The sequence below is a fragment of the Silene latifolia genome, chromosome 10, assembly GCF_048544455.1.
Source record: "Silene latifolia isolate original U9 population chromosome 10, ASM4854445v1, whole genome shotgun sequence".
NCBI lineage: Eukaryota > Viridiplantae > Streptophyta > Magnoliopsida > Caryophyllales > Caryophyllaceae > Silene > Silene latifolia.
The window spans coordinates 776,076-846,015 of NC_133535.1; the positions used below are offsets into that span (position 1 = coordinate 776,076).

The 69,940-nt window shown below is 40.5% G+C and overlaps 6 protein-coding genes across 10 annotated transcripts; 3 read left to right on the top strand and 3 right to left on the bottom strand.

Annotated features, from left to right (window-relative positions):
* The first annotated feature begins 501 nt into the window (after window positions 1-501).
* LOC141604607 (uncharacterized) lies at window positions 502-12,358 on the top strand. 2 transcript variants are annotated; one of them, XM_074423028.1, is made up of 12 exons: window positions 502-841; window positions 6,113-6,332; window positions 7,109-7,309; window positions 7,470-7,540; window positions 7,626-7,785; window positions 8,356-8,946; window positions 9,822-10,202; window positions 10,487-10,562; window positions 10,663-10,726; window positions 11,035-11,170; window positions 11,366-11,479; window positions 12,090-12,358. In XM_074423028.1, the coding sequence occupies exons 1-12, from the start codon at window positions 732-734 to the stop codon at window positions 12,153-12,155; spliced, it is 2,190 nt and encodes a 729-aa protein (XP_074279129.1). In that variant the 5' UTR covers window positions 502-731; the 3' UTR covers window positions 12,156-12,358. The 2 variants fall into 2 exon arrangements, with proteins under 2 accessions (XP_074279129.1, XP_074279130.1); XM_074423029.1 differs by lacking the exon at window positions 6,113-6,332 and having other exon boundaries at window positions 763-841.
* A 1,844-nt stretch (window positions 12,359-14,202) lies between these two features.
* On the top strand, window positions 14,203-21,238 carry LOC141604609 (uncharacterized). Its single transcript, XM_074423032.1, has 12 exons — window positions 14,203-14,380; window positions 16,083-16,302; window positions 17,522-17,722; window positions 17,826-17,896; window positions 18,122-18,284; window positions 18,946-19,539; window positions 19,670-20,050; window positions 20,149-20,224; window positions 20,298-20,361; window positions 20,556-20,691; window positions 20,825-20,938; window positions 21,019-21,238. The coding sequence occupies exons 1-12, from the start codon at window positions 14,274-14,276 to the stop codon at window positions 21,082-21,084; spliced, it is 2,193 nt and encodes a 730-aa protein (XP_074279133.1). The 5' UTR covers window positions 14,203-14,273; the 3' UTR covers window positions 21,085-21,238.
* LOC141604610 (L-ascorbate oxidase homolog) lies at window positions 21,217-23,843 on the bottom strand. Its single transcript, XM_074423033.1, has 7 exons — window positions 23,663-23,843; window positions 23,349-23,458; window positions 22,992-23,262; window positions 22,780-22,879; window positions 21,987-22,701; window positions 21,627-21,705; window positions 21,217-21,511 (listed from the first exon to the last, which is right to left on the bottom strand). The coding sequence occupies exons 1-7, from the start codon at window positions 23,801-23,803 to the stop codon at window positions 21,302-21,304; spliced, it is 1,626 nt and encodes a 541-aa protein (XP_074279134.1). The 5' UTR covers window positions 23,804-23,843; the 3' UTR covers window positions 21,217-21,301.
* Window positions 23,844-24,265: 422 nt separating this feature from the next.
* On the bottom strand, window positions 24,266-30,676 carry LOC141604608 (heat shock protein 90-5, chloroplastic). The gene is made up of 19 exons (XM_074423031.1): window positions 30,286-30,676; window positions 29,694-29,767; window positions 29,041-29,166; window positions 28,855-28,948; window positions 28,601-28,684; window positions 28,349-28,492; window positions 28,031-28,147; window positions 27,684-27,725; window positions 27,515-27,595; window positions 27,262-27,366; window positions 27,026-27,166; window positions 26,550-26,642; window positions 26,361-26,438; window positions 26,023-26,277; window positions 25,706-25,808; window positions 25,357-25,531; window positions 25,163-25,268; window positions 24,792-24,881; window positions 24,266-24,669 (listed from the first exon to the last, which is right to left on the bottom strand). Exons 1-19 carry the CDS (start codon window positions 30,568-30,570, stop codon window positions 24,478-24,480), a joined length of 2,385 nt encoding a protein of 794 aa, XP_074279132.1. The 5' UTR covers window positions 30,571-30,676; the 3' UTR covers window positions 24,266-24,477.
* Window positions 30,677-32,125: 1,449 nt separating this feature from the next.
* On the top strand, window positions 32,126-42,526 carry LOC141604611 (uncharacterized). 4 transcript variants are annotated; one of them, XM_074423035.1, is made up of 11 exons: window positions 32,126-32,233; window positions 36,045-36,103; window positions 37,377-37,501; window positions 37,664-37,714; window positions 38,412-38,433; window positions 38,647-38,761; window positions 39,015-39,047; window positions 40,497-40,619; window positions 41,344-41,450; window positions 41,538-41,606; window positions 41,945-42,526. In XM_074423035.1, the coding sequence occupies exons 3-11, from the start codon at window positions 37,463-37,465 to the stop codon at window positions 42,340-42,342; spliced, it is 957 nt and encodes a 318-aa protein (XP_074279136.1). In that variant the 5' UTR covers window positions 32,126-32,233; window positions 36,045-36,103; window positions 37,377-37,462; the 3' UTR covers window positions 42,343-42,526. The 4 variants fall into 4 exon arrangements, with proteins under 4 accessions (XP_074279136.1, XP_074279135.1, XP_074279137.1 ...); XM_074423034.1 differs by lacking the exon at window positions 32,126-32,233 and adding an exon at window positions 33,789-33,893; XM_074423036.1 differs by lacking the exons at window positions 32,126-32,233; window positions 36,045-36,103 and adding an exon at window positions 36,288-36,356.
* Window positions 32,794-34,335, bottom strand: LOC141604612 (heat shock protein 90-5, chloroplastic-like). Its single transcript, XM_074423039.1, has 5 exons — window positions 34,231-34,335; window positions 33,653-33,778; window positions 33,477-33,570; window positions 33,219-33,302; window positions 32,794-33,114 (listed from the first exon to the last, which is right to left on the bottom strand). Exons 1-5 carry the CDS (start codon window positions 34,290-34,292, stop codon window positions 32,953-32,955), a joined length of 528 nt encoding a protein of 175 aa, XP_074279140.1. The 5' UTR covers window positions 34,293-34,335; the 3' UTR covers window positions 32,794-32,952.
* Window positions 42,527-69,940: the final 27,414 nt, after the last annotated feature.

Consider the following 69,940-nt stretch of genomic DNA (forward strand, 5'->3'; position numbering starts at 1 on the left):
TAGACTAAATAGAGCAAAATGGGATACTAATAAAAATGATTACAATATATAATGATATAGGTAAAATTGTTATGCAAACATGTACCAAATAACAAATTTTACAATCAATAATAAAAGGATACAGATATATACACAAAGAATTTTCATAAAAATGGTCTCTCGTTAATTTAGCAAGAGACCGTCTATTCAAAATTTTTATTTTAAACTATTTCCTCATCGATCTCGTATTACGTTTACTATAATGTCAATGACGAGGGATTCTTAAATATTTACGCGGTAATGATGACTTAAGGCTCTGTTCTTTTTTTGCTGAAAAGAGATGAATTGAATGGAACTGAACTGAAATAAGAGTTAATTAAATTAAGAAAAAATGAGTTGAACTGAACTAAATAAGAATTAAACTGTACTGAAATGAGCTGAATTAAATCCAAAAGAACAGTAGTATAATTCCTTCTAAGAACTTATTACGTTCAAAATGTGGTAGAGCAAAATGGTCCAAGCAAGCTGCCTAATCTTGTAATCTAGTTTGAGCTCACTTTGACGACATCCTAAATCAATCCTTCTTTATTCCTATGGAAGATCATCTACCTATATATATTAATAACAAATCCTACCAATAATTAACATTAACTTTCAAGCCATTCATTCATTCATTCAAAAATACTTTAACTTCATTTTTAGATTGCATTATTATTTGTTAATTACAATAAATAAGCAAAAACAAAAGAATAATGGGTTCTTTATCTACCTTAGATGCGCCATTGAAGTATCCGATAGCTCGACGTGACGAATCCGTTGTAGATAACTATCATGGTGTTCTTGTTTCCGATCCTTATAGATGGTAAATATTCAATCTTCTACTATTTCACATTTTTTTAGTTCCATTTGGTCTCTAATAATATCGTTTGTACATACTCCGTAGTTCTATAATAGTTTATGCACTCTGTTTAATGATAACAATAAATGAGATGTATAAATAAAGTCTTTCTACACCGTATAATATGAACATGTGTTTTTCATTCTATAGTACTTTTTCATTTTCCTTCAATAAATTATTCAATAAAATTTATTTGACATTTGAAAATAAAATAAAATATACGCGTGTCATTGAGTTTGAACTGATTTTACTTTTATATTTATATATATAACGTATCTTTAGGTAGTATCTGTAGAGAAGTCAAAACAGAATAATTAGAGTCCTAATTATTCTCCTCTAATTGTGCTAACAAATCATGTGTATAATATCTTTAGCTTATTCCTCTCCTAACTTGTAGAGATTAGTTATTGCATTCACACATTAGCTTGTATTATAAATAGCAATGTAATCCTCCTAATGTAACCATCACAAAATATATACAATTTACATTCTCTATATGGTATCAAGAGAAAGGCTGTATCCTGCCTCCTAAAACCCTCCATTTTTTTTCCGTCCTTCCTACACTCGATCGCTATGTCGGGTGCCACAATCCCTAATCCCAACGATCCTACACATCCTTTTATCCTCATCAATGTGCACTCCATCGTCAAATTTGATGGTACCAACTATCGTCAATGGCGCACCCAACTAGAGTCGCTGTTCGACGGTTATGGCCTTACCTCATTTATTGACGGGACTGCACCACCTTCCAAAACACTTGCTGCCACCGCTGATAAGCAAGCTGCCCCAAACCCGGCGTATGCCACCTGGTACCGGCAAGACCGTTTGCTCTTTTCGGCCGTCTCTAGCACCCTTACCCCCGCTGTCTCCCCTATACTCAACCGTATGGCTACAACTCGTGAAGCGTGGGATGCCATTGCATCATCCTATGCTCGCCCCTCTCGTGGCCATATAAAACAACTCCGCCACAAACTTAAACACACTACCAAAGGATCCTCATCCATCTCCGATTATATGAACCGCATCAAGACTACTGTCGATGAACTTGCTCTTTTGGGTACCATTATCCCAAACGAGGATATTACCGATCAAGTGCTCGAAGGTCTTGATGACTCCTATCAACCGGTCATCGATGCAATTAACGCTCGAGACACTCCAATTCCTTTCCCTGATCTTCTCGAAAAACTAATCAATCGAGAACTCACCCTTGCTCAAACCACGACCCATCCTTCCCCTTCCCTCGATTTTCCTGCCGTCGCTCATCCCACTTACACCCGACATACCCCCTACACCCGCCCTAACCATTCCGCTGCCTCCACCAATCCACCAACCGCTGCCTCCACCAACCAAAACCCTCGCAATCCATTCAAAGGCAAATGCCAATGGTGCCATACTCAAGGTCATACCTTAGCCTATTGCACCATCTTTAAGAACCTATATCCTGATATAAAGGTTCCCCCCTATCCTCGTACCACCCCGTCCCCTGCACAAGCCAACCCTACGGCCCTCACCTCCCCCCCTTCCTCCCCCTGGTTGTTAGACAGTGGCGCGTCGCACCATGTCACATCGGACCTTGATAACCTTGCTCTTCACCAACCGTATGATGGTACCGATGAGATAGTCATAGGCGATGGCTCCGGTCTTCAAATTCTCCACACTGGTTCCTCCTCTATTTCCTCTTTTAAACTTCACAATATTTTTCATGTTCCATCAATGCACAAAAACATTATTTCCGTCTCAAAATTTTGTCTTGATAATAATGTAACCATTGATTTTTGTTCTACGTCTTTTATTGTGAAGGATCGTAAAACGAGCCGCTTTGTTCACGGGACCAGCCAAGGATGGAGTTTACTATTGGCCCATGTCGTCGCCGCCGCAAGCCCACGTCACTTCTCTTACCACTACCGACCTACACCATAGATTTGGTCACCCTCATTTCTCTATTTTAAAGAGTATTGTTTCTAGTTTCGATTCAAAAACAATTATTACTAATAAAGATTGTTCATCCTGTCATTTGTATAAGAGTCACAAATTACCGTTTAAACAATCATCACTTAAATCCGATTCACCACTTCATATAATATTCAGTGATTTATGGTCATCGCCTGTCCACTCAATTAACAGCTTCAAATATTACGTCATTTTTGTTGATCACTTCACTAAATTCACATGGTTATTTCCGCTAAAGAAAAAATCCGACACTCACTCTACTTTTCTCGCCTTTAAATCCTTAGTCGAAAAACAATTTAATTCTCCGATTAAAATTTTTTATTCCGACAATGGTGGAGAGTTTGAGAAATTAAAACCCGACTTTGCTAAATTCGGCATTCAGCATCTCACCTCTCCCCCTCACACACCGGAACACAATGGCTTCGCGGAACGACGACACCGGCACATAGTTGACACTGGCCTAGCTCTTCTCGCGCACGCCTCCATGCCTTTGCAATATTGGTCGTATGCCTTCCAAATTGCCACATATCTAATAAACCGTATGCCCACCCCCACTCTCAAAAATGACACCCCCTATTTTCGCCTTTTTCGCCAACATCCCAAATACAACAATTTCCATAATTTTGGAAGTCTTTGTTTCCCTTGGCTTCGCCCGTACACCCACCACAAACTCGAGGCCCGGTCCATCGCTTGTGTGTTCATTGGCTACTCCCCATCTCAACACTCCTACCTATGTCTCGACCCCTCTACAAACCGGGTATATAGCTCTCGTCATGTCCGTTTTGTAGACACCACCTATCCCTTCGCCACCTTGTCACCACCCGCTGACCCTCTCCCCACATCAGCCGAATGGTGTGACATTCCCGTCCCTGCCCCTACCCTCTCTGACCCTCCTCAAAACGCACCCGTCACTCCCCCACCTGAACCCAACACCCCTGCCTCCCCTGCCTCACCCATCAATTCCCCTGTCTCCCCCGCTACACCGCTCTCCTCTACCCCACCACCTCCACCACCGCCACCTCCGCCACCTCCCCACCATCATGGAACCCGAGCCTCCCATAATATCTTTAAACCTATCAATAAACTTAACCTCACCGCTCAACTCCACTCTCCCGAACCTACCAACGCCAAACAGGCTCTCCTCGACCCCACATGGAGGACCGCCATGGAAACACAATTCCAGGCTCTCCAAAACAACCGCACCTGGGAACTTGTTCCCTCATCCCCGTCCCAAAACATTGTGGGTTGTAAATGGGTCTTTCGCACCAAATACAATCCCGATGGCTCCATCCACAAACACAAAGCCCGCCTCGTTGCAAAGGGATTCCATCAACGACCCGGACTTGACTACTCGGAAACCTTTAGCCCAGTCATTAAGCCTGTCACGGTCCGTCTTTTGCTCAGTCTTGCCGTTACCAATGGTTGGCCGCTCCGTCAATTGGATATCAACGATGCCTTTCTTCAAGGCACCCTCACCGATACCGTTTATATGGCGCAGCCACAAGGTTTTGTTGACCCATCAAAACCGACCCATGTCTGTAAACTTCGCAAGGCCCTCTATGGACTAAAGCAGGCCCCACGGGCTTGGTACAACGAACTACGCTCGTATCTCCTAAGCACTGGTTTCACAAACTCGATTTGTGACACCTCCCTTTTTGTTCTCCATGGTTCTAACCCTCTTTTTGTACTTGTATATGTTGATGATATTATTGTTACAGGTGCTTGCTCTACCAACGTTACTGCCTTCATCTCCGCCCTCTCCGCCAAGTTTTCCCTTAAAGATCTTGGCCCACTCTCGTACTTTCTCGGTGTTGAAGTGCAACCCAGTCCTCACGGCCTGTTTCTTAATCAACATAAGTACACACTTGATATTCTTGCTCGAGCCAACATGTCCGATGCCAAATCGGCTACCACACCAATGGATGCCTCGGTCACTCTAAGTCTCTGTGATGGCCCGGCTCATGATAATCCCACTCAATACCGGACTCTAGTTGGTGGTCTTCAGTACCTCTCCCTTACTAGACCGGATATCGCGTATGCCGTTAACAAGCTCTCTCAATTCATGCATGCCCCTACGGTTTGTCATTGGAATGCACTCAAACGACTATTACGTTACCTAGCTGGCACTTCCTCTCATGGCATCACGATCTTTCGTCAGTCCCCCCTTACTCTTCACGCCTTTTCTGATTCAACTTGGGGTGGTAATCCTAATGACCTCACTTCGACAGCTGCTTATGTTGTTTATTTGGGTCGCAACATTATCTCCTGGAGCTCGAAGAAACAGAAAACAGTGGCCCGTTCCTCTACCGAAGCCGAGTATCGTTCAGTTGCTAATGCTACTGCTGAACTTATCTGGCTCAACAGTCTGCTCACTGAATTGCGCCTCAAAATTCCCGCTCCGCCAGTGGTGTACTGCGACAACATCGGTGCTACAAGCTTCAGTGCAAATCCCGTATTCCATTCGCGAATGAAGCATCTTGCTCTTGATTATCACTTTGTCCGAGAAAAGGTCCAAGCTGGTTCCTTACGCGTTGTTCCTATCGCTAATGATGATCAACTTGCGGACGCACTCACAAAACCTTTACATCGGCTTCGGTTCGATATGCTTATGTCCAAGATCGGACTTTCCCCGAGGCCGTCCATCTTGCGGGGGGATGTAGAGAAGTCAAAACAGAATAATTAGAGTCCTAATTATTCTCCTCTAATTGTGCTAACAAATCATGTGTATAATATCTTTAGCTTATTCCTCTCCTAACTTGTAGAGATTAGTTATTGCATTCACACATTAGCTTGTATTATAAATAGCAATGTAATCCTCCTAATGTAACCATCACAAAATATATACAATTTACATTCTCTATAGTATCGACGGTCCTCATATACACCCTTTCTTCAACTTATACAACAAAATTACATAATTAAAGTATCGGGTGTTTCTGTATAACCTTGCTTCAACTTTTTATAAAATCGGAGTATAATTAATGAACTCGGATAAGAGAAGGGATTGTTGGGAAAGTCATTTAGGATTTTAGGTGGGAAGAAATAGAATGTACTAATCGAAGTTGTGGTGCATAAATGGTTAGGGAAAACGGGGCAAAGTGCAAACCTGATATCTATATGGCTAGTTATAATTAGATATCCAAATTACAAATTACAAATCGAATTTGAAACTATACAAATCTATACTCCCTAATTCCCTATTAAACATTCATATACTTTGTAATTTATTTATACAAATCAATTAAAATAATGTAAAACTGACATGAATGAATGAATAATTAAAAGGTTGGAAGATCCTGATTCAGAAGAGACAAAAGAATACGTAAAGAGGCAAGCTCATGTGACAGAATCCTTACTGAGCACGTGCGATACGAGGGACAAATTGGGAAACAGACTACAACAAGTTTTTGAGTTTGAAAGATACCAACTTCCCTTTAAACGTGGGAACAAGTACTTTTACTTCCACAACAAAGGCCTCCAACCTTTTGATGTCCTCTATGTCCAGGTTCATCTCTTCAATTTCCCCTCACCACTTTCCTTGTACATTATCGATTTTTCTAACGTGTGCCTTAAGAACATCGGCTAGAGTTAGAATAACTTATCAAGAAAGTTTTGGATCAGATATTTTATGTTAAACTTTCGTTTTAGCGCTATCTAAAGTCAGAAACATATGTCCTTAGTACGCATGTTAGAAAATCTTGAATTGCACTCTTTATATTATCTTGTTAGAACTCTGCCCCTAATTAATGCCAAACTTTCTATTTAAGATACCTTACGTATTTACTGTCGAGAAACTATCTCAACCAAAAGCTCAAGCTCATGGTTGGACTCCCAAGATCGGTTTTATACTCTAACACGCCCCTCACACGAATGCCCTTTGGACTAAAGAGCATTCGTGTGGATTCGAACCCATGATTTTATGGTCACAGTGGCTCTGATACCATGTCGAAAAACCATCTCAACCAAAAGCTTAGCTTAAGCTGATGGTTAGAGTACCAAATCGGTTTTACACTCTAACATTTACGGCTTTGTTGGTAAAGTCATGAGAGGTGGTGCCGGCCGTCAGCATCAAAATCGCCATTGTGCTCCCTTTAAACCAAAAAAATACCTTAACAACTTGAGAGGCGCGCTTAGGGCACACGTTAGAAAAACCGAAATACACCATTTATTTTGTCTTGTTTGGTTCTCTAAAAGTACAATTCTGCTCCCTACTATCAGTTTTAGAAATTGACTATAGTGCATGCTCTAATGCATGTATCTTTCTTCCATCTGAATTAACAGGATGATCTTGATTCGGACCCGAAAGTGCTACTTGATCTCAATGAGGATAACAATAATGTAACAGTGTCCCTCGGACTATGTTCCATAAGCGAAGATGCTAAGTACTTAGCTTATGGTCTACGTCCTGGCGGAAGTGATTGGAATACTATCCAAGTCATGACCATTGAGGACGGAAATTCCCTTCCTGACACGATTTCATGGGTTAGTACTCATAGTTAGTTCGAGTAGTACTTATTTTACTTCCTCTATCCCGATCATTTGATTATTTATTCCGAATTAGTATATTTGGCAGAGCATTTATCAGTTCAGTAACATTACTTAGCAAATTAGCATAACAGCATCATGTTCCGAAATTTGGCAGGTCAAGTTCAGTAACATTACATGGACACATGACAGTAAAGGCTTTTTCTACAGCCGTTTCCCTGCTCCTAAGTAAGCTTCTTGTACATGTAAAACCGTCATCATATTTTACAACTAGAAGCCGTTCTAATTCAATGTTCTCTTTGTTTTTCGGCAGTGGAGAGACAACTGATGTCGGAACTGAAACAAAAATAGACGTAAACCAGGAGTTATACTACCATGTACTTGGTACTGATCAGTCTGAAGATGTTCTCTGTTATAAAGATCCTGAGCATCCTAAATACAGATTTTCCACCTATGTTACTGATGATGGGCAGGTACTTACATTAAACAGAAATTTCCCATATACCCTTAATTTTGTCAGATTTCCTATGGTACCCCTGTTTTTTAAGAATCTGCCTATGATATCCTTAAGATTCCATTTTTGTGTCCATGGTACCCCTAATGAAACGGTCGTTAAATGGAGGTTAAGTTTTGATGATGTGACAATAAATTAGTAATTAAAAACTACGGAAATTTCACATGGTACCCTTAATTTTGTCAGATTGCCCATGATACCCCTACTTTTCATTTTTATTTCATACTTATTAATAATTTTTAATTACTAATTTATTGCCACATCATCAAATTTTAACCCCGTTACATTAGGGGTACCATGGGCACAAAAATGGAAACTCAAGGGTATCATAGTATTCTTTAAAGCAGGGGTACTATGGAAAATATGACAAAATTAAGGGGTACCATGGGAAATTTCCATACATTAAATCGTTCAATTTACCGACTTAATCATTCTTCGTTGAATGATTCACTCATTCACAAATTTAACGAGTATATTCAGCTGCTGTCAGAATGTAGTTAATTCTTATGTTTCTAAAATACAATTGCAGTATCTTCTTTTGGACATCGGAGAGACTTGTGATTCAGTAAACAAACTCTATTACCTCAATATTTCATCCATACAAAGCGCGCTCCAAAGTGCTAAAGACGAAAACACGCTCCTCCCTTTCATAAAACTCGTAGATGATCTAGACGCGCTATATCAGTACGTCGCAAATGATGAAACCATTTTCACCTTCCAAACCAACAAGAATGCACCAAAATGTAAACTTGTTCGTGTGGACTTGAGTAAACCAAGTAACTGGACCGACGTTGTACCTGAATCCAAAAGAGATGTACTTGTCTCAGCTCAAGCAGTCAACGGAAACCAACTTATCACGTGTTACCTGAGCGACGTGAAACACGTTGTTCATATCAGAGATCTACTAACAGGGTGTTTGTTGCATACTTTGCCTTTGGAGATTGGCACTGTCAGGATTAATGCTAGGCGAAAAGATACGACGGCTTTTATATCATTCACTAGTTTTCTTACCTACAATATAACATATCAGTGTGAGTTAGCATCTCAGGTTCCTGTTATGAAGATCTTTAGAGAGATTTTGGTTCCCAATTTTGATCGTTCCGAGTTCAAAACTGACCAGGTACGTAATTCAAGACTCCTTTTTTTTTTTTTTTTTTTTTTTTTTTTTTTTCCAGTTTCTTAAGCACCCAAATAATTATGTTTCGAAAATCAAAGTAACTTGATCGGAGACCCAAATTAAACTTGAACAGAACGACGTGATTTACATGAAGTCGTAAACATGATTTGAACATTGAATTGACACCGTACTTGGCCGGACTTTGTTATACACGTTATGGAGTGTTTTTTTTTTGGTCTAAAGGGAGAGGGCGATTTTGATGCTGATGGGATTTGAACCCAGGTCATGAGTACCATCTGTTGACTGCACACGTTATTGAGTATTAACCAAAAATTGAACCGAGCCCCCTTAAAAAAAATAGAAAAAAATTGAAGCGACCTAAAATTACTCGGAATGACTAAATTGGAATTGCATTGGACCTTTTCTACCTAAAAAACAACAAGAACCTTAGTGAACATGAAAATTCAAACTAACCCAACCCAAATGACCCGTTTGTCGGTCTATTATGCGACCAGCTTTTTGCTAACCTATATCGCTAACCTATTTGCTGCAACTTAAATTTAGCTGCAACTTAAATTTAGCTGCAATATTTTGTATTTTTTGATAAAAAGTTACGTTTAATTACAAAATGGCGACAATTTTTGATAAAAAGTTACGACAATTTTCTAATAAAATGTGAACAATTTTAGCTGCAACTTAAATTTAGCTGCAATATTTTGTCATTAAATGGTCACGTTTGATTACAAAATGGCGACATCTTCTCCATCTTAATTTCAAACAGAAAAAACCCGTCTGAAATAAGAATTAAATGATCCGTTTGTCGGTCTAATTTGCGACTAGCTTTTTGCTAACCTATTTGCCACTCTATAATTGTATAGGTTTTTGTAGCTAGCAAAGATGGTACCAAGATTCCAATGTTCATAGTATCAAAAAAGGATGTGATTTTGGATAAATCAAACCCATGTCTTCTATATGCATATGGTGGGTTCAACAGTAGTCTTACGCCGCATTTTAGTGTTATTCGTTCCGTCTTGCTCAAACACTTGGGAGCCGTATTCTGCCTTGCTAATATTCGAGGTGGCGGTGAATATGGAGAAGAATGGCATAAAGCAGGGACCTTTGAGAAGAAACAAAACTGCTTTGATGATTTTATTGCTTGTGCTGAATTTCTCGTCTCGAGTGGCTATACACAGCCTTCAAAGTTGTGCATTGAAGGTGCTAGCAATGGTGGGCTTCTTGTTGGTGCTTGTATTAATCAGGTAACATATTTGCATATTTCTAACTAATACTACCTCGGTCTCAACAGATTCTTTACAGTTTTATTCTTTTGTGAGGAGTATTTTAATAAAACGTAAAGAATCTGTTGAGTCAGAGTACTTATTATGCAACTTATTATAGATTGCTTTACATTTCAAGCACGACCTGAAAATGAAATTAATTCCGCGTTTCCAAAAAACTACCTGAAGTTAATTTCATGTGAAAAAATGGCATAATATGTTTTTGCTTATCTACCTCTCGCGGTTATGATCGAATTGTGTGACAGAGGCCAGATATTTTTGGTTGCGCTTTGGCTCACGTTGGCGTCATGGACATGCTCCGGTTCCATAAATTTACGATAGGTTGGTTATTTAATCCGTCATTTTTACTATGTTTTGAAGCTAAGATTCAATGATTTTTGGGGCCTATGTATAACATTTTATTCCGATCAATTTGTTTAAGGTCATGCTTGGACATCTGATTTCGGTTGCTCGGAAATGGAAGAAGACTTTCACTGGCTAATCAAGTAAGTGATCTTCATGACATAAATAAGTTACACTATGATACATTAACTTGGCCACGCGGCCCAAGCCATTTTAGACTATCTCGTGTTGATTCAGCACTCTTGACACGATGATTTGAGACTTTAATTGAATTCGTTGGACTTCTCATTATGATTTAACCAAGTTTGAGTCTTATATTTGAAGAAATTTTGAAGAAATGCACATTAAAAATTGGTTGTAGGCCTCAAATTTTGTTATTTTCTTAATCGAATAATACATAATGTGACATTTCTCAAGAATTACAATTCAATGGTGTATAATTTACAATTAGGTACTCACCTTTGCACAATGTGAGAAGACCATGGGAAAATTCTAATGGACGATACATACAGTACCCGGCAACCATGTTATTGACCGCGGACCATGACAACCGTGTCGTACCGTTGCACTCTCTCAAGTTATTAGCAGTAAGTCAGCTAATCATACTTTTTTTTTTTTTTTTTTCTAATGCATAACCTTGAAAATTATAAATTAAGACGTTTTTATTCGACAATTTATGTTAAACGAACTCAAATTATTTACATCTGAAGAATTTGTCGTAATTTTTAATAACCTTAAAAATGATTGTACTCCGTATTAATTTCTTCTTTTTATTGATCCAGACTATGCAACATACCCTATGCACGAGCTTAAAAAGGAGTCCACAGGTGAATCCGATAGTTGTAAGAATCGAGAGCAAGGCTGGTCATTGTTGTTGTCGTCCAATACAAAAAGAGGTAACTACTGCGTAATCTATTGTAAACTTGTAACCTAAATTTGGCAAACGGGTTACTTGAGTCGACTTCATTTCAATTTATTCTAAAACACGGAGTATTATATTAGATTAACTTTATTAGATTAACTTTATTTCTCTAATTCTCCACTAGTGCTACTTTTGTAAGGTCTCAAAAGTTAACTTTGACTCGTTTTGACCTAACTCGATCAAGTCAAAACACGTAAAACTAGTTTGAGAGTATCGAGGTTATGTGTGACTTTTTGGATTTGAAAATCTCGACAATTTTAGTTTGTCTAGGCTCCATTTGAAAATTAGATAGACTTCGAGTACATTTTCCGATAATATAATTTCAAATATAAATTACTTTGGGTATCACAAATTAATTTATCGGATTGATTCTTTTTGTCCCATCACAAATTCACAATGCTACTCGTCGGTCGTACCACCTCACTTTTTGTGAATTTGTCTTGACATTGTGTGTATTATTACAATTTATGAATAGTCGACTTTAATTGAATTTGGTTCAAGCAAGCCATGTTTATTGGATAATATACTTAATATTCTTATCGAACATAAATTAAACTAAAACAATTGTATGGATGATGTTGCAGATTGATGTGGCGGCTGATAGATACAGTTTTATGGCTAAGATGCTTGATGCGTCATGGACCGACTAATTAAAAATGAGAAGGTCCAAATCTTACGGATGGAAAGAGTAATATTATAACGTAGAATAGTTAGTTTTAACTTGATACGTTATACGTACGACATTGATAGTTATTGGAAGTGTGATTAGAATCATCTTGTAATCATACTTAAATAAGTGTATTATTATTTAAAGCATATTGTTATTTATTTATTTAGATTCCATTAGTGTCGATTGATAATTGGGTTCATTGAGTTAAAAGGTCAACTTCCTTCAAATAAAAAAAAAAAAAAAGTTAAAAGGTCAACTTTTCTATTCTATCAACTCCTAAAAAGTAGACCTGGTAAAATTGACCCGATTCAAACTCAAGACCCGTACTTAATCCGAACCCGAATTGACCCGACTCGAATGTTTATTGTTGCAAACTTAGTATTATTGACAAATAACTTGATAAAAGTTGACCCGAACTTGAAAATGACTCGACTCGATCCGACCCGAAGTCTGCAGACCCGAAATGATTCGACCCAAAATTGAGCCGACTCGAACTCGGCCCGATTGACCCGTTGCCAGGTCTACTGAAAAGTTAAAATACGACTTACTCGGTTTTTATATATGTCATTCTTACTTTTCGAAACACTCACTTTTCTCTTCAATACGGGTTAAAATACAAGACTAAATATTATGATATGTATACTCATCATACGAAGTTAATTTATATATTATATATACCACCAGTTACAGTTTATGGGCTTTATGATAAAGTTTTCGAGTTTTGTTTTAAAAATTATAAGCTTTTCTTTCAAGTATTTGAGTACGTTCATTTACAATAAACTCAAAAACATTACGCATCACAAATAAGCTCTGTTAAAGAAAAACAAGATCTACAAATTTCTTATTCCAAAGGACGACCCCGTAGTTCATACTAGACCTGTCAAATTGGTTAATAGGATCGGGGTTGGGCTCGATCGGTTCGTCAGGTCATTTCGGATTTGCAGAATTTGGGTTGGATCGAGTAGGTCAAGTCGGGTCATTTAGAATTCAAATCATTCTGGGCCTGGGGGGAGGGGGGTATTGTTGTCAAGTTAATTGGAGATAACGAACAATATCCAATTATTCCAAAATAAATACTCTAGTCGAGTTAGATAGATCTAATTCTAAATTCTAATACATACTCTTAAAGTTGGTCATCAACACGGGTTGACCCGGCCCAGCCCAATCCGCCATTGACGTGTTATTTTAGGCAATTTGGCTCGGCCCGCCATTTTAGCAAAAAAATGGTAAGGCCCGCCAAAACAGAACACGGGTCTGGCTTGGGTTATATCTCCCATAGCCCGATCCACTCACGGGCCTGGTCAGAACTGACCTGGTTAGCCCGGCCCAGCCCGGCACGAGAACACCTCTACATACTCCATTGGATGGGATAAGTATTTGAAAGCAACTCTTACCTTTTATAAATGTGATGTAGAAAGATTCCGGGCCTACCCGTTCCTTACAGTCAAAATAGTCCAATAATATTGTGGCCTATATATATGGAGCAAGTACTCTCATAAGATGAAGACGTTCCCCATATTAAGATTCCCTTAATCGCAGGCCGAATTTCAGACTAATTTTCAAATAATTGCTCCATACTTCTAATCTTCTATCACGTCACCCTACCTCTTACGTAAACACCAAAATTGATATCAATTCACTTAATTTCGAAGGAGAATTAAATATTATATACCTCGTAAAAATAATATTATAAAGAATATTTGCATTATCGAATAAAGGGTAAAAAATAACATTAAGTACTCCGTAAGAGGACAACAATAAAGAAAATTCTCAATTTCTCATTATTGAATAAGTGTGCGAGAATAAAATTAAACATTCCGTACTTTTATCATCTTTAAATAAAAGTACTATAACACTCCGATACAATAATATACATGTTACATCTATAATTTGTCCCTAATGGCCAACAGCCACGTACTATCATTTGCAATTGTCAAATTCACTTTCATGCATTTCAATTCTTAAACAGCACGTCTCTTTTACTCAGTCTACCCTTCTTACACTAATTATATCTTGGCTATATATAATAGGGTAAGCATACTGCATAGTGCACACACAAACATCTTCATTACTAATTCTCAACATATATAAGTTCCTCATGTCTTCCTCCGGCTTCTACGGTCCCCTAAATTACCCGGTTGCTCGTCGTGACGATTCTGTCGTTGACGATTACTTTGGTGTTCAAGTTCCTGATCCATACCGCTGGTATATTTCTCTTAAATCTTTGATGTATGAATAAGGGCTTAGTTGTGGGTGTACGTCAACTTACGTAAAACTGGACCGACTACACGATCCTACAACCAATAGAATAAAAAAGTATCGTTCACTTCATAATCCTAAAAGTTGTTTCACCTTACGAATCTAGTGTTAACGGAGTATAAAAGGAGTAATATTAAGGAATTAACTATTCTTTTTTTTTTTGAATAAATTTTTTTATTACTAGTATTGTTTTTGATGAATAGACTTTAAATAGTTTGTTATTTTTTTTCCAGTAGCAAATAAGGATTCATCGAACTCTTAATTATTTTAAAAAAAAAAGCAGAATTATTGTCACTCACCCTGGTTAACTTTCCGTAGGTGGATTATACATCTGATGTACATACCACCAATTTTATAGTTTCTGATCATTATAATAAAGTTTTTGAGTTTTGTTATAAAAATTATGAGTTTTACTATAAAGTTTATGAGTTTATTCACTTAAACATTAAGCTCAAAAAAATTACAATAAAATTCAAAAATATTACATACTATAACTCTATAAGTTTAGTTAAGTTTGAGTTTTAATGGAACAAAAATTAAAATCCAACTTATAAACTTTAATAAGCTCAAAAAAATACACATACTCAAAAACAAATAAAGTTTGAGGTAATAAGCTCAAAAATAAATACATATATGATCAAAATTGAAAAAATTTGAAAATAATATATCCAATGTATGTTTCTTTTTCTCGTTAACTTTGAAATGCCTTTATTAATATAGAACACCCAAATATAAATCAGCTTTATGATAATCTAAAATTTTCCGTAAACGGCATGAAAACGGAAAGGAATGCATGGACATTGATTGCCTTGGAAACCAATGAGTGGTCAATTATGTACATAACGGTATATACTCCATTATTTTGTTTCAACTTGATAAATATCTCTGTCTTAAAAAAAAAAACTTTATAAATATCTACCTAAAATTCTTCATATACTCTGTAATAGAAATTGACTTGTTTATAATTACAACTATTTCAAACATTATAAATTTAAACACTCACTCTTAAAATAACTCGACTCACATCAACCATTTTATTAATACGATTAATACGATTCCATTCGACCAACCTAATCACCAAAATGATTATTATAAACATATAATACATTTAAAGTACCGTTAGTCCGAACCTAAAATAATAATCAACATGCCAGGTCTATCAACACCCAAATTTAGAAATCGAGCATGTCTCAAAATCCAAATAGCTGAATTACCCGATTAATAGGACCCATAAGTCCGAGACCAATGTTTATTGTCCAAACTGACCACTATCTGCAAAGAACTCGATAGCAATAGACTCAAAAATAACACGAACCTGAAAATTACCCAACCCAATCCGCTCTAACCCGAATCCTTCTAAACCTTTAAATGACCTGGTCCAAATCAACCTAATCGAACCCAACCGGCCAACCCTATTGACCGTAAAATGGACCATCCCGCGGGAAAAAGATAACATAAACGGCGATTGATGAAATTGAGTATTCGTACGAATAATGAATATATGATCTATTAATGGCGATTATTCAGGCTGGAAGATGCAGTCTTCTAAATCGTACTCCGTGAATTAATATCGTAATTGCTTTTTCATATACGGATTTTCTTAAATTACATACATCGCCTTAATTATTAATGGCGATCGATTATTCAGGCTGGAAGATGCAGACTCAGAAGAGACTCAGGAATTCGTGAACAATCAAGTGAAGCTAACTGAAACTGTACTCCAAGAATGTGAATTGAGAGACAAATTAAAGAATAAAATCGGTCAACTTTTCGATTATCCTCGCTATCATGCGCCTTTTAAGCGTTCTAACAAGTATTTTTATTTTCATAATTCTGGTCTTCAACAACAAGATGTGCTCTATGTTCAGGTTAATTATCCTACTAACTTCTGTTTTGGCGCGTTTCGCCTCCTCTCTGTCCCGATCATTTATTTACTTTTTTGTTATTTAGATGTCACAATCATTTCTTTACGTTTTCATTATAAGCATGTAAAAGTTGTTTTTGTCCGCACCTAAATTTTCACTTTTTGTACTCTCCGTCCCAATCATTTGTTTACCGTTAATTAAAATAAGGAATATTAAAGGTAGACAAATGATCGGAACTAGGGAGTATATTTGTTCTTTTTGACGGGTTTAGCCAATTGTTATTGAGATTAATTGTATTGGAGCGATTCTTGGACCTTCTCTCCAATCTTCTCCTCTTAACGACGAATAAAATACGGTTTGCTTAGCAAATGCAAGTAGCTACCATATACGGAGTATAATTTTCATCAGTAGTCTTTAGCTTGATTTAACCAAAGAATCGAAGATGAAAAATAACTGAAATTGTGTATTTGAATTGTGAATTCTTTTGGTGTAATTGCATGTAAGATTCTTAAAATAGAAGGTTAGAGTGTTTTGTTGTACAGTACAGTCTGGTAACAAAAATTGTATGTGAAATCGCTTAGTGTTGATATGTCGGTAGCTGCATTCGACCGACTGACCTATCATGCTGCAGGCAGGGAACCTCTATGGAACTAGGATGATGTTTGTTTTTGTATGATATTATTTACAGGGGTGTCTAAGGCCACGGGCAACCACGGGCGGCGGAACCGGGCCTCCGCTTTTGCCAACCCCAAATTTACAAGCTTTATTGATAAAATTTAACACAAAATTCGAGATATAGTACATGTGAATTCATATTTGGGGCCTCATATTTTTGTGGTGCACCGGGCCTCCATTTACTTTAAGACGCCCAACTGATCACTATAATATAGTCCACTGAGCTGTCGCGGTATGGAGAAAAGGGTTAGGTTGTTTGATAGTATCCCAAGAATTAATGATCAAATTTGTGTCAATTCTTTAGACTTTTGGTAAGGGCCTTTTGCTACAATGAAAATGGTGTTTTTTTTTTTTGAGTCCTTCGTTACAGATAGGTAAGGCTGAGGTTGCGTACATCCGATGTCCCCTAGTCTATAGTTTCTGTCACTTTTATTTGATTTGCTAGTTACTATTCTAACTGGTTTCGATGCATAGACCGTGTGTACAGTCTTTCAGAGTGCAGTATATACATCCAGGTGGCCTTATGTACCCTTTTCCTTTTACGCAGGATAAATTGGATGGGAAGCCAAAGGTCTTACTGGATCCTAACCAACTTAGTGATGACGGAACAGTGGCCCTGAACACCTATTCTGTGAGTGAGGATGCCAATTATTTCGCTTATGGTTTGAGTTCAAGTGGGAGTGATTGGGCAACAATCAAAGTAATGAAAACTGAAGACCGAACTGTTGAACCTGACACTTTATCCTGGGTGAGTGTAGTATTTTAAATAGTTAGTAAGAATATGACTGCGAAGAAGCTCATCGCACTCACGCATGGTGACTGGTGGGCCTTGTGTTATTGGTTTATTGCAGGTGAAGTTCAGTACCATTACATGGACGTATGACAATAAAGGATTTTTTTATGGCCGCTATCCACCACCCGAGTGAGTGACCATCGTTTTACATTTAATCTAACTTTGTTGGTTAAATCTACCACACTTTAAAATTCCTTCATCTTTGTGCTCAGTAGATTAGGTTATGGTTTACCGTGTCTGTAACATTGCTGAGATTGGAGAAAATTTGTTAATATCTGTAAAAAGGACAAATATTCTGTAGTCATTCTATGGAGTCATTGTGCATTCCGAGTCTCTGATGGATGTTTGGTGCAGCGACGAACAAACAAGGGATGCTGGAACGGAATCAGATGCAAACCTCAACCAACAGTTGTATTACCATTTTGTTGGTACTGACCAGTCCGAAGATATTTTGTGCTGGAAAGACCCTGACAACCCAGAATATTCCTTTGAGGCTGCTGTAACTAACGACGGGAAGGTTGTTGCTGCTCTTATGCGAACCTCATACCTTAGTTTTGTAAAATGCTTCTTTGGCGTGCCTAGGCACCAGTTCTGGTGAAGTACTAGCCAGAGTTTCAGGGCGCCTTAACTGCACCTTGTGTAAAAGATGCAGCTAGGGAGGTCCATTACTATGCAAATGACATATTTTTTTCCTTCTAGTTCTTTCGTCCTGCCCTTCCCTTTGCCTCATTATCTCCCTCTTACTTGAAATCCAAAAAAGGTATTAATGCACAATATTAGTTTCCTAAATACAAATTAGTCTGCAAAACTGGCGCGCCTTTTGTGCATGAGGTGCAACTGTGCAAGCCTTTGCCTCACGCCTTGCAAAATTTTCACTTTGGGCTTCGTTGCGTTGGGTATACCTCGTGCCTATTGAGATTAAGCTTTATAATTTAGGTACAACTGTACAAGCATACATTTATACATGCGTACATCTGGAAGGTTTCTTCAATGATGTTTTTACTGAATTGCTCTCCATTGACAATTTCGAGTATCTTGTTTGACTTGTACGGATATTTTATGTATTATCTGATCGTGGTAAAATTATATTATTGCTGCTGATCATACTGACTTTTGAGTGCCTTTCTAAGCTTTGGAAAGATATTCATGTTCTATTGTTCTGTTTGTTTGTCTTTCAGTATGTGCTTCTCTATACTACAGAAAACTGTGAAGTGGTGAACAACGTATACTATTTAAATTTGAGCACTCTGTCTAATGGCCTTGAAGGTTTCCGTGGGGGAGAAGATGCTCTTCCTTTCACAAAGCTTGTTGATAATTTTGATGCCTCTTATGCTGTAGTTGCGAACGATGATACTGTATTCACTTTTTTAACTAATAAGGATGCTCCAAAATACAAGTTAGTCCGTGTGGACTTGAATACTCCAAGCATATGGACTGATGTGATACCTCAATCTGAGAAGGATGTTCTTGAATCCGCCACTGCTGTCAACAGAAACCAACTACTTGTTTGTTACTTGAGCGACGTGAAACATGTTCTGCAGGTGAGAGATCTTGAGACTGGTTCTCTGCTGCATAACTTACCCTTAGACATTGGAGCAGTTGATGACATCTCTGCAGAAAGGAAAGACAGTGTCGTGTTTTTTAGGTTTACAAGCTTCCTGTCCCCTGGCTTGATCTTTAAATGTGATTTAGAAGCTGATGTTCCAGAGATGAAGATATTCAGAGAAACTGTTGTTCATAAGTTTGACCGTTCCGAGTTTCAGGTTGATCAGGTATTTATTCTTACTATATGGACTTAAAAACTCACATGCATGCGAGGTCTTAAAAATCCGCACCAAAAACAAATGTATAGAATCTGATGAATAGGAGGGCATATAACTTAAACGACCATGTTTCTTGTAGGTATTTGTGCCAAGCAAAGACGGTACTAAGATACCAATGTTCATAGTGGCAAGAAAGGGGATTTCTCTAGACGGATCACACCCATGCCTATTATATGGTTATGGTGGGTTTAACATAAGCATTACACCATCTTTTGACGTCCGTCATATAGTTCTTCTGGAACACCTTGGTGCTATATTCTGCAGTGCTAATATCCGTGGTGGTGGTGAATATGGAGAAAAGTGGCATAAGGCAGGATCACTTTCTAAAAAGCAAAACTGTTTTGATGACTTCATTTCTGCAGCGGAGTTTCTTGTTTCTAAAGGGTATACCCAGCCTAATAAGTTGTGTATTGAAGGTGAGAGTAACGGTGGTCTTCTTGTTGGCGCTTGTATCAATCAGGTATCTGGTAGCTTCTAGTCTTCTACTTCTGTTTGGCTCCTCATGCATAGTTTTTACAGTTTTACCCATTTGACTTCACTGTAATAATTTTTGTTCAGAGACCAGATCTTTTTGGTTGCGCATTGGCGCATGCTGGTGTTATGGACATGCTTCGTTTCCATAAATTTACTATTGGTGAGGACCTTTCTTTAGATGATTTCATTGCTTTCGTGCCGTTGATAATTCAACTCAACCGTTTGTTATATAGGTCATGCTTGGACCTCAGACTATGGTTGCTCGGACAACGAGGAGGATTTCCATTGGCTAATAAAGTGAGTATTCACTATTGCTTATCTTGTTTCTAGCTAGTTGTTGAGTTTACGTACACCAGTGATCCAACATGTTTGTCTAAACGTATAAGGCGTGGATGAAATAAGACAATGGAGCATACACTCGTCATACTTTTTATCTATGGTTGTATTGTTTTTCTATAGGTTCCGACAGTTAAGATCTTTCTTCTTTGCAGGTACTCACCGCTGCATAACGTGAGGAGGCCATGGGAACAGTCACCAGATCATTCATCTCAATATCCTGCTACCATGGTCTTCACAGCTGACCACGATGATCGTGTGTTGCCTTTGCATACACTGAAGTTGCTGGCCGTAAGTTCTGTCCCATGTAATATAAGCATGGCCTAGTGCAATACACAATCAAATTAAAGTGTTGAAGTCCAGTACAGGGAAAAACTTGCAGAAGTTTGTATTCTCTGAAAGTTGTCATTTTACCCAAATGCAGACTATGCAGTACGTTTTGTGCACAAGTTTAGAGAACAGCCCTCAGACAAATCCAATCGTTGGTCGGATAGAGTGCAAAGCTGGACATGGAGCAGGACTTCCGACACAAAAGAAGGTTGGTACTACAGTACTACTACTACTCTAGTTACCTTCACTACATCTTGCGCATATATCCTGACATACTTTATTCGACAGATTGATGAAGCTGCAGATACCTACAGCTTTATGGCCAAAGCATTGAATGCCTCTTGGATTGATTAAACAAACCAAGTCAGCCAAATACATGCCTTTCCTGTTGTATAAGACCCTCGCCGACTTATTCAATTCGTAGAAATTTCAATTTTACTGTACTTTAATTAATCAAACAATTATTTTAACTTATGTCTACCAATATATGCTCAATTGATTTTGAAACTGTCCAAAATGTTCAAAAAAAAAAAAAAAAAACTATACTCGGAGGTAAAACTGCCTTATGCCCTTATGCAGTTGTGTTTAACCCAGTTGCTCTTCCGCAAGTAAGAGCATTTAATGGCAGAGGGTACTCATCCCTGAGTGATGTCGAATTGGTATATACTCGGAGGTAAAACTGCTGTCCGAGGTATTGACGCGCCCATATCTCTGATCTCAAGTTCCACATCCCTACATTGTCCAGTGCCACCCAAATTGCAGTCCATGACTCCGGATACACCTGCATTGGTTTTTGTTATGCAGAATATTATCAGTTGATGCTGTGAATCTGTGATGCTATGATCAGTTATTTAGTCAGCAGACAAAATTATGTTTATATTGCTTCCTTAAATTACCTCAGTGGTACACCGGAAAACTGCATCGACGAGATTGTATTGCTTTCTGCTATCTGGCGACCACGTCCCTCTATCCATCCTGTATTCAATTCCAGAAACACATAATTGTCAGTCACCGACTCACGGTGTATGTTTGGGTTGGGCTTTTTTCATTTCGGTGTTTACGAGACTGGCACTTTCCGAGCTGTACCAGGTCTTGGTTTTTAAGGTTTCTTGTTCAAATTAGTCCTATCAACATTCTGAATATATGATGGATCAATTCAAATCGAGTCAGCTTTATCAGGTCTAAATACTAGACCTGGCAAACAGCTCGGGTCGTGTCGGGTTCTGGAAAAAATGGAACGCAACCATCTCACTTACCCGACGACAAAGAAGTTATAACCATCCAAATGCCAAGTCTGGATTTCCTTCTCCGGGTTCTCAAAAACAATCTCAACAAATGCTCGATAGTCAGCACCCATCACAGAAGTGTTCAGGTGGATGTCGGTGCCATCAGGAGCATCTGGGATGCTTCCGACAGTAAACACTCCCGGGATCTTATAATAATCAGCAAGCTTCAAGGGAGTATCAGGTGACGTGAACGACAAGCTATTCACTGCATATCTCTGCTTACAACCCACTTTACCACCAGAATTCTCAACCCTAATAGTCCTGCTAATGTTGATCATTCCGTAATGGTACGACCCTTGTGGGTTGGGCCTCGGTCCACTGGCAGTTAGATTGGTCCTGATACACCTAGCCTGTTCCAGGGACCAGTTGATGTCGTCTGGTGTTGGCTCATTATCGTTGAGGCTCAGCTCCGAGCCTGCAGTGTTTATGTAATCCAGGGAAGCTAGGGTCGTTAAGGCCGGGACAGTGAACCGGGTGGTGACCACAATGTAGTATTCCATGGCCGGTTGGTCAGCAGTCACGAGCACAGAGTAGGACTGGCCCACATGGACATCGAGTGAAGAGATTAGGGTTTGCATCGTGTGGGTCCCCTCGACTTCTACTAGGGTCATATTGTGACCTTGAATCCGGAAATTTAGAGAGTTCTGCAGGCCGACATTGGAGATCCTAAGCCTGTATGTTTTTCCTGGCAAATGTTCATTTAAGACGTGAATCATACGACTGGAAAATGAACAAACCAATCAAAGCGACATATGACGCATACCTTGCTCGACATTGAAAGTGGTACCACTTGCGCGGCCGTTGATTAGGACACTAACCGGGGAAGGAAACTCGTCTCCATTGTCAAGCAGGCTCTGCAAATACTGAGAAACACCAAAAAAGTACTTTACGATACTGTCAAATGTTCATTTAAGACGTGAATTATCGACTATCTCTTGAGAGACGGTATTACAATAGGTTTGTGTAAAGGCATACCGTGTGATTAGAGAAGTACCAATCACCAATGAGAACAGTGAAGTCGTCAGCTGGTTCAGGAAAAGGAACGGGAATCAAGGGACGGCTGAGGATTCGGATGCCACCAAAACCACCCGCGGCCTTTTGAAATCCGAGAGACGGGAAGTAGTAAAAGCTACCAATCTGATCTTTGGCTTGAAGCATGTAAGTAAAGTTACTCCCTGGAGGAATCGGGCATGTTGTACCATACACACCGTCTTCATACGAGTTCTTCCTGTTTTGTATCCCACTCCTGATAATACAAACGCAAATTCTTATATAAGGCGGTCTGGTTAATCAATCAACAATATTCGCAAACTAAATATTTGAACCGTGTACCATGATAAAAGAAATGGAACGTCTAGATTGTTATGAACGTTGATGATGAGATTGTCATTGGTCACTGCTACGATATCCGGTCCCGGAAATTGTCCGTTAATAAGTATACCCTGTCAAAATCATAACTAAACCAAGTTAAACCTTTGATTAACCATTTAACTAATTAACAGATTACGGATGCTAAAACATGAAATTTTACGGATTGCGACTAAGTCCCTCTAGCTTTCTGTTTTCTTCTCATTTCAATAAAATATTACTCACATATATTAGAGAAATGGGAAGAAAATTATGTGTACAATGATTAATGGACCGACCTGTTGAGGGGCGCCAAGCGGAGTAATAACGCCATAAGTAACATTCAAGTCAAAGAAACGGTATGGATCATCTGCTACTGCAATGCAAAAAAATAAAGCACAGAATATGAACAACATTTTCATAATTCCGCCTTTCTCCATGATAAATTTGACACTAAAATGTTAAAAAGAATTTCATTTCATTTCAATAATAATTTCATTTATATAATAGATGAAATTTAATTATATTTTATTGGTTAAGAGTTTGATTCAAATTAGGACTTCCAACTTATCAATATAAACTCACATTTTCTAGTTTCCTAATGCATGTAAAATTCATATCCTTATGAAACTCTTGTTTATTTCTTATCAAACGAACAAAATCCGTCACAAGCTTGTCTACAAAGGTTAGAGATCTAAGAAAGATATTGTATCACCAACAATTCAACAATCAATTTATTATATTCGGCGCCACAACAAATTCCCTAATTGTTTTTCCTCCTTATTCCAATCCCAACGCTTTTCGACAAACACGAGTTTCTCTCGTCTTCTTTTTCTGGTTAAAAATTGGTGTTATTAGTAAAAACACTCTCGGTTCAGAGAGATCGTACACGATTTAGTACAACCCAAGGATTTTGTATTCAATACTAGTATAGAAAAAATCAAGTGCCTTTATTTTTAGCATACACGGAAAATAACAGTAAAATGATCCTATCTCCCTCTAAATTTTACGGTACTCAATCATCACATCGGTTTTTAAATGTTAACTATGAAATGCCATGAATGATCTCGAACTCATAAAAAATGATGTCTAATAACTAATAGCAGCAAAACCATCAGTCTTGCCATGGGTCGTTCTCCGTCCTTACTTCTGAGGGCTCAACAACTTCTGCTTCAGAGGTTTCATCGGTCACATCAGAATTAGACGAAATTTCGTCTGATGAATCTTCTAATCGACCCCATCTACCTCCGAGGGCCATTGCCATCATCTCGTATATCTTGTTTCCCAAATCGGCTGGGCTCTCCGGCTATACATCAAAGACAGTCTCATTAGGGCTGTTCAGAATACTCACAACTCACACAAGCTCTAATATAACTCAACTTGTATATTTTTCGCTAATTAACTTCTGATTTATGTTTTTTTACTCACCGTGAATCCACTGGAGATGAGCGCAGTTTCGTATAGCAGCTCAACGGCCCTTGCAGCATCACTACTGTCTGGAGCATTCTTGCAGGCAGCCTGCTTGTAACCGCAAAAATTACAATCATCAATCAATTTTGACAGATTTCCAACCAATATAATCTAAAGTACCCTAAAAAATTGATGTCCTTTGGGCAATAGGTTGCGATGACACGATCGCTCTGGCATCTTTTCATGTTTTTGCTCTAAAATCTAGTGTTGAAGCGTAGCGTCATTTCAAAGTGCAGTTTCAAAGTAACTCAGTTTGGCACTTATGGAAACTATGAAGATAATCCCAAGTTGCATGCATAGAAATAAGAACAAATACCAAGATGACTTACGTTGAGGTCTTTAACAATGGGATGATCAGGATTGATCTCCAATATCCTACGGCCCCTCATGAACTCCAAGCTCGAAGTGTCTCCAAGGGTCTGAGCCTTCATCAGCCTGGATGAGCAATCAAACATCAAATACAAACAAATGAAAGCACATTATCGAAAGGAAGACTCCAATCATATATCGGGCATCGGCATACCTTTCCATGTTTGCTGACCAACCAAATTTCCCTGAAACAAGTACACAAGGGGATGAAGCAAGGCGATTTGATACTTGAACCTTTGCCACCTTCTCACCAAGCTGTTGCTTTATCCAGTCACATAATAGGTTGTATTCTTGTTTCGTCTCCCGTTCCTTCACTTCATCCTCGTCACCTGTGGTACGAGTTACATCATGTTAGAAATAAAGTAACCTCGCCTAATCGTGATCAAATGGCATTTATCATCATAATTCATAATATGAAAACGTTTTATTTTATAGGAAACACACACAAAAAAAAAAAAAAAAAAAAAAAAAAAAAAAAGCAAGTCGGGAGAAAACAATCTAACCAAGTTCCAAATCTTCCTTGCTTATATCAACAAACTTCTTCTCTTTATAGGTCTGCAGATTCTGAATCGCTATCTCGTCTATAGGTTCAATCAAATATAGGACCTACAACGGACAACCAAGTACTGAATATTAGCTTTCTTTTGTTAGTGAAAGCAGCCAAATTTAGGTTCAGGGTTACATCTCGACACAATTAGTTAATCCCTTACTTTGAAGTAATAAGTGCCATGTAAAATTTAAAATCTACTGCAGTTTGCAAGACCTTGAATGCCAGTCAACACTATTACACTAACTAATCCATAACAAAGACATACTCTACCTCAATATCTTTTTGTAATAGTTTCTCCAAGAAAGGAGCGCTTTTAGCACTTTTAAGGCTGTCCGTTGCCAAGTAGTAGATTGTCTTCTGATTTTCACCCATGTTCTCCACATAATCATCTAAGCTAATCAATTCTTCCTCATTTTTCGATGAGTGGAACCTTAAAAGAGGGGTCAGGCGTTTGTGATTCCCAGTGTCTTCAATACATCCTAATTTTAGGAACTTTCCGAAGTTCTCCCAGAATTTTTTATAGTCCTGAAATTGTAAATATGAGTACAGTGAAACCAAGTCCCCTTAACTTGCAAAAGCGAAGAAACATGGAATTAAATATAACTAACCTCTTTACTTTCACTCTCGGATAAATCTTGAATCATGTCAAATGTCTTTCTTACTAGTCTTTTCCTCATAATCCTTACCTGTACCAAATCAAATCAAGCTCAGTCTACAACAGTAAACGGAAAGAATGGTTCTGCACATACAGATAACAGAGAGAACGCCAAAAAGAGAGAATGAAATTCGTGTCTTACAATTCTGCTCTCTTGAAGTATCTCTCTGGAAACATTCAATGGAAGATCATTCGAATCCACAACACCCTTGACAAAGCTCAAGTATCGAGGAAACTGTAAATCAAGAATATTCTATACATAAGTTGCCATTCATGCTGCTTACCAGCAAGTACGCCTTTGGAAAACAATCTGATGTCTTGGATTATCTAGTTAGGAAGGCTGAAAGTTTTGCATGTAGCAAACTAGCAACTACGGTCATATACATCACAGTCCATGTCGTATAAGAGACGCATAATAGCTAGAAAAGAAGAGGTTATAACCTAGTCTTGCCCACTAATTTACCATTCTTAGTTCTACCAATGTGAGAGAATGTCGCACTACATACATGGGAAGAGACCTCAAGAAGTCTAGCATCATTGCTTGATAACTACTCCTTGTATCAGACAGTAAAAGTATACAATAGCAACAAACATCGAAACAAATAGAGGGGAACTAACCAGTTCACCATCAAAATCATCTGAAATAAACACGCGTTTAACGTATAAACGTATATTCTTTGTTTTTGGATTTACGACTTCCTCATTATTCATGGGTGCCATTCCAGGAATATAAAGCACACTACGAAACTCCACTTCACCCTGCACAATATCCAACATGCCAAGAGCAAGTCAATCGCCACTTCAATTACAGCTGAAACCTAATGAGAGAAGAGACGTTCCTTCATATCTCATACCTCTGTAGTGAAATGGGTGCACGTAAGAGGATCAAGAAATTCATTGAAGGCCTTCTTGTAGAATTCATAGTACTCATCCTTCTGAACTTCCTTAGAATTTCGCATCTACAACGCATAGCGAAATGGGAATCATGTCAAACAATGCTCAAGTACGCTCAAACTATTCGTGTTACACATGTTACATGAAGAAGTAGAAGAACTTATCACGCATACTAGATTCCGAGTAAAAATAGGGTTACAGAGGTGTATATACCCATATAGGCTTTGTCTCATTGGCTAACTCCCAGTCCCAGTATTTCTCAGTGATAGTCTTCTTTTTCTTCTTCTTTTCACCCTGGAAGTAAAAAGTCAAAGATAAGAGCCAAGTACCACTTAACTTAAAAAAAGTTAACTATATTAGAGACAGCCAGACAGGCATATACCTCCGGTTTCTCTTCTTCTTTTAGTTCTTCTTCTTCTTCCACCTGAAAAGCCGATTAGATAGTGATATATACGTGCTAACGGCTAGCTTAATGCTGCCTCATGCAGTGTTTAATACATTTCGGGAAAGAACAACATTCTCGTAAAAGAACTCCATTACAGTACAGATGATTCAGTTAAGAGGAACGGCTGACCGGCTGCCAAACCATGCATCAGCACACTAAATTACTAACCTAACTCGGTTTCCAGCAGAAAACACTACAACAATACTAATGCAGGCCTCCCTATACACTTCAAATAATCACTATGGCAAAAAAAAAAAACCATATTCAACCAGGAAAATTATTACCTCAACTGATCTTGATTTTTCTTGCCAAGTGTATATAGGGAAGGAAACAAATTGCGAGTAATTCTTCACCAAATTCTGGATCCTTGTAGGCTCCGAGAATTCATATTTGTCATCAGGCTGTAAGGCAAAAGGGAAAAGAGGACTTCAGGTGAGAAAGCACCAACGAGCTCTCCGCAAAACTGAAGTTCTGGGGTCTCAAGCTCTATGACACTGACTTCCTACTTGGCAATTTTCAATCATTTATTGATCATTCAGGACATCAAGAACTGATCAAAGAAAAATAATCCTAGCACAAAGAGAATCAAATATTCACTATACCCTTAGATACAAAGTAATTTGTGTCCCTCGCTTTAGAAGCTTCTCAGGATCAGTTTCCTCCCTGATGACATATGAGCTGCTGTCAGCGACTGCTTCCCAAACATATTGCTTGTCAGACTTTGGGCTTTTGGTAGAAACAACAACCTGGTGAGAGACATATTTAGGGGAGGTTTCCGTTTAATATGATGTCATCTGCTTAAACTCACTGTTGAAGGTGCCAAGAAAAAAAAATAGCGTTCAAGGTCTCATTACCCTTTCTGCAACAAGAAATGCGGAGTAAAACCCAACACCAAACTGTCCTATCAAACCGTTATCAGCGGCAAGATCTTTGTTTTCCTGCACGTGATTAATAATTTTACAGTCGAGATTATCAAAGGCTCAAAATAACATTATCCTAGTGCCTTAAAGGTTCGCTTAAAAACCCACAATGGATGTCATGAATTGCATCGAATAACTAAAATTTGTTAGTAGCTCAAAGTATTAGAAATCCTAAATTCTAGAGATACCTTCAAAGCCTTGAGGAATTTAGAGGTGCCACTCTGTGCAATAGTTCCTAGGCAACCAATTAGCTCCTCTTTTGTCATTCCAACACCAGTATCGCTACAGAACAAGAAAAACATGAACAAAGTATAACATCATCTTCCTATAAATTAATGAAGTATGATACTATTGATACAGAATTACTAACTTACGTAATTGTGACAGTCCCATTATCAGGATCAGGTTTGATGCGAATTACTAGCTCTCCAGCATCACCAAGTAGAGAGGGTTCGGTTACACTTAAAAATCTCAGCTTGTCCAGTGCATCACTTGCATTGCTAAATAGAGAGGGGGGAAACAGGTTATCAGCAAATGACCTTATGTATCACTACTGTACTACCATGAAGCAAGATCATAGCCATTCCACGAAGCAACAATTGCGACTGCACAAAGGTAAACCCAATTCTACCGAAAGCAGCTATAACATGGTACACATAACACATGGTTCTTAGCAAGCTACACATTTACGTTATACTAATGACTTAAGTATAGAAGCTTAGTTTTGTAACTTCTAATTAATACTAAACATTTTTTTAGAGAAATGTGATATAGTAATCCTTCAATGACAATCTCGATGTAATTTTCATCTTGGATCATTCGAAAAAGCCTCATTGGTGTTTGCTAACACATGTGTAAGGCTGCGTACATCCAACCCCAACCCCCCTTACTCGACAATTTTGTAGGAGCCTTTGACACCCTTTGGTAATGTTGTTATTGTACTATACATTTTTTAGAGAAACCAGAAAATCCATATGTGAGAAATGACATGATAATACAAACCGAGGTAGTATGAATGTATACAAACCTGACAAGTTCTCTAAGAAAAACTTCCTTGTGGCTGTATAGACTGTGAACTATCAAATCCATCAACCTACTAACCTGTAATCAATTGTTCAAAGATTACTTTTTTAATCATACACAAATCATAGAACAAACGAGTGTTCTTATTGGTTAAACATTTATCGATTACTATCAATAAACGAGTGTTTTAATATATAAAAGGACCGTCTCACACTGTGACACAGTCTTACACACAAAAATGTAAACCCAAATTGAATCCAAACCCAGAATTCTAGAATACAACCATTTCACCAACAAAAGATCCAAACTTTATCACAAAAAACAACTTAAATAAAACAATACCAAATTTCCCAAAGAAATTCAACAGCATACAACAAACAAATAACATTTCTACAGTAACTCGTATGAGAGACCTTAATATAATGTTGGTACTCACAACGAATAAAAAAGGTAAAAAAAGTAAATACTTCATTCGTCTCAATCATTTGTTTAACTTTGATTAAAATACTACTCGTAACGAATAAAAAAGGTAAATAAATGGACGGGACCTAGTCAATAGGTATCATACAAAAAGACGGTCTTATAAATAAACCCACCTCAGCTTGATACTCAAATTTCTCAACAGGGGTTTCAGTATCAGTATCCACTGGTTCAGCAACAGCAACATCACAACGCACTGACAAATTGCTATTATTAAAATTTCTTTGGTTTTTCTTACCAATACTAAATCTTACACAATCTCTTGATACTTTATTTTGAGGGCAAAAATTAGTGCTAAAATTGAGTTTATTGAGATGGGCATCTTTAAGGGTGAATGAAGAAGAAGAAGGGAGTGAAGTAAGAGGAGGAGATATTATGGTTCTATTTAGAACAGGCGCCATGGAAATGTGGAAACTTGGAAGAGATAAGTTTAGAAGTGGAGTGAAGAGTGACAGGGTTTTAGCCTTTTAGGTAGAGAGTTGGGAGGTTTTAGAATGACGCAAATTCGGGCCAATCGTGCTTTCGGGCCGTGTCGTGCCAGCCTGCTTTTCCCACCTCCCACCGTGGCCCGCCCTTGGCCAGGGCAAAGTCGGCCTGGACTTGTGCCGCCCATCGTGCTTCGTGTCAGGTCGTGCCTAGGCACGGGCTTTTTGGAATTTTAGCGTTGGGTCGTTCTCTTACTCGGTCGTGCCGAACCCGGGCCACCTCATTTACTTCACCGTGCCAGTGCCGGATTCATGCCGCCTGACTTAGCCCGGCCCAAAATGCCTACCCTAAGTATACCCAACCCATATAATTGGGCCAGGGTTGAGACATTGTAAATTATAATGAGCGAATAAAGTAAGTCGAAATGATTTTTTAAGAATTGTTGTCATATATAGGAGTTTAATGTTGAAACAAATCATCAATGTTGAGATTTACGCCTTAGATTCTCCAGTCCGTCTCGCTTGTGACGATCACAAATTTGTGACCTCTCACAACCCTCTCCCACTTGTCCAGTTGTCCCGTTGTCTCACGTCACAAGCTTGTGACGGATTTTGTTCGTCACAATGAGATTTGGTGTAGATTATCTCTTTGTTTTCCAATTATAGAGTAGCTTTAAGATATACTCCCTCCTATCCACTCTTTTCTTCCCTATTTCCTAAAACGGATTATTCAGGTTTTCTTCCCCTTTCCTTTTTGAGAAAGTTTTTATTAATATTATACTCTTACCTCTTTCCACTCATCAAACCCCACTATATACTTTATTAATATTTAATTCTAATTATTCCTACCTCTCTCCAATAACCAAACCCCACCCATCTCCTTTATTAATATTTAATCATAATTATTCATACCTCTCTCCAATTACCAAACCCACTCATTTCTTTATCAATATTATACTCCCCACCCTTAATCTCCGTGCCCACTTCAAAGGGGAAAAAAAGGATGGATGGGAGGGAGTATTTTATTACACAAATTCTTAAGAGATACGGTAACTCATTAATGTAGTGAGTTTCAACGCATAAACGAAAGAGACATTTTACTCAAAACCGACAACAACAACCCATTATTTTCCTTATTATTTACTATATTTCTTAATTTTAGTTAGTTTGGAGATCCTAAGTTGAAAATGTGAAATTTACATATTGCTATTAGAAATTAGAAATAAGCTTATTTGAGTTTCCAAAAAATATATTTTTTAACTCAAATAACATTTTTAAAATAATATCCAATTATATCAATTTAATTATTCGGAAGAAAAGATTATTTTAAAATCGGATTTCCGTTTTTATCTCCGATTCAACTTTGGACTTATAAAAAAAGAAAAAATAAATTGTAAGTAAAACCCTTGTTATTTTCCCCTCTCCGTTTTTAAAATACTTGATTTATTTTTTCCCCTTTCCGATTCAACCGTGCTTCAAGATTATTTTTTCTTAAAAAAAGAAAAAATAAATTGTAAAACCCTTGTTATTTTCCCCTCTCATTCATACAACGTTCTCAATTTTCTTCTCCTTTCCTTCATCTCTTTCAATTCATACTGATTTTGCAGCACGATTCGCGATCATTCCTCTTTTATAAATTGTAAGTATTTTATCTATTGTCGTTTCGTTCAGTTTGTTAAATCGTTTTTATTAGAATACTCTACCATTTGTTAAATTAAGGTTGAGATTATTATGCGTTTTGTGTTGTTAATTACTGTTTGGGATGAGTTTATACCAGGTTTGGGCATGTTTTATGATAATTAAGACGATATTGTAATGAAATTATATAAGTTATAGGGTACTTAGGGATTGTTTGTGAGAATTAGAGTTTGATTGGTTCGGGTTTATTATTGGAATGTATCGCTGCGTTTCGGGTATTATGTTACTGGTCGTTATTATCATATTGTTGGGAATGTTTGAAAGAGGTGCGTACTGTTGCTAAATCGTTGTGGGTATCGCTGCGTTTCGGGTTTTGTGCGTACTAAAAAGACGGTCTTACATTATAAATTACTCCCATTAGTATTTTAGGCGTTTTGAATTTACGAAGCCCTGGCTCTGCGTTTCTTGCTAGTTGTTGTAGTTGCCTTTTTACAGAGTCCTCATAAAGGATTATTCGAAGATCTTTCGTACCCTATTATCATTATCAGGCGTTGAGACGAGTTAAGTTTTAAGCTCTCTCCGTTTAGGTTTATTTTGGTCCTGAATTTTTTGTTTGCTTCCTTCATCCCAATTACTACCTTTCTTAATTCTTTATGATTGGTATTTAATCAAAGACTGGACTCGCTTAAGACCTCTCACAGTCTCACAACCTCCTTCTAGTTACACCTCTATTTTAATCGGGTGTGTGAGCCATCTTAGAGTCCCTCGCTTTAGAAGCTTCTCAGGATCAGTTTCCTCCCTGATGACATATGAGCTGCTGTCAGCGACTGCTTCCCAAACATATTGCTTGTCAGACTTTGGGCTTTTGGTAGAAACAACAACCTGGTGAGAGACATATTTAGGGGAGATTTCTATTTAATAGGATGTCATATGCTTAAGCTCACTGTTGAAGGAGCCAAGAAAAAAAGCGTTCAAGATCTCATTACCCTTTCTGCAACAAGAAATGCGGAGTAAAACCCAACACCAAACTGTCCTATCAAACCGTTGTCAGCGGCAAGATCTTTGTTTTCCTGCACGTGATTAATAATTTTATAGTTGAGATTGTCAAAGGCTCAAAACAACATTATCCTAGTGCCTTAGAGGTTACCTTAAAAACCCACAATGGATGTCATGAATTGCATCGAATAATTATTAATATTTATTAGTAGCTCAATGTATTAGAAATCCTAAAATTGTAGAGATACCTTCAATGCCTTGAGGAATTTAGAGGTGCCACTCTGCGCAATAGTTCCTAGGCAACCAATTAGCTCCTCTTTTGTCATTCCAACACCAGTATCTCTACAGAACAAGAAAAACATGAATGAAGTATAACATCATCTTCCTAAAATTAATGAAGTATGATACAGAATTACCAACTTACGTAATTGTGACAGTCCCATTATCAGGATCAGGTTTTATGCGAATTACAAGCTCTCCAGCATCGCCAAGTAGAGCGGGTTCAGTTACACTCAAAAATCTCAGCTTGTCCAGTGCATCACTTGCATTGCTAAATAGAGAGGGGGAAAACAGGTTATCAGCACATGACCTTATGTATCACTACTGTACTACCATGAAGTAAGATCATAGTCATTCCACGAAGCAACAGTTGCAACTGCACAAAGGTAAACTCAATTCTACCTAGCTATAACATTGTTCTTAGCAAGCTACACATTTGCTTTGATACGGAGTACTAAACATTTTTGTAGAGAAATGTGATATAGTAGTCCTTCAATGACAATCTCGATGTAATTTTCAACTTGGGTCATTCGAAAAAGCCTCATTGGTGTTGCTAACACATGTGTAAGGCTGCGTACATCCAACCCCAACCCCCCTTACCCAACAATTTGTAGGAGCCATTGACACCTTCTTGTACTATACATTTTTGAGAGAAACCAGAAAATCCATATGTGAGAAATGACATGATAATACGAACCGAGGATAGTATGAATGTATACAAACCTGACAAGTTCTCTAAGAAAAACTTCCTTGTGGCTGTATAGACTGTGAACTATCAAATCCATCAACCTACTAACCTGTAATCCATTGTTCAAAGATTACACCTTTTTAATCATACAAACATAACCTCAAGTAATCAACCTTAAATCAAAGCCAAAGCTTAATCCTCATCCAAATTTTGATTCAGTAGCGTACAATTATGAATACACAAATCATAGAACAAACGAGTGTTCTTATTGGTTAAACATTTATCGATTACTATCAATAAACGAGTGTTTTTATATATAAAAGGACCGTCTCACACTCTGACACAGTCTTACACACAAATTTTAGGCGTTTTGAATTTACGAAGCCCTGGCTCTGCGTTTCTTGCTAGTTGTTGTAGTTGCCTTTTTACGGAGTCCTCATAAAGGATTATTCGAAGATCTTTCGTACCTTATTATCATTATCAGGCGTCGAGACGAGTTAAGTTTTAAGCTCTCTCCGTTTAGGTTTATTTTGGTCCTGAAATTTGTTTGTTTGCTTCCTTCATCCCAATTACTACCTTTCTTATTCTTTATGATTGGTATTTAATCAAAGACTAGACTCGCTTAAGACCTCTCACAGTCTCACAACCTCCTTCTAGTTACACCTCTATTTTAATCGGGTGTGTGAGCCATCTTAGAGTTAAGACGGTCTTAAATAAGAATTGGTATTTAATCAAGGCTAAACAAACAACCTAATTTATTTATGACGGGGACGAAATTGTAAAATGCGTACTATAATGAGTAAAATGCATACTTGTGTAGGGTGGTCTTAAACCCGTTTATCGTAAACGAGTCCTGTAATATGGTTATAGACCTATAGCTATATTTGGATCTGGTTTGCTTATAAATTGGGACTCTACTTGTTGTAGTCATATATTTGAACTTGTGACTACTTACTTCCTTCGTATTTAACTAGGATGATATTTGAGTTTATTCTTATGAGATGCGAAATCATCTATTTTTTTTAATTTTGAATATGGCCCAAATATAACGGTTTGGACCAAAATTTAAGCATCACCGTGTTAATCTGGCCAATTTATTTTATTTCCTTGAATTCTTCCTAAACTTTCCTATTAAGTACCTTTAATATGTTAGACACATGTTAAAAAATCATTTTTAAAAAAAAATAAGATTTTTTTTTTCTGTTAACATCCCAATTTAATGTTTCTGATTCATGAAAAAAGATTTATTTTTGAAAGGTTAGCGATATTTAACAATATCAGATTGAGCAGTTGTTGTTTGTGTATCATCTGTGCTTGTTGGGACGATGTCACATTTGTCAATTGGTATTGGTTTATGCTGTGAATTTGCGGTTACTCTTGTTTAAATTAAAATTGACAACCGATTCAGGTAAAAAAAAAAAACTACAAAGATTACTAAAAATAAACGAATACCTAATTGGAGTACGACATAGTAAACAGAATGAGTAGTGGAATGACTCTGTTCTTTCCTCGAGGTGAAGGAAAATCAAAGACGCCGCCTAGAGTCTAAACAGACCGCCCCATAGGAAACCCTAGGAGAACTGTTTCACCTTTTCTTATTTTCAATTTTGTAATTGTGCTTTTAGCAGCTTATTGATGTTAATGCTTTTCTCTCTAGTCTAAGACTATGATTATGGACAATAAATTTACAAACGTTTATGGTTGTGAACTTTGCATGCCATATTAGATTTCAATTGAATAAGATACCATAGAGAAATTTTTTGCTCCTTATTCATTTGATTTCTCTGTGTGAACTTTTTAATACTTGACTTTTGAAAGTTGGTGAAAAGTTCCTTTGCCTTTGCTTTAGGACTACATATCTTGAGGCTGCCTCCAGTTTTGCTTGTGTGGGTGCGAGCTGATGTTTCGGTGCGTGCCATACCTATCATGATACTTTCTTATGTATTTATTGTATCTTTATTGCTGAATCTTGATTATAATTTTGTTACTATGGTGGTTACCTACTGTTGTATTATGATATTGTACCCATGATGATATAATAGAACCAATCTCAATAGGGGTCAATTGGCGGTAGTTCTTTGGCGGAGATACTTGAGAAAAGGTGTGGAGATTTTATGATTGTGATTTCAGTTGTGCATTTGGAACTGGAGTTAATTGTGAGGTTTGAGTAAAAATCCCATTGTGATCATTGTATTTAGCTTTTGCTGCATTTTACTCTTATAAGCTTTCTTTGTTTCATTTTATTTTTGTCAAATTAGGTATGTTCTGATGTCATATACTGCATAAATTGGACAAAGCCATTGCTTGCTTCATATTAGGTTGTCAAAAAGTCATAAATATACCTGTAGATAGTATAGGTTAGTAAATTTGAATATATTTGACATAGAACAAGATAGTCTGTTGACTCACCCAAATCACATTAGTGTAATATAATAGTACGCTCCAGATCCCTCCAGGTCTTTATGTGTTCTGTTTTATGTTTTCGTTCTAGATATGTTTTGTGTCGTGGAGTTTGAGTTTTGGATTTTAGGTTTGTTTTGTCTGGTGGAGAATGTTTAACCTAAAAATTGATTCAAAAGCAATCACAAACATTACGCCGGCACATAGGGAATATATTGATGCCCTTCACGGAGACACGGAGTCTCCACGGGATTGATAATCTAGTGTCTTTATCACTTTGGTGGTATCATGTCTTACCTTTTTTTTAATCAATTCAATGAAATGTCTCCTATCGGAAACGACTTAGCACTCATTGCATATGAGATTGGAATTTCTTCACCTATGAGTACTATGTGCTTAAAAAATTCATAGGAATGAAAGGTATGGAGCACATTGTTTTGCAAATAGCGTTTCAAATAGCCTTTTGGGTTATAAAGCTCGTGTTAGAAACTTGTGATTGTTAGGAAAGGAGATTCGAACATAAGTTTGAACAGTCATAACATTTCAAGATTCTCTGGGCGCTTTTTATGCCATACCACATAATTCAAATGACTAATAACTAATTTAGTTCCCTGAACAGCTTTAATTGGTTTATTAAGTAAGCGAATACCCTATCGAATCGCATTGCCAAACAAGCACCTATACATGGACAATGATCAGGGTTTGGGAATATTTACCTATAGGCCTGAAACCACTATTTTTGGATTTTCACAAGATGGATTAATAGTGTTGATGTCTACAGGGAAGGCCGGATTTGTTTGTGCACTCAACAAGCCTTGGTTTGAGCATCCCTTTACTTCTGTCCAGTGTCGTTCTTTTCGCTCCACCATGGCTACCTCTTTTCGTATTGTTGTTGTTGGAGACATTGTAAGCTTTCTTTTATCTTTCATTGCCATCTGTCTAAGCCATTCTCATTTCATATATTGTCAATTTCTTAGCTATGTACTATTTTTATTCAAGGTCTCTTATCTGTGATTTAATGTGTACACTGTTCTCTCACTTATTATTTCGTTGATTTTTATGTTGAAGCATGAGGATTGGGAATTAGAGCAAGATTACAAGGCGCTCAAATGTTTACAGGTAATACACCTTTGCTAATTGTTCATCAATCTTTTACAATCTGACTATCTAAGATATGTGAATGCGTGAAGATTCACATTGTTTTCTCCTTTTTTTCTCCTTTTTTTTGTTTGGGTGGGGTGGGGTAGGGTAGGGTAATTGCAGTGTAGGACTTGTTTAGTGGTGCCCAATCCAAAATATCAAATAGAGTATTATGATTTAGGCTAATAAGGAACATAAATCATACAAGTAATAATTGGTAAAAGATTGCTTTAATAATATCCCCAAGAGTTCATAAATGAAATTTATGAATTCCAATTTATCGAACCAAGAGACTAATACATAGAAAAAGCTGAAACAGACTTTTTTAAACTCACTTGAAGAATTTCCTTTAGAACATGGTTATGTTAAACTTAGAGCTGTCAGAAGCTGACCCGACTTGAGGAACCTGACCCGAACCGAATGAAACCTGTCCCGATAGAACCTATAAATTGGGAGAATCGGAACTGACCTGACCCGAGGCTAAACTGATAACCAATAGCAGCCTTATTTATTCCAATCCAAACGTGACTTGACCCGTTACCCGATATTGACCTGACTCAACCAAATAGTTGAATGAACTTACCTGGTAATTCTACTCTTGTGAAGCTTTATACCTGGAATGAACTTAACCTGGTAATTCTAGTTGCATTCTAACAAGTAATTATGTTTTCTGCAGCCGGAACTGGTGCTTTTTACAGGCAAGTCTTTTTAACTTCCTGTTTTTGTATCTTTAAGAACCATTCTTTGATGTTTTGAGGACATTGAGATATTATGCCCTTTATTCATCTCGAGTCATGAGTCATGACTGGTAAGATACGCTGAGCAATTATCCTGCCAGCTTTAGTTTTGCAGTAGATATGGCCTCCCTTTGTTCATCCATCTAAATTCAATCTCGTCTTTCGGATTATTAGGTGACTTTGGGAATGAGAATTACGAGCTTGTTAGGAGTGTCGCAAAGATAGACATGCCTAAAGCAGCAATACTTGGAAATCATGATTCCTGGGGTACCCAAAAGTTCTCCTCAAAGTAAGTTCAACTTCCCAATTGAGTATGATAATTGATAATTTTTTTTATTGAATTATATTAGCTATCAAAGAAATTCATCATGTATTGATGAATTGAATGCAGTCATTTGTGAATGACTGAATTCTCGATAGAAATCCCTATTAGTCTTCACTTGTTTTGTCCATTTGAACTCTCCCTATTGTTTTTTATTTACCAATGATTGTCAAATCTACTGCATAATTCTACTTATTTTTGGCTATTCTGTATGTGCTAGGAAAAACGATGGAGTTCAGCTACAGCTGGATGCGTAAGTTCCTTTAATGTTTAAACTTTCTACCTTAAAATGCTGTGTTATTCCTGCTTGAAAATTGAATACCACCTCCCATGACATTTGAAAGACGTAAATGCTTGATCTATATTTCTGCAGCAATGATGTGATCATAGTGGGTCGTTGTTTGTAAAATAAAATTGCTGTTATTTGAGAGCTTATCTTATATTCTAGTACCAAAATTGATGGGAGATTCATGGAGGATGGAGGAAGCCGGTGATGGGTTTTTCTTATTTTGTAATCAAACATTCGATTGGTGGTTTTGCACTTTTACATGTCAGTTATTCTGCTTTTATGTTTTGAAGTGGATGAAACATTGCCCCATTTACTGAAAACTTTCCATCATAAGTTTTTATTGGCTCTGACGCTCTGTTGTCTTTAGGAGAATTCTTCTCCATTAATTCCTAGCTGAATAAAACAAAAAATTCAATACTCAGATGCAAACGACAAACCTTAGATATAGTTTAGGTCATGTTCTGGATTCCGGCATATATTGAAATAGAAGAGGTTATGGTCATTTTTTGCCTACACTTGGACTGTATTAGAAATGGCAAAATTTGATACATTTCCAGTTCATTTCGACCATCCCCAAGCAGAGGTCGCGACCCGATTTTACTCTTAATCCCACTTTATTTATCTTGACCTACTTTCACCCTCCCAAGCAGAAGGTCACGACCTAGGTCATCAACCCAATCATTTTTCACTTTCCAACCAATTACATCTCTCCACATTATATCACCTTTTCATATATATATTTTTTTTATTAATTATTAATATTGTCAACCAATCACATATCGCCACCTATAGGTCATGAGTTGGGTCAATTTACTCCACCAAAGGTCACAAATTGACCTCCTCTCTCCAAAGGTCACCATAATTTTTTTGTTAATTGGTGATTAGTGTGACCAAGCAAGGTCATGACCTAGCAATTGACCTTGCTTGGGGATGGTTAGAGATGAAAAGTAGTACTGAAGAAAAATGACGAGTGAAATAAAATTTGGACGTGATAATCTAGAAAATTCAGACTTTTGGTGGTACGCTCTATGATGTATCCTGATAAGATAATTGTGAAAAGAAAAATAGAAGAGCAAGGAGTGATTTTGGGGGAAAGGAAGATGCTGCCTGCAAAGCTTCTCAGCAGAGTTCATTTAGAATTGATCCTATTTACATTTGGCCCGCCTCATTGGTTGATTATCATATTTTCATTGATAGAAGCTTTATATGATTTCATTTCTGAATTTATCATTCTGCAATCGCTGCAAGCAAAGCTTCTCAGCAGAGTTGAGTAGGCATGCCTATTTCCCCTCCCCTCCCCAAACACACACAAAAAAACAACTTTGTTAATTACCTATTTTCTGTCAGATAGATGTCTGGTACAACTTGCTTGGTAAAATTAAATGACTAATTTGTACCCTTGTTAACATTTAGCTTAGGGGAAGAGCATGTTGGATATGGACGCTTGGACTTCCCCGCATTGAAAGTTAGTGTTGTAGGTGGGAGACCTTTTTCTTGTGGAGGTGATAACTTATTCAGGAAAAAGCTTCTAAAAAGGTATGAACTGAACGCAAGATTTATACTGTCACACTTATTTTTTATGATATCTAAGATTTTGTTCTGGCTGTAGTTGCCGGTATTACAACCTTTTTTCCCCTCTAATTGTTCTGGAACTTCTTCTTTTATAGTCTTGCACTTGATTGGTGGTCCTGTAAAGCTACAGGAATACACGTTCTCTCAATAATTATAATCTTTCTCAAGCAATTCTTATTATACCAACTTATATCCATTGATTAGTGGAGTCATATTAACTGACTTTGGCAGTACCAATTTGTATCCATTGATTAGTGGAATCGTACAATAACAACAAAGCCTTAGTCCCAACATAGGTTAGGGTAGGTTAGGGTCGGCTAGCATGAATGATCATCCAAATCCGTATAGGTTTGAATCCGCCAAAGGTAAATTAACAAAGGAACATTAGTGGAGTCATATCCTGAAATTTTTCAATACTCAGTAATACCTATGTTATACATACTCCTTCTGTCGTTATAGACTTTCGGACCCTTTAGTGTTGGAAGTTTCGAGAACTTGGGCAATGCTCAACTCCAAACTGTTGGCTCTTAAGCATAGCAAGTAATTGGGTCCAAGTTTTAAATCCACGTACATAGCACAGATTTGAGTGCATTCATCTATATCTATAGGAGTTGGGACTTTGTTTTCCTTTGGAATTGAAAGACTCGTTTGGCTTTAATAGAGCTTTTGGTTAATGTTGTGATTTTAGATTTGGAGTCAAAACAATGGAAGAAAGCGCGGACAAAATTCATAAGGCTGCTATTGAAACTCCTGACGGCCACTCAATTATATTTCTCGCACATAATGGGCCAACAGGTAGGTGAACAGTGAATTTATAGACCTTTGCCGTAGAATCGAAGATTGTGGTATTTTGGATGAACTTATGAATCCCCGCGTGTGCAGGTCTTGGTTCTGATCCAGATGACATATGCGGGAAAGACTGGGCAGGTGGTGGAGACTTTGGGGATCCAGGTCTGTTTCTCTCTTCCTCTTCCTGGTTTAAAAGTTTCTTCATTTGCACCTGGGTTTTTTCTAAATTGTGTCCTATGGCCTATGAGCACATGTTAATAATTATTTAGGCACATGTTATCCTATCATTAATTTATTTAAATTTCTGAAATGGCCTCAATTACTCCGTACAACATGAATATTTGTTCTATGAAAACTATGGATTTGGAGGGAAACAATTTCCGTCATCCTGATTGACTTACCACTGGTAGAGTACATTGAGCGTATATTGAGCTTTTGTGGCACTCTAATCTTTGATGTTAACATGGATTTGATGATTCCAAGCTTATTTCATTATGCAGATCTAGCCCAAGCCATATCCCTCTTAAAAGAGAGTAGTAATTATCATGTACCTTTGGTTGTGTTCGGGCACATGCATAAAGAAATGCTCAATGGGGGTTTCCGGAAGATGATATCAATTGGAAGTGATAATACTATTTACTTGAATGCAGCCATTGTACCGAGGGTAAAACCTCTAGACTTGGGTAAGTCACGTGCATTCACGGTGGTAGATTTCATGGACAATAGAGTAACAAAAGTAGTAGAAACTTGGGTGTCAGTTGTTGGCGAGGAGACATTTAAAGAGGAACATATATTGTTCCATGCTGATACCGAAGTCACCCAAGCTACTCGTTTTGAGAACCCGTTAATTGAGCCGTGTTTGGCCGGGTTAAGTTTGAGTCCGAGTCCGGTAACTTAGAGTTATGGCTTTTTTTAGAATTAGTATAAAAAGCATCTACTATTTATTTGTGCCGATAATAACTACGTCATATGTCATTGTCTCCTTTTCATTTTGTAGTGATTAAAGAAAGTGTTGAAATTTATTGTGACGGAGATATTATTTACCCACTTTAAAAACAATTTGGTAAATAGAATTAAGCATATGACCATTATGATGATTAAATAATTCTGTAAGATAATAAGCCAAACAAGGTTGAGCAGATAAATTTAACTTCTTTTTTGTTTTCATTGGTATGAAACTGTGAATGTACTGTATGTGCTACCTAGCTAGTCTTCTTGACGGAGTTATCCTTTTAATATTAAAAGGGGTCAAATATCATCCTACATGACATATAGGGCAAATATTTTGTTTTCCCTATGCATTCTTCATTTGTCTTATTCAACTTACATGAGCATATTTGACCCATCTTAAGCTTAAGACGGACATTCCGTCTTAAATGAGAATTTGCATGTGTTACAGGTGTGCCAAAACTTTTGTATGGAGTAATTCATTTCCTATTATAAGCAGCACAAACTTAAATATACAGGTTTTTTATTTACCGTAGCCAATAAAAGCTTTCATAGCTTTTATAATGAAGATGATACTCCTTATTGGTTAGGGAGGACCGCAAATTCTCACTTTAGAGGGACACTATCTGTCTAGAACTGCAGACGAATAGTGTTTCTCTCATAAAATGAGAGTGAATAGTGCAAGTGGGTGGGAAATGGATACCCCTACTTGTCCTCCCACTTGCAAAAGACAGTTATAATTAGTATTGTCAATTGTCAATGATTTTCATAAAAAGAGGTGTCTAATTATTTAAATGCTTTTATTTAACGGAATTAAAATGTAATTATCGTATACGAAATAGTGAAAAACTAATTTTAGGTCCATTTCGGTCCAATGGACTGAAATCGGACCAAATATATCGGGTTTGGTCTGGTCCAAGACCAAAAGTTTTAGGTCCGGTCTTCGGTCCACTAAACTTTTATTTTCGGTTTTCGATCCGGTCCGATTTGTTTCGGTATTGGACCGATTCTCGGCCCTAGTCGTACCGGATCACGTTTTATTTTCTCCCGGTTTATCTACCACACACCCGGGGTCACTTCAAAAGTTACCATATTCGATCTCAGCCCCACATAACAAGCATTAATCCATTGTTCACAAGCATCCGATTTTCGCCAGAAGCTGGTTTATCGCAATCATGAGCAGTCAAATGACCTCTGTTGCTCTTCAAAATTTATGTGGCCGCTTTATCTGACTCGAGGAACTACACATGATTTACGGACGATTTTGTTCCGGGACCCCCAAACTATGTATCACTTCAATTTAAGCCGTTCGGGAGGAAGTATCAGGTCACGGTTTATTTTGTCACGCTTTATCTGACCCGAGGAACTTTCTATGTGATTTTCGGAGAATTTTGTGTCGGGAACTTGGAATCCCGAAAAACCGTGTATTATACACTTCAATTTGAGCCGTTCGGGAGGTCCGGTACGACCCTGTTTCTTTTTCTCCATGATTTTCATCACGCGTCCGAGATCATTTCAGGAGTTAACCTGTTCGATTTCAGCCTCAAATAACGAGCTTTAACACATTTTTCACGATAATCCGAGTTTCGGCGAATACTGGTTTGTAGCACACCGGCACCCCCAAATGTCTTCCGTTGGTGCTCAAACTTTGCGTGGCCGCTTTATCTGACCCAATGAACTTTCTATATGATTTCCGGAAAATTTTGTTCCGAGACCCCGGAATCCCGAAAAACCGTGTTTTATACACTTCAATTTCAGCCGTTCGGAAGGTCGTACCGGACCCTGTTTCTCTTTCTCCCTGTTTTTCAATCACGCGTCTGAGCTCATTTCAGAAATTAACTTGTTCGATTTCAGCCTCAAATAACGAGCTTTAACACATTTTTCACGATAATCCGAGTTTCGGCGAATGCTGGTTTGTGGCACACCGGCTCCCCCAAATGTCTTCCGTTGCTGCTCAAACTTTGCGTGGCCGCTTTATCTGACCCGAGGAACTTTCTATGTGATTTCCGGAGAATTTTGTTCCGGGACCACAATTTCAGCCGTTCGGAAGGTCGTACCGGACCCTGTTTCTTTTTCTCCCTGTTTTTCAATCACGGGTCCGAGCTCATTTCTTGAATTAACCTGTTCGATTTCAGCCTCAAATAACGAGCTTTAACACATTTTTCACGATAATCCAAGTTTCGGCGAATGCTGGTTTGTGGCACACCGGCACCCCCAAATGTCTTCCGTTGGTGCTCAAACTTTGCGTGGCCGCTTTATCTGACCCGAGGAACTTTCTATGTGATTTCCGGAAAATTTTGTTCCGGGACCCCGGAATCCCGAAAAACCGTGTATTATACACTTCAATTTCAGCCGTTCGGAAGGTCGTCCCGGACCCTGTTTCTTTTTCTCCCTGTTTTTCAATCACGCGTCCGAGCTCATTTCAGGAATTAACCTGTTCGATTTCAGCCTCAAATAACGAGCTTTAACACATTTTTCACGATAATCCGAGTTTCGGCGAATGCTGGTTTGTGGCACACCGGCACACCCAAATGTCTTCCGTTGGTGCTCAAACTTTGCGTGGCCGCTTTATCTGACCCGAGGAACTTTCTATGTGATTTCCGGAGAATTTTGTTCCGGGACCTCGGAATCCCGAAAAACAGTGTATTATACACTTCATTTTGAGCCGTTCGGAAGGTCGTACCTCACCCTGTTTCTTTTTCTCCCTGTTTTTCAATCACGCGTTCGAGCTCATTTCAGAAATCAACCTATTCGATTTCAGCCTCAAATAACGAGCTTTAACACATTTTTCACAATAATTCGAGTTTCGGCGAATACTGGTTTCTGGCACACCGGCACCCCCAAATGTCTTCCGTTGGTGCTCAAACTTTCGTGGCCGCTTTATCTGACCCGAGGAACTTTCTATGCGATTTCCGGAGAATTTTGTTCCGGGACCACGAATCCCGAAAACCGTGTATTATACACTTCATTTTGAGCCGTTCGGAAGGTCGTGCGGACCTGTTTTTTTTTTCTCCTTGTTTTTCAATCACGCGTCCGAGCTCATTTCAGGAATCAACCTGTTCGATTTCAGCCTCAAATAACGAGCTTTAACACATTTTTCACGATAATTCGAGTTTCGGCGAATGCTGGTTTCCGGCACACCGGCACCCCCAAATATCTTCCGTTGGTGCTCAAACTTTGCGTGGTCGCTTTATCTGACCCGAAGAACTTTCTATGTGATTTCCGGAGAATTTTGTTCCTTGACCCCGAAATCCCGAAAAAACGTGTATTATATATACTTCAATTTCAGCCGTTCGGAAGGTCGTACCGGACCCTGTTTCTTTTTCTCCCTGGTTTTCAATCACGCGTCCGAGCTCATTTCAGGAATTAACCTTTTCGATTTCAGTCTCAAATAACGAGCTTTAACACATTTTCACGATAATCCGAGTTTCGGCGAATGCTGGTTTGTGGCACACCGGCAGCCCCAAATGTCTTCCGTTGGTGCTCAAACTTTGCGTGGCCGCTTTATCTGACCCGAGGAACTTTCTATGTGATTTCTGGAGAATTTTGTTCCGAGACCTCGGAATCTCGAAAAACCGTGTATTATACACTTCATTTTGAGCCGTTCGGAAGGTCGTACCTGACCCTGTTTCTTTTTCTCCCTGTTTTTCAATCACGCGTCCGAGCTCATTTCAGGAATCAACCTGTTCGATTTCAGCCTCAAATAACGAGCTTTAACACATTTTTCACAATAATTCGAGTTTCGGCGAATACTGGTTTCTGGCACACCGGCACCCCTAAATGTCTTCCGTTGGTGCTCAAACTTTGCGTGGCCGCTTTATCTGACCCGAAGAACTTTCTATGCTATTTCCGGAGAATTTTGTTCCTTGACCCCGGAATCCCGAAAAACCGTGTATTATACACTTCATTTTGAGCCGTTCGGAAGGTCGTACCTGACCCTGTTTCTTTTTCTCCCTGTTTTTCAATCACGCGTTCGAGCTCATTTCAGAAATCAACCTATTCGATTTCAGCCTCAAATAACGAGCTTTAACACATTTTTCACAATAATTCGAGTTTCGGCGAATACTGGTTTCTGGCACACCGGCACCCCCAAATGTCTTCCGTTGGTGCTCAAACTTTCGTGGCCGCTTTATCTGACCCGAGGAACTTTCTATGCGATTTCCGGAGAATTTTGTTCCGGGACCCTGGAATCCCGAAAAACCGTGTATTATACATTCATTTTGAGCCGTTCGGAAGGTCGTACCGGACCCTGTTTCTTTTTCTCCCTGTTTTTCAATCACGCGTCCGAGCTCATTTCAGGAATCAACCTGTTCGATTTCAGCCTCAAATAACGAGCTTTAAAACATTTTTCACGATAATTCGAGTTTCGGCGAATGCTGGTTTCCGGCCCCAAATATCTTCCGTTGGTGCTCAAACTTTGCGTGGTCGCTTTATCTGACCCGAAGAACTTTCTATGTGATTTCCGGAGAATTTTGTTCCTTGACCCCGAAATCCCGAAAAAACGTGTATTATATATACTTCAATTTCACCGTTCGGAAGGTCGTACTGCACTCGTTTCTTTTTCTCCCTGGTTTTCAATCACGCGTCCGAGCTCATTTCAGGAATTAACCTTTTCGATTTCAGTCTCAAATAACGAGCTTTAACACATTTTCACGATAATCCGAGTTTCGGCGAATGCTGGTTTGTGGCACACCGGCAGCCCCAAATGTCTTCCGTTGGTGCTCAAACTTTGCGTGGCCGCTTTATCTGACCCGAGGAACTTTCTATGTGATTTCTGGAGAATTTTGTTCCGGGACCTCGGAATCCCGAAAAACCGTGTATTATACACTTCATTTTGAGCCGTTCGGAAGGTCGTACCTGACCCTGTTTCTTTTTCTCCCTGTTTTTCAATCACGCGTCCGAGCTCATTTCAGGAATCAACCTGTTCGATTTCAGCCTCAAATAACGAGCTTTAACACATTTTTCACGATAATTTGAGTTTCGGCGAATACTGGTTTCTGGCACACCGGCACCCCTAAATGTCTTCCGTTGGTGCTCAAACTTTGCGTGGCCGCTTTATCTGACCCGAAGAACTTTCTATGCTATTTCCGGAGAATTTTGTTCCTTGACCCCGGAATCCCGAAAAACCGTTTATTATACACTTCATTTTGAGCCATTCGGAAGGTCGTAACGGACCTTGTTTCTTTTTCTCCATGTCTTTCAATCACGCGTCCGAGCTCATTTCAGGAATCAACCTGTTCGATTTCAGCGTCAAATAACGAGCTTTAACACATTTTTCAGGATAATTCGAGTTTCGGCAATGCTGGTTTCTGGCACACCGGCCCCCCAAATATCTTCCGTTGGTGCTCAAACTTTGCGTGGTCGCTTTATCTGACCCGAAGAAGTTTCTATGTGATTTCCGGAGAATTTTGTTCCTTGACCCCGGAACTCCGAAAAACCGTGTATTACACACTTCAATTTGAGCCGTTCAGAAGGTCGTACCGGACCCTGTTTCTCTTTCTCCCTGTTTTTCAATCACGCGTCCGAGCTTTTTTCAGGAATTAACCTGTTCGATTTCAGCCTCAAATAACGAGCTTTAACACATTTTTCACGATAATCCGAGTTTCGACGAATGCTGGTTTGTGGCACACCGGCACCCCCAAATGTCTTCCGTTGCTGCTCAAATTTTGCGTGACCGCTTTATCTGACCCGAGGAACTTTCTATGTGATTTCCGGAAAATTTTGTTCCGGGACCACGGAATCCCGAAAAACCGTGTATTATATACACTTCAATTTCAGCCGTTCGGAAGGTCGTACCGGACCCTGTTTCTTTTTCTCCCTATTTTTCAATCACGCGTCCGAGCTCATTTCAGAAATTAACCTGTTCGATTTCAGCCTCAAATAACGAGCTTTAACACATTTTTCACGATAATCCGAGTTTCGGCGAATGCTGGTTTGTGGCACACCGGCACCCCCAAATGTGTTCCGTTGGTGCTCAAACTCTGCGTGGCCGCTTTATCTGACCCAAGGAACTTTCTATGTGATTTCCGGAGAATTTTGTTCCGAGACCCCGGAATCCCGAAAAACCGTGTATTATACACTTCAATTTCGGCCGGTTCGGAAGGTCGTGCGGACCCTGTTTTTTTTCTCCCTGTTTTTTAATCACGCGTCCGAGCTCATTTCGAAATTAATCTGTTCGATTTCAGCCTCAAATAACGAGCTTTAACACATTTTTCACGATAATCCAAGTTTCGGCGAATCTTTGGTTTCCGCACACCGCACCCCCAAATGTCTTCCGTTGGTGCTCAAACTTTGCGTGGCCGCTTTATCGACCCGAGGAACTTTCTATGTTATTTCGGAGAATTTTGTTCCGGGACCCCGGAATCCCGAAAAACCGTGTATTATACACTTCAATTTCACCGTTCGGAAGGTCGTACGGACCCCGTTTTTTTTCTCCTGTTTTTCAATCACGCGTCCGAGCTCATTTCAGGAATTAACCTGTTCGATTTCAGCCTCAAATAACGAGCTTTAACACATTTTTCACGATAATCCGAGTTTCGGCGAATGCTGATTTCCGGCACACCGGCACCCCCAAATGTCTTCCGTTAGTGCTCAAACTTTGCGTGGCCGCTTTATCTGATCCGAAGAACTTTCTATGTGATTTCCGGAGAATTTTGTTCCGGGACCCCGGAATCCCGAAAAACCGTGTATTATACACTTGAATTTCACCGTTCGGAAGGTCGTCTGGGACCTGTTTCTTTTTCTCTCTTTTTTTCAACCACGCGTCCGAGCTCATTTCAGAATCAACCTTTGTTCGATTTCAGAATCAACTCGTTCGATTTCAGCCTCAAATAACGAGCCTGAACACATTTTTCACGATAATCCGAGTTTCGGCGAATACTGGTTTGTGGCACACCGGCACCGCCAAATGTCTTCCGTTGGTGCTCAAACTTTGCGTGGCCACTTTATCTAACCCGAGGAACTTTCTATGTGATTTCCGGAGAATTTTGTTCCGGGACCCCGGAATCCCGAAAAACCGTGTATTATACACTTCAATTTCAGCCGTTCGGAAGGTCGTACCGGACCCTGTTTCTTTTTCTCCCTGTTTTTCAATCACGCGTCCGAGCTCATTTCTTGAATTAACCTGTTCGATTTCAACCTCAAATAACGAGCTTTAACACATTTTTCACGATAATCCGAGTTTCGCGAATCTTTGGTTTGTGACACACCGCACCCCGAATGTCTTCCGTTGGTGCTCAAACATTGCTTGGCCGCTTTATCGACCCGAGGAACTTTCTGTGTGATTTCCGGAGAATTTTGTTCCGGGACCCTTGAATCCCGAAAACCGTGTATTATACACTTCAATTTCAAATTTCGCTCGGAAGGTCGTGCTGACCACTGTTTCTTTTTCTCCCTGTTTTTCAATCACGCGTCCGAGCTCATTTCTTGAATTAACCTGTTCGATTTCAACCTCAAATAACGAGCTTTAACACATTTTTCACGATAATCCGAGTTTCGGCGAATGCTGGTTTGTGACACACCGGCACCCCCGAATGTCTTCCGTTGGTGCTCAAACATTGCGTGGCCGCTTTATCTGACCCGAGGAACTTTCTGTGTGATTTCCGGAGAATTTTGTTCCGGGACCCCAGAATCCCGAAAAACCGTGTATTATACGCTTCAATTTCAGCCGCTCGGAAGGTCGTACCGGACCCTGTTTCTTTTTCTCCCAGTTTTTCAATCACGCGTCCGAGCTCATTTCAGGAATTAACCTGTTCGATTTCAGCCTCAAATAACGAGCTTTAACACATTTTTCACGATAATCCGAGTTTCGCGAATCTTGGTTTCCGAACCCGCACCCCCAAATGTCTTCCGTTGGTGCTCAAACTTTGCGTGGCCGCTTTATCGACCCGAGGAACTTTCTATGTGATTTCCGGAGAATTTTGTTCCGGGACCACGAATCCCGAAACCGTGTATTATACACTTCAATTTCAGCCGTTCGGAAGGTCGTACCGGACCTTGTTTCTTTTTCTCCCTGTTTTTCAACCACGCGTTCGAGCTCATTTCAGGAATCAACCTGTTCGATTTCATGAATCAACTCGTTCGATTTCAGCCTCAAATAACGAGCTTTAACACATTTTTCACGATAATCCGAGTTTCGGCGAATACTGGTTTGTGGCACACCGGCACCCCCAAATGTTTTCCGTTGGTGCTCAAACTTTGCGTGGCCGCTTTATCTGACCCGAGGAACTTTCTATGTGATTTCCGGAGAATTTTGTTCCGGGACCCCGGAATCCCGAAAAACCGTGTATTATACACTTCAATTTCAAATTAGTTCGAAGGTCGTCGGACCACTGTTTCTTTTTCTCCCTGTTTTTCAATCACACGTCCGAGCTCATTTCTTGAATTAACATGTTCGATTTCAACCTCAAATAACGAGCTTTAACACATTTTCACGATAATCCGAGTTTCGCGAATCTTTGGTTTGTGGCACACCGCACCCCAAATGTCTTCCGTTGGTGCTCAAACTTTGCGTGGCCGCTTTATCGACCCGAGGAACTTTCTCTGTGATTTCCGGAGAATTTTGTTCCGGGACCCCGAATCCCGAAAAACCGTGTATTATACACTTCAATTTCACCGTTCGGAAGGTCGTAATGCGGACCACTTTTTTTTTTCTGCCTGTTTTTCAATCACGCGTCCGAGCTCATTTCAGAATTAACTGTTTCGATTTCAGCCTCAAATAACGAGCTTTAACACATTTTTCACGATAATCCGAGTTTCGGCGAATGTTGGTTTCCGTTACACCGGCACCCCCAAATGTCTTCCGTTAGTGCTCAAACTTTGCGTGGCCGCTTTATCTGACCCGAAGAACGTTCTATGTGATTTCCGCAGAATTTTGTTCCGGGACCCCGGAATCCTGAAAAACCGTGTATTATACACTTCAATTTCAGCCGTTCGGAAGGTTGTAACGGACCCTATTTCTTTTTCTCTTTTTTTTTTAACCACGCGTCCGAGCTCATTTCAGGAATCAACCTGTTCGATTTCAGAAATCAACTCGTTCGATTTCAGCCTCAAATAACGAGACTTAACAAATTTTTCACGATAATCCGAGTTTCGGCGAATACTGGTTTGTGGCACACCGACACCCCCAAATGTCTTCTGTTGGTGCTCAAACATTGCGTGGCCACTTTATCTGACCCGAGGAACTTTCTATGTGATTTCCGGAGAATTTTGTTCCGGGACCCCGGAATCCCGAAAAACCGTGTATTATACACTTCAATTTCAGCCGTTCGGAAGGTCGTACCGGACCCTGTTTCTTTTTCTCCTTGTTTTTCAATCACGCGTCCGAGCTCATTTCAGGAATTAACCTGTTCGATTTCAGCCTCAAATAACGAGCTTTAACACATTTTTCACGATAATCCGAGTTTCGGCGAATGCTGGTTTCCGGCACACCGGCACCCCCAAATGTCTTCCGTTAGTGCTCAAACTTTGTGTGGCCGCTTTATCTGACCGGAGGAACTTTCTATGTGATTTCCGGAGAATTTTGTTCCGGGACCCTGGAATCCCGAAAAACCGTGTATTATACACTTCAATTTCAGCCGTTCGGAAGGTCGTCCAGACCCTGTTTTTTTTTCTCCCTGTTTTTCAATCACGCGTCCGAGCTCATTTCAGGAATTAACCTGTTCGATTTCAACCTCAAATAACGAGCTTTAACACATTTTTCACGATAATCCGAGTTTCGGCGAATGCTGGTTTGTGGCACACCGGCACCCCCAAATGTCTTCCGTTGGTGCTCAAACTTTGCGTGGCCGCTTTATCTGACCCGAGGAACTTTCGATGTGATTTCCGGAGAATTTTGTTCCGGAATCCCGAAAAACCGTGTATTATACACTTCAATTTCAGCCGTTCGGAAGGTCGTCCAGACCCTGTTTTTTTTTCTCCCTGTTTTTCAATCACGCGTCCGAGCTCATTTCAGGAATTAACCTGTTCGATTTCAACCTCAAATAACGAGCTTTAACACATTTTTCACGATAATCCGAGTTTCGGCGAATGCTGATTTCCGGCACACCGGCACCCCCAAATGTCTTCCGTTAGTGCTCAAACTTTGCGTGGCCGCTTTATCTGACCCGAAGAACTTTCTATGTGATTTCCGGAGAATTTTGTTCCGGGACCCCGGAATCCCGAAAAACCGTGTATTATACACTTGAATTTCAAGTTCGGAAGGTCGTACCGGACCCTGTTTCTTTTTCTCTCTGTTTTTCAACCACGCGTCCGAGCTCATTTCAGGAATCAACCTGTTCGATTTCAGGAATCAACTCGTTCGATTTCAGCCTCAAATAACGAGCCTGAACACATTTTTCACGATAATCCGAGTTTCGGCGAATACTGGTTTGTGGCACACCGGCACCGCCAAATGTCTTCCGTTGGTGCTCAAACATTGCGTGGCCGCTTTATCTGACCCGAGGAACTTTCTGTGTGATTTCCGGAGAATTTTGTTCCGGGACCCCAGAATCCCGAAAAACCGTGTATTATACGCTTCAATTTCAGCCGCTCGGAAGGTCGTACCGGACCCTGTTTCTTTTTCTCCTTGTTTTTCAATCACGCGTCCGAGCTCATTTCAGGAATTAACCTGTTCGATTTCAGCCTCAAATAACGAGCTTTAACACATTTTTCACGATAATCCGAGTTTCGGCGAATCTTTGGTTTCCGCACACCGCACACCCCAAATGTCTTCCGTTAGTGCTCAAACTTTGTGTGGCCGCTTTATCTGACCGGAGGAACTTTCTATGTGATTTCCGGAGAATTTTGTTCCGGGACCCTGGAATCCCGAAAAACCGTGTATTATACACTTCAATTTCAGCCGTTCGGAAGGTCGTCACGACCACTTTTTTTTTTTCTCCCTGTTTTTCAATCACGCGTCCGAGCTCATTTAGGAATTAACCTGTTCGATTTCACCTCAAATAACGAGCTTTAACACATTTTTCACGATAATTCGAGTTTCGGCGAATCTTTGGTTTCAAACACCGCACCCCCAAATATCTTCCGTTGGTGCTCAAACTTTGCGTGGCCGCTTTATCGACCAAGAACTTTCTATGTGATTTCCTGAGAATTTTGTTCCGGGACCCGGAATCCCGAAAAACCGTGTATTATACACTTGAATTTCAAAGTTCGGAAGGTCGTACCGGACCCTGTTTCTTTTTCTCTCTGTTTTTCAACCACGCGTCCGAGCTCATTTCAGGAATCAACCTGTTCGATTTCAGGAATCAACTCGTTCGATTTCAGCCTCAAATAACGAGCCTGAACACATTTTTCACGATAATCCGAGTTTCGGCGAATACTGGTTTGTGGCACACCGGCACCGCCAAATGTCTTCCGTTGGTGCTCAAACTTTGCGTGGCCACTTTATCTGACCCGAGGAACTTTCTATGTGATTTCCGGAGAATTTTGTTCCGGGACCCCGGAATCCCGAAAAACCGTGTATTATACACTTCAATTTCAGCCGTTCGGAAGGTCGTGCCGACCTGTTTCTTTTTCATCCTGTTTTTCAATCACGCGTCCGAGCTCATTTCTTGAATTAACTGTTCGATTTCAACCTCAAATAACGAGCTTTAACACATTTTTCACGATAATCCGAGTTTCGGCGAATCTTTGGTTTGTGACACACCGCACCCCGAATGTCTTCCGTTGGTGCTCAAACTTTGCGTGGCCGCTTTATTCGACCCGAGGAACTTTCTATGTGATTTCCGGAGAATTTTGTTCCGGGACCCCAGAATCCCGAAAAACCGTGTATTATACGCTTCAATTTCAGCCGCTCGGAAGGTCGTACCGGACCCTGTTTCTTTTTCTCCCAGTTTTTCAATCACGCGTCCGAGCTCATTTCAGGAATTAACCTGTTCGATTTCAGCCTCAAATAACGAGCTTTAACACATTTTTCACGATAATCCGAGTTTCGGCGAATCTTTGGTTTCGACACCGCACCCCCAAATGTCTTCCGTTAGTGCTCAAACTTTGTGTGGCCGCTTTATCTGACCCGAGGAACTTTCTATGTGATTTCCGGAGAATTTTGTTCCGGGACCCCGGAATCCCGAAAAACCGTGTATTATACACTTCAATTTCACTGTTCGGAAGGTCGTCTGGACCTTGTTTCTTTTTCTCCTGTTTTCAACCACGCGTTCGAGCTCATTTCAGGAATCAACCTGTTCGATTTCATGAATCAACTCGTTCGATTTCAGCCTCAAATAACGAGCTTTAACACATTTTTCACGATAATCCGAGTTTCGGCGAATACTGGTTTGTGGCACACCGGCACCCCCAAATGTTTTCCGTTGGTGCTCAAACTTTGCGTGGCCGCTTTATCTGACCCGAGGAACTTTCTATGTGATTTCCGGAGAATTTTGTTCCGGGACCCCGGAATCCCGAAAAACCGTGTATTATACACTTCAATTTCAGCCGTTCGGAAGGTCGTACCGGACCCTGTTTCTTTTTCTCCCTGTTTTTCAATCACACGTCCGAGCTCATTTCTTGAATTAACATGTTCGATTTCAACCTCAAATAACGAGCTTTAACACATTTTCACGATAATCCGAGTTTCGGCGAATGCTGGTTTGTGGCACACCGGCACCCCCAAATGTCTTCCGTTGGTGCTCAAACTTTGCGTGGCCGCTTTATCTGACCCGAGGAACTTTCTATGTGATTTCCGGAGAATTTTGTTCCGGGACCCTGAATCCCGAAAAACCGTGTATTATACACTTCAATTTCGACTGCGTTCGGAAGGTCGTACCGGACCCTGTTTTTTTTTCTCCCTGTTTTTCAATCACGCGTCCGAGCTCATTTCAGGAATTAACCTGTTCGATTTCAGCCTCAAATAACGAGCTTTAACACATTTTTCACGATAATCCGAGTTTCGGCGAATGTTGGTTTCCGTTACACCGGCACCCCCAAATGTCTTCCGTTAGTGCTCAAACTTTGCGTGGCCGCTTTATCTGACCCGAAGAACGTTCTATGTGATTTCCGCAGAATTTTGTTCCGGGACCCCGGAATCCTGAAAAACCGTGTATTATACACTTCAATTTCAGCCGTTCGGAAGGTTGTAACGGACCCTATTTCTTTTTCTCTTTTTTTTTTAACCACGCGTCCGAGCTCATTTCAGAATCAACCTGTTCGATTTGAAAATCAACTCGTTCGATTTCGACCTCAAATAACGAGATTTAACAAATTTTTCACGATAATCCGAGTTTCGGCGAATCTTTTTTGGTTTGTGGCACACCGACACCCCCAAATGTCTTCTCGTTGGTGCTCAAACATTGCGTGGCCACTTTATCTGACCCGAGGAACTTTCTATGTGATTTCCGGAGAATTTTGTTCCGGGACCCCGGAATCCCGAAAAACCGTGTATTATACACTTCAATTTCAGCCGTTCGGAAGGTCGTACTGGACCCTGTTTCTTTTTCTCCTTGTTTTTCAATCACGCGTCCGAGCTCATTTCAGGAATTAACCTGTTCGATTTCAGCCTCAAATAACGAGCTTTAACACATTTTTCACGATAATCCGAGTTTCGGCGAATCTTTGGTTTCCGACACCGCACCCCAAATGTCTTCCGTTGGTGCTCAAACTTTGTGTGGCCGCTTTATCTGAACCGAGGAACTTTCTATGTGATTTCCGGAGAATTTTGTTCCGGGACCCGGAATCCCGAAAAACCGTGTATTATACACTTCAATTTCACCGTTCGGAAGGTCGTCGGACCTGTTTTTTTTCCCTGTTTTTCAATCACGCGTCCGAGCTCATTTCAGGAATTAACCTGTTCGATTTCACCTCAAATAACGAGCTTTAACACATTTTTCACGATAATTCGAGTTTCGGCGAATCTTTGGTTTTAAACACCGGCACCCCCAAATATCTTCCGTTGGTGCTCAAACTTTGCGTGACCGCTTTATCGACCAAAGAACTTTCTATGCGATTTCCGTAGAATTTTGTTCCGGGACCCCGAATCCCGAAAAACCGTGTATTATACACTTGAATTTCAAAGTTCGGAAGGTCGTCTGGACCACTGTTTCTTTTTCTCTCTGTTTTTCAATCACGCGTCCGAGCTCATTTCAGAATCAACCTGTTCGATTTCAGAATCAACTCGTTCGATTTCGACCTCAAATAACGAGCCTTAACACATTTTTCACGATAATCCGAGTTTCGGCGAATACTGGTTTGTGGCACACCGGCACCGCCAAATGTCTTCCGTTGGTGCTCAAACTTTGCGTGGCCACTTTATCTGACCCGAGGAACTTTCTATGTGATTTCCGGAGAATTTTGTTCCGGACCCGGAATCCCGAAAAACCGTGTATTATACACTTCAATTTCACCGTTCGGAAGGTCGTCTGGACCACTGTTTCTTTTTCTCCCTGTTTTTCAATCACGCGTCCGAGCTCATTTCTTGAATTAACTTTGTTCGATTTCAACCTCAAATAACGAGCTTTAACACATTTTTCACGATAATCCGAGTTTCGGCGAATGCTGGTTTGTGACACACCGGCACCCCCGAATGTCTTCCGTTGGTGCTCAAACATTGCGTGGCCGCTTTATCTGACCCGAGGAACTTTCTGTGTGATTTCCGGAGAATTTTGTTCCGGGACCCCAGAATCCCGAAAAACCGTGTATTATACGCTTCAATTTCACCGCTCGGAAGGTCGTCTGGACCTGTTTCTTTTTCTCCCCGTTTTTCAATCACGCGTCCGAGCTCATTTCAGGAATTAACCTGTTCGATTTCACCTCAAATAACGAGCTTTAACACATTTTTCACGATAATCCGAGTTTCGGCGAATCTTTGGTTTCCGACACACCGCACCCCCAAATGTCTTCCGTTGGTGCTCAAACTTTGTGTGGCCGCTTTATCTGACCCGAGGAACTTTCTATGTGATTTCCGGAGAATTTTGTTCCGGGACCCTGGAATCCCGAAAAACCGTGTATTATACACTTCAATTTCAGCCGTTCGGAAGGTCGTACCGGACCTTGTTTCTTTTTCTCCCTGTTTTTCAACCACGCGTTCGAGCTCATTTCAGGAATCAACCTGTTCGATTTCATGAATCAACTCGTTCGATTTCAGCCTCAAATAACGAGCTTTAACACATTTTTCACGATAATCCGAGTTTCGGCGAATGCTGGTTTGTGGCACACCGGCACCCCCAAATGTTTTCCGTTGGTGCTCAAACTTTGCGTGGCCGCTTTATCTGACCCGAGGAACTTTCTATGTGATTTCCGGAGAATTTTGTTCCGGGACCCCGGAATCCCGAAAAACCGTGTATTATACACTTCAATTTCAGCCGTTCAGAAGGTCGTACCGGACCCTGTTTCTTTTTCTCCCTGTTTTTCAATCACGCGTCCGAGCTCATTTCTTGAATTAACATGTTCGATTTCAACCTCAAATAACGAGCTTTAACACATTTTCACGATAATCCGAGTTTCGGCGAATGCTGGTTTGTGGCACACCGGCACCCCCAAATGTCTTCCGTTGGTGCTCAAACTTTGCGTGGCCGCTTTATCTGACCCGAGGAACTTTCTGTGTGATTTCCGGAGAATTTTGTTCCGGGACCCCAGAATCCCGAAAAACCGTGTATTATACACTTCAATTTCAAATGTTCGGAAGGTCGTCGGACCACTTTTTTTTCTCCCTGTTTTTCAATCACGCGTCCGAGCTCATTTCAGGAATTAACCTGTTCGATTTCAGCCTCAAATAACGAGCTTTAACACATTTTTCACGATAATCCGAGTTTCGGCGAATGTTGGTTTCCGTTACACCGGCACCCCCAAATGTCTTCCGTTAGTGCTCAAACTTTGCGTGGCCGCTTTATCTGACCCGAAGAACGTTCTATGTGATTTCCGCAGAATTTTGTTCCGGGACCCCGGAATCCTGAAAAACCGTGTATTATACACTTCAATTTCAGCCGTTCGGAAGGTTGTAACGGACCCTATTTCTTTTTCTCTTTTTTTTTTTAACCACGCGTCCGAGCTCATTTCAGGAATCAACCTGTTCGATTTCAGAAATCAACTCGTTCGATTTCAGCCTCAAATAACGAGACTTAACAAATTTTTCACGATAATCCGAGTTTCGGCGAATACTGGTTTGTGGCACACCGACACCCCCAAATGTCTTCTGTTGGTGCTCAAACTTTGCGTGGCCACTTTATCTGACCCGAGGAACTTTCTATGTGATTTCCGGAGAATTTTTTTCCGGGACCCCGGAATCCCGAAAAACCGTGTATTATACACTTCAATTTCAGCCGTTCGGAAGGTCGTACGGGACCCTGTTTCTTTTTCTCCCTGTTTTTCAATCACGCGTCCGAGCTCATTTCTTGAATTAACCTGTTCGATTTCAACCTCAAATTACGAGCTTTAACACATTTTTCACGATAATCCGAGTTTCGGCGAATGCTGGTTTGTGGCACACCGGCACCCCCGAATGTCTTCCGTTAGTGCTCAAACATTGCGTGGCCGCTTTATCTGACCCGAGGAACTTTCTGTGTTATTTCCGGAGAATTTTGTTCCGGGACCCCAGAATCTCGAAAAACCGTGTATTATACACTTCAATTTAAGCCGCTCGGAAGGTCGTACCGGACCCTGTTTCTTTTTCTCCCCGTTTTTCAATCACGTGTCCGATCTTATTTCGGGAATTAACCTGTTCGATTTCAGCCTCAAATAACGAGCTTTAACACATTTTTCACGATAATCCGAGTTTCGCCGAATCTTTGGTTTCCAACACCTGCAAGCACCCCAAATGTCTTCCGTTAGTCTCAAACTTTGCGTGGCCGCTTTATCTGACCCGAAGAACTTTCTATGCTATTTCCGGAGAATTTTGTTCCTTGACCCCGGAATCCCGAAAAACCGTGTATTATACACTTCAATTTCAAATGTCGGAAGGTCGTGGGACCCTGTTTCTTTTTCTCCCGTTTTTCAACCACGCGTCCGAGCTCATTTCAGAATCAACTTTGTTTGATTTCGTGAATCAACTCGTTCGATTTCACCTCAAATAACGAGCTTTAACACATTTTTCACGATAATCCGAGTTTCGCGAATCTTGGTTTGTGGCACACCGGCACCCCAAATGTCTTCCGTTGGTGCTCAAATTTTGCGTGGCCGCTTTATCTGCCCGAGGAACTTTCTATGCGATTTCCGGAGAATTTTGTTTCGGGACCCCGAATCCCGAAAAACCGTGTATTATACACTTCAATTTCAAATGCCGTTCGGAAGGTCGTCATCGGACCACTGTTTCTTTTTCTCCCGTTTTTTCAATCACGCGTCCGAGCTCATTTCTTGAATTAACATGTTCGATTTCAACCTCAAATAATGAGCTTTAACACATTTTTCACGATAATCCGAGTTTCGGCGAATGATGGTTTGTGGCACACCGGCACCCCCAAATGTCTTCCGTTGGTGCTTAAACTTTGCGAGACCACTTTATCTGACCCGAGGAACTTTCTATGCGATTTTCGGAGAATTTTGTTCCGGGACCCCAGAATCCCGAAAACCGTGTATTATACACTTCAATTTCGGCCGTTCGGAAGGTCGTGCACGGCCCTGTTTCTTTTTCATCCTGTTTTTCAATCACGCGTCCGAGCTCATTTCTTGAATTAATCTGTTCGATTTCAACCTCAAATAACGAGCTTTAACACATTTTTCACGATAATCCGAGTTTCGGCGAATCTTGGTTTGTGGCACACCGGCACCCCCAAATGTCTTCCGTTGGTGCTCAAACTTTGCGTGGCCGCTTTATCTGACCCGAGGAACTTTCTGTGTGATTTCCGGAGAATTTTGTTCAAGGACCCCAGAATCCCGAAAAACGTGTATTATACACTTCAATTTCAAATAGTTCGGAAGGTCGTGACGACCCCCGTTTTTTTTCTCCCTGTTTTTCAATCACGCGGCCAAGCTCATTTCAGGAATTAACCTGTTCGATTTCAGCCTCAAATAACGAGCTTTAACACATTTTTCACGATAATCCGAGTTTCGGCGAATACTGGTTTGTGGCACACCGGCATCCCCAAATGTCTTCCGTTGTACTCAAACATTGCGTGGCCGCTTTATCTGGCCCGAGGAACTTTCTATGTGATTTCCGGAGAATTTTGTTCCGGGACCCCGGAATCCCGAAAAACCGTGTATTATACACTTCAATTTCAGCCGTTCGGAAGGTCGTACCGGACCCTGTTTCTATTTCTCCCTGTTTTTCAATCACGCGTCCGAGCTCATTTCTTGAATTAACATGTTCGATTTCAACCTCAAATAACGAGCTTTAACACATTTTTCACGATAATCCGAGTTTCGGCGAATGCTGGTTTGTGGCACACCGGCACCCCCAAATGTCTTCCGTTGGTGCTCAAACTTTGCGTGGCCGCTTTATCTGACCCGAGGAACTTTTTGTGTGATTTCCGGAGAATTTTATTCCGGGACCCCTGAATCCCGAAAAACCGTGTATTATACACTTCAATTTCAGCCGTTCGGAAGGTCGTACCGGACCCTGTTTTTTTTTTTCTCCCTGTTTTTCAATCACGCGTCCGAGCTCATTTCAGGAATTAACCTGTTCGATTTCAGCCTCAAATAACGAGCTTTAACACATTTTTCACGATAATCCGAGTTTCGGCGAATGCTGGTTTCCGTTACACCGACACCCCCAAATGTCTTCCGTTAGTGCTCAAACTTTGCGTGGCCGCTTTATCTGACCCGAAGAACGTTCTATGTGATTTCCGGAGAATTTTGTTCCGGGACCCTGGAATCCCGAAAAACCGTGTATTATACACTTCAATTTCAGCCGTTCGGAAGGTCGTACCGACCCTGTTTCTTTTTCTCTCTGTTTTTCAACAACGCGTCCGAGCTCATTTCAGGAATAGACCTGTTCGATTTCAGGAATCAACTCATTCGATTTCAGCCTCAAATAACGAGCCTGAACACATTTTTCACGATAATCCGAGTTTCGGCGAATGCTGGTTTGTGGCACACCGGCACCCCCAAATGTCTTCCGTTGGTGCTCAAACTTTGTGTGGCCGCTTTATCTGACCCGAGGAACTTTCTGTGTGATTTCCGGAGAATTTTGTTCCGGGACCCCAGAATCCCGAAAAACGTGTATTATACACTTCAATTTCAGCCGTTCGGAAGGTCGTACCGGACCCTGTTTTTTTTTCTCCCTGTTTTTCAATCACGCGGCCGAGCTCATTTCAGGAATTAACCTGTTCGATTTCAGCCTCAAATAACGAGCTTTAACACATTTTTCACGATAATCCGAGTTTCGGCGAATGCTGGTTTCCGTTACACCGACACCCCCAAATGTCTTCCGTTAGTGCTCAAACTTTGCGTGGCCGCTTTATCTGACCCGAAGAACGTTCTATGTGATTTCCGGAGAATTTTGTTCCGGGACCCCAGAATCCCGAAAAACCGTGTATTATACACTTGAATTTCAGCCGTTCGGAAGGTCGTCTGCGGACCTGTTTCTTTTTCTCCTGTTTTTCAACCACGCGTCCGAGCTCATTTCAGAATCAACCCATTCGATTTCGGAATCAACTCGTTCGATTTCAGCCTCAAATAACGAGCTTTAACACATTTTTCACGATAATCCGAGTTTCGGCGAATGCTGGTTTGTGGCACACCGGCACCCCCAAATGTCTTCCGTTTGTACTCAAACTTTGCGTGGCCGCTTTATCTGACCCGAGGAACTTTCTATGTGATTTCCGGAGAATTTTGTTCCGGGACCCCGGAATCCCGAAAAACCGTGTATTATACACTTCAATTTCAGCCGTTCGGAAGGTCGTACCGGACCCTGTTTCTATTTCTCCCTGTTTTTCAATCACGCGTCCGAGCTCATTTCTTGAATTAACATGTTCGATTTCAACCTCAAATAACGAGCTTTAACACATTTTTCACGATAATCCAAGTCTCGGCGAAAGCTGGTTTGTGGCACACCGGCGCCCCCAAATGTCTTCCGTTGGGGCTCAAACATTGTTTGGCCGCTTTATCTGACCCGAGGAACTTTCCGTGTGATTTCCGGAGAATTTTATTCCGGACCCCTTAAATCCCGAAAAACCGTGTATTATACACTTCAATTTCACCGTTCGGAAGGTCGTCACGGACCCTGTTTTTTTTTCTCCCTGTTTTTCAATCACGCGTCCGAGCTCATTTCAGGAATTAACCTGTTCGATTTCTGCCTCAAATAACGAGCTTTAACACATTTTTCACGATAATCCGAGTTTCGGCGAATGCTGGTTTGTGGCACACCGGCACCCCCAAATGTCTTCCGTTGGTGCTCAAACTTTGCGTGGCCGCTTTATCAGACCCGAAGAACTTTCTATGTGATTTCCGGAGAATTTTGTTCCGGACCCCGAATCCCGAAAACCGTGTATTCACTTCGGTTTCAAATGTTCGGAAGGTCGTACGGACCACTTTCTTTTTCTCTCTCTCTTTTTTCAACCACGCGTCCGAGCTCATTTCAGGAATAGACCTGTTCGATTTCGAATCAACTCATTCGATTTCACCTCAAATAACGAGCTTTAACACATTTTTCACGATAATCCGAGTTTCGGCGAATGCTGGTTTGTGGCACACCGGCACCCCCAAATGTCTTCCGTTGGTACTCAAACTTTGCGTGGCCGCTTTATCTGACCCGAGAACTTTCTATGTGATTTCCGGAGAATTTTGTTCCGGGACCCCGGAATCCCGAAAAACCGTGTATTATACACTTCAATTTAAGCCGCTCGGAAGGTCGTACCGGACCCTGTTTCTTTTTCTCCCTGTTTTTCAATCACGCGTCCGAGCTTATTTAAGGAATTAACCTGTTCGATTTCAGCGTCAAATAACGAGCTTTAACACATTTTTCACGATAATCCGAGTTTCGGCGAATCTTGGTTTCGACACACGCACCCCAAATGTCTTCCGTTAGTCTCAAACTTTGCGTGGCCGCTTTATTTGACCCGAAGAACTTTCTATGTGATTTCCGGAGAATTTTGTTCCGGGACCCTGGAATCCCGAAAAACCGTGTATTATACACTTCAATTTCAGCCGTTCGGAAGGTCGTACCGACCCTGTTTCTTTTTCTCCCTGTTTTTCAACCACGCGTCCGAGCTCATTTCAGGAATCAACCTGTTCAATTTCAGGAATCAACTCGTTCGATTTCAGCCTCAAATAACGAGCTTTAACACATTTTTCACGATAATCCGAGTTTCGGCGAATACTGGTTTGTGGCACACCGGCACCCCCAAATGTCTTCCGTTGGTGCTCAAACTTTGCGTGGCCGCTTTATCTGACCCGAGGAACTTTCTATGTGATTTCCGGAGAATTTTGTTCCGGGACCCCGGAATCCCGAAAAACCGTGTATTATACACTTCAATTTCAGCCGTTCGGAAGGTCGTACCGGACCCTGTTTCTTTTTCTCCCTGTTTTTCAATCACGCGTCCGAGCTCATTTCTTGAATTAACCTGTTCGATTTCAACCTCAAATAACGAGCTTTAACACATTTTTCACGATAATCCGAGTTTCGGCGAATGCTGGTTTGTGACACACCGGCACCCCCGAATGTCTTCCGTTGGTGCTCAAACATTGCGAGGCCGCTTTATCTGACCCGATGAACTTTCTGTGTGATTTCCGGAGAATTTTGTTCCGGGACCCCAGAATCCCGAAAAACCGTGTATTATACGCTTCAATTTCAGCCGCTCGGAAGGTCGTACCGGACCCTGTTTCTTTTTCTCCCAGTTTTTCAATCACGCGTCCGAGCTCATTTCAGGAATTAACCTGTTCGATTTCAGCCTCAAATAACGAGCTTTAACACATTTTTCACGATAATCCGAGTTTCGGCGAATGCTGGTTTCCGGCACACCGGCACCCCCAAATGTCTTCCGTTAGTGCTCAAACTTTGTGTGGCCGCTTTATCTGACCCGAGGAACTTTCTATGTGATTTCCGGAGAATTTTGTTCCGGGACCCTGGAATCCCGAAAAACCGTGTATTATACACTTCAATTTCAGCCGTTCGGAAGGTCGTAAATGGGACCTTGTTTCTTTTTTTTTCCCTGTTTTTTCAACCACGCGTTCGAGCTCATTTCAGGAATCAACCTGTTCAATTTCATGAATCAACTCGTTCGATTTCAGCCTCAAATAACGAGCTTTAACACATTTTTCACGATAATCCGAGTTTCGGCGAATACTGGTTTGTGGCACACCGGCACCCCCAAATGTCTTCCGTTGGTGCTCAAACTTTGCGTGGCCGCTTTATTCGACCCGAGGAACTTTCTATGTGATTTCCGGAGAATTTTGTTCCGGGACCCCTAATCCCGAAAACCGTGTATTATACACTTCAATTTCACCGTTCGTAAGGTCGTGCGGACCCTGTTTCTTTTTCTCCCTGTTTTTCAATCACGCGTCCGAGCTCATTTCTTGAATTAACATGTTCGATTTCAACCTCAAATAACGAGCTTTAACACATTTTCACGATAATCCGAGTTTCGACGAATCTTTGGTTTGTGGCACACGGCACCCCCAAATGTCTTCCGTTGGTGCTCAAACTTTGCGTGGCCGCTTTATCGACCCGAGGAACTTTCTCGTGTGATTTCCGAGAATTTTGTTCCGGGACCCTGCAATCCCGAAAAACCGTGTATTATACACTTCAATTTCAAATGCCGTTCGGAAGGTCGTACTGGACCACTGTTTTTTTTTCCCTGTTTTTCAATCACGCGTCCGAGCTCATTTCAGGAATTAACCTGTTCGATTTCACCTCAAATAACGAGCTTTAACACATTTTTCACGATAATCCGAGTTTCGCGAATCTTTGGTTTCCGACACCGCACCCCCAAATGTCTTCCGTTAGTCTCAAACTTTGCATGGCCGCTTTATTTGACCCGAAGAACTTTCTATGTGATTTCCGGAGAATTTTGTTCCGGACCCCGGAATCCCGAAAAACCGTGTATTATACACTTCAATTTCAAATGTTCGGAAGGTCGTGCACCGACCCCGTTTCTTTTTCTCCTGTTTTTTTCAACCACGCGTCCGAGCTCATTTCAGAATCAACCTGTTCGATTTCGTGAATCAACTCGTTCGATTTCAAATCAAATAACGAGCTTTAACACATTTTTCACGATAATCCGAGTTTCGGCGAATCGATTGTGGCACACCGGCACCGCCAAATGTCTTCCGTTGGTACTCAAACTTTGCGTGGCCACTTTATCTGACCCGAGGAACTTTCTATGTGATTTCCGAGAATTTTGTTCCGGGACCCCGAATCCCGAAAAACCGTGTATTATACACTTCAATTTCACTGCCGTTCGGAAGGTCGTACGGACCACTTTTCTTTTTCTCCCTGTTTTTCAATCACGCGTCCGAGCTCATTTCTTGAATTAACTGTTCGATTTCAACCTCAAATAACGAGCTTTAACACATTTTTCACGATAATCCGAGTTTCGCGAATCTTTGGTTTGTGGCACACCGGCACCCCCGAATGTCTTCCGTTAGTGCTCAAACATTGCGTGGCCGCTTTATCGACCCGAGGAACTTTCGTGTTATTTCCGAGAATTTTGTTCCGGACCCTGAATCTCGAAAACCGTGTATTATACACTTCAATTTAAGCCGCTCGGAAGGTCGTCTCGACCTGTTTTTTTTCTCCCGATTTTCAATCACGCGTCCGAGCTTATTTCAGAATTAACCCGTTCGATTTCAGCCTCAAATAACGAGCTTTAACACATTTTTCACGATAATCCGAATTTCGCCGAATCTTTGGTTTTAAACTGACACCGCACCCCCAAATGTCTTCCGTTAGTCTCAAACTTTGCGTGGCCGCTTTATCGACCAAGAACTTTCTATGCTATTTCCGAGAATTTTGTTCCTTGACCCCGAATCCCGAAAAACCGTGTATTATACACTTCAATTTCAAATGTTCGGAAGGTCGTGCACGGACCACTGTTTCTTTTTCTCCCTGTTTTTCAACCACGCGTCCGAGCTCATTTCAGGAATCAACCTGTTTGATTTCAGGAATCAACTCGTTCGATTTCAGCCTCAAATAACGAGCTTTAACACATTTTTCACGATAATCCGAGTTTCGGCGAATGCTGGTTTGTGGCACACCGGCACCCCCAAATGTCTTCCGTTGGTGCTCAAACTTTGCGTGGCCGCTTTATCTGACCCGAGGAACTTTCTATGTGATTTCCGAGAATTTTGTTCCGGGACCCCGGAATCCCGAAAAACCGTGTATTATACACTTCAATTTCAGCCGTTCGGAAGGTCGTACCGGACCCTGTTTCTTTTTCTCCCTGTTTTTCAATCACGCGTCCGAGCTCATTTCTTGAATTAACATGTTCGATTTCAACCTCAAATAATGAGCTTTAACACATTTTTCACGATAATCCGAGTTTCGGCGAATGCTGGTTTGTGGCACACCGGCACCCCCAAATGTCTTCCGTTGGTGCTCAAACTATGCGTGGCCGCTTTATCTGACCCGAGGAACTTTCTGTGTGATTTCCGGAGAATTTTATTCCGGGACCCCGGAATCCCGAAAAACCGTGTATTATACACTTCAATTTCAGCCGTTCGGAAGGTCGTACCGGACCCTATTTTTTTTCTCCCTGTTTTTCAATCACGCGTCCGAGCTCATTTCAGGAATTAACCTGTTCGATTTCAGCCTCAAATAACGAGCTTTAACACATTTTCACGATAATCCGAGTTTCGGCGAATGCTGGTTTGTGGCACACCGGCACCCCCAAATGTCTTCCGTTAGTGCTCAAACTTTGCGTGGCCGCTTTATCTAACCCGAAGAACTTTCTATGTGATTTCCGGAGAATTTTTTTCCGGGACCCCGGAATCCCGAAAAACCGTGTATTTATACACTTCAGTTTCAGCCGTTCGGAAGGTCGTACCGGACCCTGTTTCTTTTTCTCTCTGTTTTTCAACCACGCGTCCGAGCTCATTTCAGGAATAGACCTGTTCGATTTCAGGAATCAACTCATTCGATTTCAGCCTCAAATAACGAGCCTGAACACATTTTTCACGATAATCCGAGTTTCGGCGAATACTGGTTTGTGGCACACCGGCACCGCCAAATGTCTTCCGTTGGTACTCAAACTTTGCGTGGCCGCTTTATCTGACCCGAGGAACTTTCTGTGTGATTTCCGGAGAATTTTGTTCCGGGACCCCAGAATCCCGAAAAACCGTGTATTATACACTTCAATTTCAGCCGTTCGGAAGGTCGTACTGACCACGTTTTTTTTCTCCCTGTTTTTCAATCACGCGTCCGAGCTCATTTCAGGAATTAACCTGTTCGATTTCAGCCTCAAATAACGAGCTTTAACACATTTTTCACGATAATCCGAGTTTCGGCGAATGCTGGTTTCCGGCACACCGGCACCCCCAAATGTCTTCCGTTAGTCTCAAACTTTGCATGGCCGCTTTATTTGACCCGAAGAACTTTCTATGTGATTTCCGGAGAATTTTGTTCCGGGACCCTGGAATCCCGAAAAACCGTGTATTATACACTTCAATTTCAGCCGTTCGGAAGGTCGTACCGACCCTGTTTCTTTTTCTCCCTGTTTTTCAACCACGCGTCCGAGCTCATTTCAGGAATCAACCTGTTCGATTTCAGGAATCAACTCGTTCGATTTCAGCCTCAAATAACGAGCTTTAACACATTTTTCACGATAATCCGAGTTTCGGCGAATACTGATTGTGGCACACCGGCACCGCCAAATGTCTTCCGTTGGTACTCAAACTTTGCGTGGCCACTTTATCTGACCCGAGGAACTTTCTATGTGATTTCCGGAGAATTTTGTTCCGGGACCCCGGAATCCCGAAAAACCGTGTATTATACACTTCAATTTCAGCCGTTCGGAAGGTCGTGCTGGACCTGTTTCTTTTTCTCCCTGTTTTTCAATCACGCGTCCGAGCTCATTTCTTGAATTAACTGTTCGATTTCAACCTCAAATAACGAGCTTTAACACATTTTTCACGATAATCCGAGTTTCGCGAATCTTTGGTTTGTGGCACACCGGCACCCCCGAATGTCTTCCGTTAGTGCTCAAACATTGCGTGGCCGCTTTATCTGACCCGAGGAACTTTCTGTGTTATTTCCGGAGAATTTTGTTCCGGGACCCCAGAATCTCGAAAAACCGTGTATTATACACTTCAATTTAAGCCGCTCGGAAGGTCGTACCGGACCCTGTTTCTTTTTCTCCCCGATTTTCAATCACGCGTCCGAGCTTATTTCAGGAATTAACCTGTTCGATTTCAGCCTCAAATAACGAGCTTTAACACATTTTTCACGATAATCCGAATTTCGCCGAATGCTGGTTTCCGGCACACCGGCACCCCCAAATGTCTTCCGTTAGTCTCAAACTTTGCGTGGCCGCTTTATCTGACCCGAAGAACTTTCTATGCTATTTCCGGAGAATTTTGTTCCTTGACCCCGGAATCCCGAAAAACCGTGTATTATACACTTCAATTTCAATTTAGTTCGGAAGGTCGTCACTGACCCTGTTTCTTTTTCTCCTCGTTTTTCAACCACGCGTCCGAGCTCATTTCAGAATCAACCTTTTGATTTCGGAATCAACTCGTTCGATTTCACCTCAAATAACGAGCTTTAACACATTTTTCACGATAATCCGAGTTTCGCGAATCGGTTTGTGGCACCGCACCCCAAATGTCTTCCGTTGGTGCTCAAACTTTGCGTGGCCGCTTTATCCGACCCGAGGAACTTTCTATGTGATTTCCGAGAATTTTGTTCGGGACCCCGAATCCCGAAAAACCGTGTATTATACACTTCAATTTCACCGTTCGGAAGGTCGTCACGACCACTGTTTCTTTTTCTCCCTGTTTTTCAATCACGCGTCCGAGCTCATTTCTTGAATTAACATGTTCGATTTCAACCTCAAATAATGAGCTTTAACACATTTTTCACGATAATCCGAGTTTCGGCGAATGCTGGTTTGTGGCACACCGGCACCCCCAAATGTCTTCCGTTGGTGCTCAAACTATGCGTGGCCGCTTTATCTGACCCGAGGAACTTTCGTGTGATTTCCGGAGAATTTTGTTCCGGGACCGGAATCCCGAAAAACCGTGTATTATACACTTCAATTTCAGCCGTTCGGAAGGTCGTGCGGACCCTATTTTTTTCTCCTGTTTTTCAATCACGCGTCCGAGCTCATTTCAGGAATTAACCTGTTCGATTTCAGCCTCAAATAACGAGCTTTAACACATTTTCACGATAATCCGAGTTTCGGCGAATGCTGGTTTGTGGCACACCGGCACCCCCAAATGTCTTCCGTTAGTGCTCAAACTTTGCGTGGCCGCTTTATCTAACCCGAAGAACTTTCTATGTGATTTCCGGAGAATTTTTTCCGGACCCCGAATCCCGAAAACCGTGTATTTATACACTTCGATTTGACTGTTCGGAAGGTCGTGGGACCACTGTTCTTTTTCTCTCTGTTTTTCAACCACGCGTCCGAGCTCATTTCAGGAATAGACCTGTTCGATTTCAGGAATCAACTCATTCGATTTCAGCCTCAAATAACGAGCCTGAACACATTTTTCACGATAATCCGAGTTTCGGCGAATACTGGTTTGTGGCACACCGG

Coding starts and splice junctions, on each gene's coding strand:
- LOC141604610 (XM_074423033.1), bottom strand. CDS start 23,803: ATGGAGAAAGGCGGAATTATGAAAATGTTGTTCATATTCTGTGCTTTA. Junction 22,880..22,991: donor GGTACTTCTCTAATCACACG/GTATGCCTTTAC, acceptor GGTGTTTCTCAG/TATTTGCAGAGCCTGCTTGA. Junction 21,512..21,626: donor TTTTCCGGTGTACCACTGAG/GTAATTTAAGGA, acceptor AAACCAATGCAG/GTGTATCCGGAGTCATGGAC.
- LOC141604611 (XM_074423035.1), top strand. CDS start 37,463: ATGGCTACCTCTTTTCGTATTGTTGTTGTTGGAGACATT. Junction 39,048..40,496: donor GTTCAGCTACAGCTGGATGC/GTAAGTTCCTTT, acceptor GTTAACATTTAG/CTTAGGGGAAGAGCATGTTG. Junction 41,451..41,537: donor CGCACATAATGGGCCAACAG/GTAGGTGAACAG, acceptor CCGCGTGTGCAG/GTCTTGGTTCTGATCCAGAT.
- LOC141604609 (XM_074423032.1), top strand. CDS start 14,274: ATGTCTTCCTCCGGCTTCTACGGTCCCCTAAATTACCCGGTTGCTCGT. Junction 17,897..18,121: donor GGCCGCTATCCACCACCCGA/GTGAGTGACCAT, acceptor TGTTTGGTGCAG/CGACGAACAAACAAGGGATG. Junction 19,540..19,669: donor CCGAGTTTCAGGTTGATCAG/GTATTTATTCTT, acceptor TGTTTCTTGTAG/GTATTTGTGCCAAGCAAAGA.
- LOC141604608 (XM_074423031.1), bottom strand. CDS start 30,570: ATGGCGCCTGTTCTAAATAGAACCATAATATCTCCTCCTCTTACTTCA. Junction 27,167..27,261: donor GCACCCATTTCACTACAGAG/GTATGAGATATG, acceptor GATATTGTGCAG/GGTGAAGTGGAGTTTCGTAG. Junction 25,809..26,022: donor TATTACAAAAAGATATTGAG/GTAGAGTATGTC, acceptor TGTCCGTTGTAG/GTCCTATATTTGATTGAACC.
- LOC141604607 (XM_074423028.1), top strand. CDS start 732: ATGGGTTCTTTATCTACCTTAGATGCGCCATTGAAGTATCCGATAGCT. Junction 7,786..8,355: donor ATGTTACTGATGATGGGCAG/GTACTTACATTA, acceptor ATACAATTGCAG/TATCTTCTTTTGGACATCGG. Junction 10,727..11,034: donor GACTTTCACTGGCTAATCAA/GTAAGTGATCTT, acceptor ATTTACAATTAG/GTACTCACCTTTGCACAATG.
- LOC141604612 (XM_074423039.1), bottom strand. CDS start 34,292: ATGGATTTGATAGTTCACAGTCTATACAGCCACAAGGAAGTTTTTCTT. Junction 33,571..33,652: donor AATGGGACTGTCACAATTAC/GTAAGTTGGTAA, acceptor CTTGTTCTGTAG/AGATACTGGTGTTGGAATGA. Junction 33,303..33,476: donor AATTCCTCAAGGCATTGAAG/GTATCTCTACAA, acceptor AATCACGTGCAG/GAAAACAAAGATCTTGCCGC.